Source organism: Chionomys nivalis, chromosome 3 (genome assembly GCF_950005125.1).
Source record: "Chionomys nivalis chromosome 3, mChiNiv1.1, whole genome shotgun sequence".
Classification (NCBI taxonomy): Eukaryota; Metazoa; Chordata; class Mammalia; order Rodentia; family Cricetidae; genus Chionomys; species Chionomys nivalis.
Genome location: NC_080088.1, coordinates 43248596 through 43320684, shown reverse-complemented (window position 1 = coordinate 43320684; position 72089 = coordinate 43248596). Strand labels below are relative to the sequence as shown.

Sequence of the window (72089 nt, the reverse complement as noted above, 5' to 3'; positions counted from 1 at the left end):
TGGAAACATAATTCCTTTGTGATGGCTAATAAGTGATTCTAAAAACAAGGCATCAATGGCAGGTTATTATTTAATTATCACCACCTAATTAATATTTCAAGTATTGTCTATGTGTCTGAGAAACATTTGCCAGGACATGAAGTAATGTCAAAGTTATAGTCAGTTGTAAGAAATCTTGCAAAATGTAGTTTTGTATTTTCAGAGTTATGGGAGTAGCTCCATTCCCTTTGCTTGCTGTTTCTCAAATTATGTGGTTATATTAAACAGCAGAGAGCCCACCCTGTATAACTTTGACTCACATTACTGCATTTCTTGAGCTTCATAATTTATACAGAAGTAAGGACAATGCACATCATTTTTCATTCTGCAAAGTACAAAGTGGAACATTCAAGGTCATGTTCATGGTCTGCCATAGTGTTGTGACTACGGTAACATACAAAGTAAGGTGAGTTTGAAGTTTTCTAAAGAGCCTGCAGGTTCTGAGACACCCAAGAGAAGAGCTCCTCAGAGCCTCTCATCAGGAAAATAACCACTCACCGAAAAAGGGAAGTTTTTCAAGCTATCTGAATGATTAGTCCACTACTCTGGCTTTCCCACAGCCTCTGAATCTGTCATATTAAGAGTCTGCATGGTTTCATATTGAGTGTGATCAGTACTTTAACAATCAATCTAAGAACATAAGGGGGCAGGATCGTGGTACCTCCAAATATCAATTGTGGAAGTAAAGACAATTCAATAAAAAAAACTTCATACTACTGCTGTCTAGAGAGACATATCTGATATTTTGTCAGTGAGTATGTACTTCTTTCAATAAACAACATGAAAATAGATGGCTCAGTTGGAAAAAAAAGTACTCATTCCTAAGGCAGAGAACCCAGGTTGGGTTCCCAGCAACCACAAGATGTCTTACAGCCATCTCTAAACCTGACCTCTGAAGGCACAGGGCACACACTTGACACACATATATACATGGAAGAAAAATAGTCATGCACATCAAATAGAATAATAATTATAAAATAGTTAACTATAGAAGAAACTATAGAAGGTAGAGTCAAATTATGAATGAAACTGAGATGCCCATGACTTTATCATAATGAAGCAGATATTGTTTCTAATCCATTAAACAGAAAAGGGCTAATTTTACCTTATTTCAGAATCCATAGATAATTTTGCTTGATATGGGAGGTGGTTTGTGCTATTTTGTCTCTGTCCTTATAAAGTATGCATTTCTTTTTAACATAACACAAAAAAATCCCTGAGGACCTGCCCTTACTAAAACCAGTCCAAGCATGTTTATATCCATTGATGTTGGTAAAATGCCAATGTCCAAGACACACAAATGTCACTGGTTTGAGGATGTAGACAAGTCTTAACAAATCAATTTGGTTGGACTTTACAAAGTATAAAGGACATGGAGAAGAAGTGAGATGAAGTCTAAACTTTGGAATATGTTACTATTCTTAGTGGAGAAAGGTCATTTGTTTTAAAGGGAGAATTTGGAGGCAGTGATTAGTCATGCAAGAGGCTGTCTGAGATAAGATGACTTTCGCGATTACCTTTGTGTGTTACCTGAGTAGATGTACTCTTATCTATCTATTCTACTCAACCCAATAACACACTGTTCCTGGCTGATTGTGGTAGATGTTCTATTTCTTTTTTTTTTTTTTTCTTTTTTCGAGACAAGGTTTCTCTGTGGTTTTGGAGCCTGTCCTGGAACTAGCTCTTGTAGACCAGGCTGGTCTTGAACTCACAGACATCCACCTGCCTCTGCCTCCCAAGTGCTGGGATTAAAGGCGTGCACCACCGCCCAGCTATGGTAGATGTTCTAAAACTGAACCACATAACTCTCTCTAGGCATTATTTGACTTCTTCATTGTAGATTTTAGGGATGCTTGTAACTGAGGCTCAGACATCTTTAGGGGTCATATATAATATATTCTGCAATATCAGATATTTATATTATGAGTAGCAAAATTACATTTATGAAGTAGCCATGAAATAATTTCATGGTTGGGAGTCACCAGAACATGAAGAATTGTATTAAAGAGTTGTAGCTTTAGGAAGGTTGAATCCACGGTTTTAAATAATCTACCCTTGATAATTATTAGTAGGTAATTTTAAACTTATAAAATAACATACAAATGAATTTTGCAAGTTGACTAATTAAAATTATTCCAAGTTTTGTTTGTTTGTTTTTTGCCTCTGCCTCTCAAATGCTGGGACTAAAGGAAACTGAGGTTGGGGTGTGAGATAAATAAATAAATATTTTTAAATGTTCTGATTAATTTGGTAGTTTTTTTAGTGAAGGGTTTTTCAATGCAGGCATTGAAATATTAACTATGGAAAGACAACTGAATAAAACTTGATTACCCTCTTCAAGCTTGTAAAAGTTTATCTAAGATAGAAGGGTATTAAAAAATGCACATGTCATTTACTAAGTACCAAAAAAGAATTATAACACTAGGTGATCTGAGAGAACAGAGATGGGAAAATAAATAATAATTAATGTAATAAATAAAACTGGCTAAGCTGAATATTGAAGGGAGGACACAGATCCTTTAAGAACTGACCTGTCTAGTAGTCATTTCTTTATATGTATTGCTTGCATAACCTTGGCCATTTGACTCATTCCAACTTTCCAATGATAGCGAAGAGAATTCAAAGTAAACGAGTAAACAAGTAAGTAAATGAGTCACTTGCCGCAATCAGATCTGTGTTGGTGATCTAGATACACACACACACACACCTAGTAACTGTTCTTGAGTTTGCTTTATGTCATCCATACTTTAACCTGAAATAATGAGAATAGCAATGGTAGTGTTGCTAATGAATCTTAGGCAGTAAATCTGCAGAGCTATGCAGAAGGGACTGATACTCGAGTTCCCACATCTATGTTAGTGAAACACATTATAGAATAGAGAGGTGATGAGCTCTTAAATAGGAAAACAATGCTGAACCATCACAATACATTAGACTCTTCCTTTTGAAGAATACCTGTGACTATACACCTATTATGTAGGGATATCAAGCTTCATTCTTAAACATCTCTCCATTAATAAGCATATTGATTTAAAAAAGAGAAGATTTATGTTAAATACATTTACATTTATTTCCCATGGCATTTTTGTTTGGGGACTGACTGAAAGGCTTTTACTCTGGCACAAATGGCCATCCTTGCTGTGATGAGTAAGTGGTCCTGGAACTGGGAAGACCATGCATCAGATTCACATCAGATCCATCTGTGCTTCGTTGTCAGAGACAAGGTCTCTTCAACTTCCCATGTTTCCGAGTTCCCTCACAGAAAAAGCAGAATGGTCTAGATGCACTAAAGTTCAAATTTCCTATACTAATCTCTAGATACAAAATGCTCACTCTCTAGATACAAAATGCTCACTCTTTTGTTGTTTTCTGAAGTGTTAATTCATTAAAATACCTTGTTAAAATAGCAAATCAAAGATAGTGAAACATAACTTATTCATGCATTCATTAGAATTGCACTGACTGTTCTTACATGGAAAAATACATACTAATGAACTGTGTTAGCTGCCTACTCTGAGATCTGGTAGTATTTAATGAAACAAGAATATTTTCAGAGAGAACAGTAAATAAAAAAGCCATGATAAATGCATCACTATCTACTGAAGTCCAGATAAAACTACATGATATTTGGTCTCAGGCCATCTCTAAATTCTCAGCGTTGCTGGTTTCCCTTGATAGTTGTACATTGCGTGAAGAATGTCCATTTGCACATGTTGGTGCATCTATATGACAACCTCCTTAGGTAAAGCTCTTTGAAGTGTGACTGCAACCTTGCCTGCAGTGCCTTGCAATGCTTGTGAACTGAAAAGCAAACAAGAATAGGACTTTATCCTGTCAAACTTATATCCAAGTTGGTGACTTTTTAAATAGAGGTTTTAAACTAGAGAGTTTAGAAGGATAAATCATGAAACTAATATTAACAACAGCTAAGATATCTGATTTAAAATGCTAGAATACTTTTTTAATAAACACTAGAAAAGAGAAATACACATTTTCTATTTTAAAATCTATGGCATTGAAGTGCAAGATGTACCATAAAAAGGATAATGACTTTTTAATACATTTAATTTTATTTTTGAGATTATAATTGCATCATTTCTCCTTTTCTTTTCTTTCCTCCAAACATTCACATATAACCCTTCTTGCTCTCTTTTAAATTTACAGTCTTTTCATCTTTAGTTATGTGAATGTGTATAATACATACATACATACATATGTATATATATATATATATATATATATATATATATATGTATATATATATATTTCATTCCTAAATAAAATTTTATCAGTTTGTCTAATGGACTTGTATAGTTGTTTTCAAGACTGAGCTTTTGGTGTTGGAGAACCAATTGGTGCGCTCTTCCCTGGATAAGACTATTTCTAACACTCTTGGTATTCCTGAGTTACCTGTATTTCTTTGTGTAAAGAAACAATAGATCTATATGGAAAAGTCAATCCTTTCTTCTTAGTATGTAAGTGCCCATGGGGTAGGGGTCCAGGGAAAGTAAGGATCCAGGGTTCTGCCACCTCAAGTCAAACACCTTCTCATTCATGCCAAGGTGGCACTTTAACTTATTGATTTGCTTTTTCAGACCCCTACGGCTTTCCCAACCACTGAGGTCTAATGCTATGAGTCCTACATTCTCATTTCCTGAAATGGTTACATATTAAGAAAAAATCAGAAACATTAAAGTGCAGATGTCAGTTGCCTTATTTTGTTTTGGGAAATCAATAAAAGTGAAAATGTGAGTTTGTCAAAGTCCTAATTTATCATGCAAATAATACACATACATGCACATGAGCATATATTCATATAAATATATCTCTCTGTATTTATATAAAACTATAATCACCTATTTAACTATACATACTATGCAATGAGGAACAATTTTGGTAGTGTGTGTTTTATAGGTGTGTGTGTACTTTCTTTGTACATGTGTATATAGTAGGAAGGTGATCACTAGCAAGGCAATCAGTTTAAATATATACACATATCTGTCATATACACACAGCACACACACAAACACACACACACATATGTATATGATCACATCTGTCCTAGTTTTCCTCTGCCCCAAAGCAGCTGAATGGAAAGAGGGGTTTATTTCAGCTTACAGGTTACAGTCCACCCTTGAGGCTATAACTCAGGCAGGAAGTTGATGCAAAAACAATATAGAGGACTACTGACTGATTGTTGGCTCACAGGTAGTCTTCTTTATACAACTTGCCTAGGAAATGGTGTTGCCCAGTGCACTTGGTTCTCCTGTACCAATTAACCATCAAGAAAAATCACCCACAAACATGCCCACAGGTCATGATCTACAAAACCTCTCAGTTAAAGCAGTCCCTTCTTAGAGGATTCTAGACTTTGACAACTTTGACTGATGATGACTAGGACATATTATAAAAGCAATGAGTGCAACTATAACAGAATTTTTAACATAACTTCTGTATTTTATCCCTGTCTTATTCATTGCTAATACCTACTGCTGAATCTCTTTGAAATGGATTTTGTATTTCTACTAATTTTATTTCTAGTCTACTATCTAAGTCCAGTTGTATGTGAGGTGTGTGTTCACTTAATAACTACAATGATAACTACTGTTATTTTAACTGGATTCTTCTTAACTTTAAATCAACTTGATAAATTCTTATTGGATCAACTTCCAAACTTCTTTCATTCCTTCTCTTCATTGTTCTCCAATGCCATCAGAATATGGTCTAAGCTTTCATAACTTTTGTAACTTTCCTGAACCCAACTTGCTAATGAATTCCTTAAGTAGTATAAGAAGACAAGATCTCCTGAGTAAATTGAGAGCAAGGAGAGGGCTGAAGTGGAGGGGACACACAGGGAGGGGAGCAGAGAAAAATGTAGAGCTCAATAAAAATCAATTTTTTTAAAAAAGAGCTTTTGTCATCCAAAACCTACCGATAACTCACAAGTAACAACAACAACAACAAAAAAGCGGAGGGGGGAGTCTATTTAGAACACACACAAGAAAAGAAAAGGGAATTGAAATAAAAGTGATGAAATAGCCAGTGTCTTTCAAATATTTGACCAAGAATTAATCAGGACCCCAAGGTTTAATCACCACAACTACTCTCCTGTTTATCCACTCCAGATTTGGTTTTATTGAGAAGGCTAAGCAAACACAAGTGACAGTCGCACGATACAGGTTATGCTGTATCATTTCATCTTATATAAAATCTGGCAAAGCTGGTGACATGAATTCTGTTTTATGCATCATGTAGCCAAGTTTCTATGAGAACTGTTAAAAGTAGAGCTTCATACTCTCCTGTGTTTTCCTGTAACACTGGCATTCATTCATTCTTTAGTCTTTTATTAACTGATTCATTCACTTCAACATTTACAAAGCCCTCGTGTCCTATACATGTTTGGGGATGCTGTGGCAAACTATAATAGAGATGTAATTGCCTACTAATATTTTAGGTTCTTGTTTGATGGGATTGTCTAGGTTGGCTTACTTAAGAAAGACTTAAAAAATCCCCCATTGAGAGGGTGTTGTCCTGTTCTCACTACAGATATCACATTGATGTGGGATTCCCCTCTATATGCTATGAATATGTTTTCTTTTTCTTTTTTACCATTGGTTAATAAAGAAGCTGTTTTGGCAGAATAGAGCTAAACAGAAAAACTAAACTGAATGCAAGGAGAAATAAGGTGGAGTCAGGGAGACACCATGTAGCTCCTGAAGGAGACAGATGCCAGAAACTTAAAAGTAGGTCACAGCTTTTGAAGACAAATAGATTAATAGAAATGGATTAATGTAAAATGTAAGAGTTAGCTAGAAGTATGCCTGAGCCATTGGCCAAACACTGTCATGATTAATATGGTGTCTGTGTGATTATTTGGGTTTGGAGGCCAGGAAAAATAAGGGCAATCTCCAATTACATCACATCAAACTGCATTTTCTCATGGATATTATTTTCACAGTAGATGCTTATAAATTGACACACACACATTGTTAAATTATGCTTTAAAATATTAACCTTTGTTGTGCTGTCATATTCTCATTTATTTGTGACTTTGGGCTTTCAAAAGAAAGGAATGCACATGCATGCATGCGCGTGTGTTTTTATGTTTGTGTGCTTCAATTTATTTTGCTTTTCTCTTGGGAGGAGAGAAAATTTGAAATGAAAATGTCTGTGTGCCAAGTAATCAATCATCTGGCAAGATCATCAGCATGTCCTAGATGATCTTGACCATTCTGGGGCAAAAGTAAGCCTGGACCCCTTAGCTGTAATTGTTGTACAATCTGTTTTTCCTAGGAGAGAATCAAATAACTGAGTGTTGTGAAAGAAAGAAAAGGAGAAATGTGGTTCACAATAACTGATGTTTTTACGAGGCTTTTATGAAAGCATATTTAATTCTCCCATCTTTTCTGAGTCCTTTTATCAAGAGTTCTGATACCAGATGAAGAGCATTTGGAGGCTTGACATAAGTGGTGACTACATTCAGGTGGAGAGCTTTGAAAAGAAGGAGCTATGTGCAGGCTATGGAAAAGCTCCAGCTGCTGAGCTAGCTACAAAGGGGAATAGGGAACAAAAGGACAGAGTCCATATGCTCAAGTCAAAACCAGGTTTTGGGACAGATTTTGCTGCCAACAGCAGCACAGATATGAAGAGTTCCAACCCCTCCTGCCTACTGTGGGAAGGCAGACACGGGTAACACAAGCACATCCAGTGCTGACGTTGGTCCTGTCTTCACTGAGTCTAGTGGTTGGCCACAGCTGAAGCATTTGAGTAACATATCACTTCTTTCCAAAGCACATAGGTATCATCAAGCTTCCAGTGGATACTGCTCTCTACTCTCTAAGCCAACCTTCCTCCCTTCCACACAGTAATGGCCTTAGGGAGCAATTCGTTTGCAAACATATGCCAGGAGCTGAGGTTTCCATCAGATTTTGCACTTTATATTTATATTGTCCCAATGAGCAAACATTGTTCAAGTTTAATATACCAGATCAGCTACTAAAGAAGCAATAGAGGGATAAGAAAAGAACCTGACCCTTTGCTTCTTTGTGCTCAGCTACTTAACTCCCAGATTGACTGCCAGTTGTCTCCCAGATCTCTTTAAATCTCGGGGTATTCTCTAGGTCCTTACCCTTACTTTCCATACAGTTGTTCATGGCCACTCTGTAAAGCAAATACTCCTTATGTTTTTCAGACTGGCTAACAGATGATGTGCCTGCCATATTCACAGGAGCCAAATTTGGAAGAGCATAACAAAAATTCTATGCATTACCTAATTATCAGCCTTTCTGTAGTTGCCTGCTCATGAAAATTCATCTTAACATAAAGGAATACAACTGTCTTTATTATACAAATTACTTTGAATTTATTCTCTGTGTCTGTCCTAATTTATGAAATGTTATGGCAGCTTTCACAAAATGATATTGGACCATATTATTTGTAAACATCTTACAACTGATCTCGAAACTTGCTAGAGATTAACATGAAGAGGCAATAGCTTATAATATCTTATTTGTTTAGAAGGCTGTTCTTCTTCAAGTTCGTGTTTCTAAATGCCTAGAAGCCCATGCTCTAGTTTTAATTACCCTCACACTAAACGTTTCCTAGCCTTTTCCCAGATTAATTTTATGAAATACTAATAAATGAAAGTAGGAAAGTTTATCTAATCCAGTTAAGATCTAAATATCTATGGCTTTATCTCAATAACAATACCAAGTAATAAAACTTATGACTGCAGTGAGAGTAAAAGTCATTCATAAAAATATAGTTGGTCTGAATAAACTAAGCTTCCCACTTGCCTCAATTCTTGGCTTTTAAATCTGTAAGAAAGTATGAGTTTGAGATTTGATAACTTTAAAACAAATCCATGTTTAAATTACAGATGTTTGAGCAGGAAGTAGAGCATAATCGTCCACAACTTTCAAATTCTAACAGGGTTCCACCAGTCTGTAAGCAGTGAGTTACTGAGACAGTTGCATACAATAGCTGATGAAGAGATGACAACTTGCTGCACTCTATCGGTTAACCAGTACTAACTATATTCCTGCAAACCATCCATGCTTCTTCACACCCTTTGGCATTTTCTTGTATGTATCATGTACAGCGCTTATCTGCTATTATCAGTTTGCAGTGTTAACTACTGTGCAAATGATGATGGGAAGTGAAAATTAAAAGTAGCACACAGCCTTACCAAATTAGAACCTTAATGAGAGAAGATCTCTTCCTCATTAAATTTTTTTCCTGTCTCTTCTAAACCAATTTTTATGCCTCCTACTGTTACGCCCATTTGATTCTTCAAGCCACGCTTTAAGGAAGAATTTCCACCTTTGATTAAGGAGGGTCAATTATTTCATTAATTAAATAATTAATTATGTCAAAACCTCCATAATATCCCTGTACTTTCGCCTGAAATTAGATGGCGTCGTCATGGTTTTTCCCTGAAGGTAGATAGTAGTTGAAGACAGATGTGTCTCTCTGTAATGTCAGGTAAACCCTGTCCAAAATTCGAGATTTATTATGCTGAACCATCTAAGAACTTGTGGAAATGAAATTATTTTTAATGGAAAGAAATACGCAAAGTTCTTTTCTTCATGATCAGAATTCCAGTTATGAATTTGTTGAACTTTGAAAATCACCTCACAGTTGGACATGATTCACTCTCCATGAGCAAGAACAAATAGGTGGGTTTAACAGTTATCAGGAGCCACCATCAAACTGATAGCTTTTGCTTTGGCGAGTATTGAATTGACAATTAGCGTACGTGAGATAACATCCGGTCACTTTCAAGAGTCTTTACTGGTCCTGAAATTGAGTTCAATAGATTTTTTTTTTTAATAGTAGTGATAATAATGGTGGAGTCAGTCCCAAGAGCAAAGAAGTTCAATTCAAATTTTGTTTCTTCTCCATCAATTGGGAATTATTATGCTTACCATACAGCGATGTAGTCAAGATTAAAATGTGCCTAAAATATGGGCTTTGTTAAACATTGAGAAAACATACAATAGAAAATATTTATTAGACTGTTCTGTCTACTTAAAGGACTGTTTGGAGAAATTAGACTTATACCTATATCTATCCTTTATTTCAGTTTTTATTCTTTCCTTCAACTGACATTTTTACTCATTTCTTCAGTTATATGATTTGAGTGCTTTATTGATTTTATTGAGCTATACATTTTTTCTCTGCTCCACTTCCTTTCTCTCTGCTCCCTTTAAACCCTCTCCCATGGTTCTCATGCTCTCAATTTACTCAGGAGATCTTGTGTTTTTCTGTTTCCCATGTAGATTAGATCCATGTATGTCTCTTTTAGCATCCTTGTTGTTGTCTAGGTTCTCTGAGATTGTGGTTTGTAGACTGGTATTCTTTGCTTTATGTTTAAATACCACTTATGAGTGAGTACATGTGATAATGTCTTTCTTGGTCTGGGTTACCTCACTTAATATGATGTTTTCTAGATTCATCCATTTGCCTGCTAATTTCAAGATGTCATTATTTTTTCTGCTGTGTAGTACTCCATTGTATAAATCTACCATATTTTCCTTATCCATTCTTTGGTAGTGGGGCATTTAGCTTGTTTCCAGAACCTCATAGAAGAGAAAGTGGGAAGTACACTTGAACACATTGGCACAGGTTACTTACTTCCTAAATATAACTCCAGTAGCACAGACACTGGGGGAAATAATTAATAAATGGGACCCCTAAACCTGAAAAGCTGTAAAGCAAAGGACACAGTCAACAAGACAAAACAGCAGCCTACAGAATGGAAAAAGATCTTCATCAACCCCATATCAGACAGAGGTCTGATCTCCAAAATATACAATAACTCATGAAATGGGTCATTAACAGAATAAATAATCCAATAAGAAAATGGAGTACAGACCTAAACAGAGAACTCTCAACAGAGGAATCTAAAATGGTTGAAAGACACTTAGGGAAATGCTCAACATCTTTAGTCATCAGAAAAATGCAAATCAAAACAACTCTGAGATTCCATCGCATACCCGTGAGAATGGCCAAGATCAAAAACACTGATGACAACTTATGCTGGAGTGGTTGTGGGGTAAAGGGAACAATTCTGCATTGCTGGTGGGAGTGAAAGCTGGTACAGCCCCTTTGGATATCAGTATGATGATTTCTCTGAAAATTAGGAAACAACCTTCCTCAAGACCCAACAATATCACTTTTGGGTATATATCCAAAGGATGCTCAACCATGCCACAAGGACTTGTGCTCAATAATTTTAATGATTTGAGTATTTTAAGAGAATGATGTATTCTTGAGGATCACAAATGAAATTTAAAAAATATCTCATTCACTGGTGTCAGTTAAGACACAAAGAGAATATCAAGAGACAGGGCAGGTATAGGAGAGTCAGAGTTCAAGACTCAGGACCCTTTCATGAGTAAGAAAAGATGGAGAAGGTTGGAAAAATTTCCATGAATAAAAATCCAGGGTGTTGCTAATGAAAGGAGCTGGGAAAAGGAAATATAGGGACACACGTAGGCATGTTTGCCTGATTGAGTTTATCACTGCCATCTCAGGTGCCTTCCTTAGCAAAGGAGCTTGGCAATATTTCCCAGGAAATTGCTTGCTCCAGGGTGCTTAACAAATGACTGGCCACTTAATGGCCCGAGGCAGACCCAGGGAAGGTCAACACACTGACAAAATGGGCATTAACTATGATAGCAACTGTTTTCATGGGGGATTACTGCTATTATGAACCTTATTCAATGTTATAATGCTAGCAATAATTTTTCTTTTTTCTCTCAAGTCATGTTCAAGCATGTACCCAACACAGTGGGCTAAAAATTCTATATTTTAGAATTTTAATGTCACCTTCCTAAGTTTCTCTTGTAACAAAATAACGATAATCGGCTTGGATAAGTTGTGCTGTATAAACTGGACAAAGACAATGAAGATAGCTAACACTTTATTGGGCCTGTTATTATGAAAATACATGACTCTTCCCTAAGTCCTATCACAGTTCATTGTGATTGGCCTTGATTCCTGTTGTTAGTGCATTTACTCTAGTTTGGACAATAACAGACAGACCGTGTTCTTATAAAGACTGTCTCCAGTTGCACAATGATTGATTGGAACAGAAGAAACACAAACACCTAGACTCTTCTGGGAGAATCTGATGTAAAGAACCAATTAGGAAGGCATAAAGCACCAAGAGACCATAGAAAGAGGCAGAGATACAGAGTGTCATCTTTAGGTGCCCAGGGTCCAAAGTGTGATAAAAGCTGGCAGTGAGGGCAGTGAATGTCTAAGGTTTAGGTCAAAGTAGGGGGCCTATGTAATGATCAGGTAAAGGCGGCTTTCAGCAAAAGCCTATCTGATTTCTAACAAAGATGTTAGGCACATTTCTTGCATGGATAAGGCTAAGGTCTTGTGGAAATCTCAGCATGCTAATTTGCTTACATAGTGTATGATGGGAAAGTAGACAAGCAAAACAGAGCAGGGCTTTTCAGCAGCCATGGCTATAACTCAAGACAGCTATAGTCTCCTGAAGCTGGATCATTAGCAGAGAGCATGAATAACTATCAGAGTGGCATATAAAAAATGAAGTGCCGACCTGATGAAAAGGACACATTTCTCTGGTAATATTCGCTTGTGAAGAACAGGGTAAGAAGGGCCTCTCAGGAAAGTGCTGTAGCAGCTGGGGAGAGAGGATCAGAACAGAGAGACATCTGATGGAAGAACAGTGTCAGGAAACAGGGCCTCTAGAAGGAGCCTGATCCTGACCTGGAAATGGCCTACCTCCTTTTTAAAAAAATTATTTAAAAGTTGTTTCCTTTTTTTTTTTCATTTTACATCCCAACCACTTTTCCCCTCCCTCCCCTCCTACCACTTCCACAGCCCCCACTGTCCTTCCCGCCCAACCCCATCCATGCTCCTAAAGGTTAAGGCCTCCCAGGGGGAGTCAACAAAGTCTGGCTTATTGAGTTAATGCAAAAACCAACTCCCTCCACCCCTTATTGCAGCTGAGCAAGGTATCCCTTAACAGGGAATGGGCCCCAAACAGCCAGTTCATGCATTGGGGATAAATTCTGGTACCACTGCCAGTGGCCCTGCAGAATGGAAATGGCCTATCCTATAGAGAAAAGGGAAGGAATGCATGTCACATGCTAATTCTGGCTGGTTTACATCTTACAAATAAGCCCACCTGAGCCCCAGCACACTAGACTTTCCAATGAGGCCAGGGCTGGAGGCAGCAGCTGATTTGTTGACTCCACTCATAGACTGATTTTTTTTTTCTTTCTGCTACTTTAGCAGGACTAAATTTATTTGGCCTTCTGCTCATTTCTTTTCTTTACGGACTTCCATTGTTTCCTTTAGAGTTCCTTTCATATCTCTGTTGGCCTCAAGTTCCATTGAGTTTCCCCTTCCTGTGTGTGTGTCTTTGGCTAATCTCTTTTCCTCTTTCTTAGCAATCCACTCCACATATTTAGAAACAACACAAAAGGAACTTTCAGATGCTTTTTTTCTGTTGAACTATTCATGTAACCACTTGTCCATGCCAGCTGGCAGCAGCTCTGCTGACTGAAGCAAGGCCTCATCACTGGACACCAACCTTGGAAAGGGGCCCTGAGCCCTTTCTTTAATTTGTTCTTTCTCTCTTGCTCTTTGTGCTTTGGTTCAACCTTATTTCTTTAGCTTCAGTTCACAAGAAGCAACTTGTCTGCATGTACGATCATGCATAATACTGAATTAAGTCTCCTTCAGAGTATGCTGTTTTGAAGTTGAAGACAAGATGGCCATTTACTTAAGCTTACTGGTGTGTGTGTGTGTGTGTGTGTGTGTGTGTGTGTGTGTGTGTGTGTGTGTGTGTGTGTTTAATTTAAACTGTCTGATGTGGTCAGCAAATCTTTTCTCGACTGTTACACAAAACTTGCATAGTCATTAGTTCTGCATTGTAAAGAAAAGCTAATATCTATCCACTTTGGGATAAGTTGATGATGTTTAAAGTTCGATTCATACTGACTCATCTCTATGCTAAATACTTTGTCTTCTTCAACATTCAGTTATGAGAAGGTCTACACAAGTTGGACTACATACTTCTGGGTTAACAGCATCTGTCATTACCCTGACTCTCCTGTGAGGCTTAGAAATAGCCTAAGAATTCCATCAGGTAGTCTACAGATAGAGTTCATGATGCTCATTTAAATGACTAGTTTTTAAAAAGTACTCCTTCTCATTCTTCAGTCATTAACCACCCTTTCACAGTGGTTTATGTGGGAAATTAATAAGGTAGAGAGACAATGATAACATTTTGTTTTAGAATTCTAGGCTTCTATAGAAATTATGCTATTGTAAGACCAATCATAGTTATAACTCCCATCCATACTCTACATACAAACCAAATCTATTAGAAAACTAATATATAGTGTATATTTGCCATTTCATTAAAAAAAAACAATACAACCCAGCTTTAGATGGTGTTATCAGGACCATTATTTTATAGTGGACTGAACCTGGGCTTGACCATCATGGCCATTCATACATTCATGTTATAAAGACTTTAAAACTGAAAGGACATATTAGACCAAGACTCTCAGGGTATTGGGACTACCAATATTGCAGTATGTAAGCCAGCTAGAGTGATACTAGACTATTAGCTAACTGCGTTCCGAGGTTTAGAGATGTACTGCATAGCACAATCTTCCTAACAATGTGATGCTGGGCTTTGGTGCAGCCAATGGCCAGTGAGTCTTTTTTTTTTCTTCATTTGACATGCTTATGACCTTTAACTTCTGTTGTCTGATCCTGTGCAATAAAAGGCTATTTGATTGGATTTGGGAGGCTTGGGGACTATGACACCAGCAAGCACTTCCTATTCTTCCAGGAAATGTTTTCCTTCAATGATTTGTAGCATCTTTGAGCTGTTATGTGTTTGGGGTCACAGTTCATTGTATGAGTTCATAGGAAAGACAAGACTTTTCTGTAGAAAGAAGAATGTGACTTTATCAAACTTGAAAAGGTGCTGTAAATCTGTCCACTCCCCATATGGGAGGATTACCTCATGTTAACTCGGTCCAATTCTGAGAGAGTATTATGCCAGGGGTGTAACCTTGGTTTTCAATATATCAGAGTCTGGAAATTAAAGATGAGAAATCAGTCCAGACCCATGCTTTAAGTCAATGTCAAGTTCATCGGAACACAGCCTTTGAAGAAATTCAGCACTTATATTTACATCTTATTTTGAGGTAGACTGCCCAACATAGGTAAATTAGTGGTAGGGAAATTGCTTAGCACATTACTGATTTTTGAAGTATGATGCCGGGGCGAGCATTTGCACATTATCTAAATGTCCAGGGTTGAAAAGCACACACATACTGCATAATTGTCAGCCCTTTGCCTATTTTTCCTCCTGTTGTCTTATGCTGAGCTCTACCCTGTTCTTGTTATGGTGTCATTGTTCTCCGAACAGATCTTTGCATCACAACTTCTTGTGTTCCTGACCCAAAGGTCTTCTCCTTGTCCCTTGTTCCTTAAGTACTCTGCTTCTTATCAGCCCTGCTTCCATGCCTAGCTATTAGATGGCAAATAGAATTCATCTTTCACGTCAATAGAAATTGATTAGTAGTAGCTGCCTGGAACACTGTTTTGAGAAAGATTATGAGGCTTTGTCTGGACTCACGGTGATGGATGAAAAATGCCTGCCGTAGGTACACAGTGGTGACACGGAAGAACGTGTTCTTTCCTCCTATAATTCCTCATGCAATGCTCTAAGACAAATTGGCAACAAACACATATCCTGACAGTGTTATTTTTGTACAGGAACCATTTTATCCCCACAGGTTGTCTAATAAATAACTGAAAGTTAATACAGTTAACTGGCATTTACTGAATAAGAACAATGTGCCGGCCACTGTGTTTGGTGGTTTCTGTGCATTATCCCAAGTCTTTCTAAGAACTCAGCAGAGAAGGTATTGCTCTATACATTTCATGGATGTAAAGATGTGACTTCATAGCTCAGCAGCCTAGCCAGAGCCATATGAATTATTGAGTGTCGAAGGCAAAATTCACATGCTAACTCGTTCCATACCCAACCCAAGCATTACCTAAAATAACATCATAGGCTCTCAGAAATCTCCAGACAGAGTCTCTGATTCATAAGTGTCCCTGGGTGGGAGACACATGAAGGAACTGGACCTCCCTATAATGTGACCTCAGATCCAATACAGATGAGGGACTTGTATGGACCATTACATTAACCTTAAGTGGAGATTCCTCAATATTGTTATAACTTATGATACAGGATATTATGAACACAAAGAAGCATCATACCTCTCCAGTTTAATCTTAGGATCAGAACTTGAGGATACTTTCCCCATGACCATTGCTACTAGAAGGTAACTCCATGAGCTCAAAAGGCCACTTGTTCAATTTTTCTCCCCTTATGACAATTAAGGGTATGCATAATTTTACCAAGTTCCCACTCAATTTTTTTTGTTGTATAAATGTCCACTCCTGGACTGGAGAGATAATTTAGTGGGCAAAGATGCTGACTATCAATCCCCAGGACACAAAGTGCAAAAAAAGATCATTGATTTTTAAAGATATCCTCTGATTTCCACACACATCCTATAGAAAGTATAAAATCCCTTCCACCTCACCTCAATTATTAATTTTTTATTGCCATTCATTTCAAAAGTATGGGGATACGAAGAGAAAAGGAAAAGCACAAAGAAAGGAAGTTTATTATTCTGAACTCATAGAAAAATGTAGAACAGAATAGATAATTTATACCCAAGATTATGAAAAAAACAAGCAAACAAAAAAGAGAAATAGTTTCCCAGTGCCGTTCACCAACTATTTAAGGATCCACTGTTACTGATTAGTCCCTATCCCATGACACAGACAAGAGTTTTTAATATCTGCATCACAGTACAAAAATGCACAGCTGGGTAGCATTAAGTCATACCAGAGAAAGGATGGTGCAGGAGCTCATGTTTTACTTAACATGCAGGAGATGGAAACAGAGAAGATAAGCAAGTCAAGTACATATAGCAGTGCTGTCCTCCATATTGTGGGCAGAGCATCACTGCAGAATGCTGCCCCATCTCATCTCAGCAGCTGAACTAATTATTTATGTTAAATAACCACAGAGCGATTATTGTCAACATGATGATTAAGGTTTATGGTGCAATATAGAAGGCCAAACTTGTTACACAAATGGTAAACCACAATGGTTCAGTTTTTTTAATAACATTTTGAGATTTAATCAACACAGAGTAATTGCATTAAATCTGAACTGAGTTCACATCAGACCCAAGATAATAAAAAGCACGGCATCTCATTCCTTTTCCTAATATTTAGAACAGATCCGATGATCTTCTGAATCAATGCAGTTCAGTTCAAGTTCATTGCAGAAGCAGTTTTCTCTGAGAGACCATGGGCAGCATCCCCCAGCAACACTGATGCAAAGCTGTATCTGGGGCAATTACCAGAAGTGTGTTTTACCAAACGTTTTAATCATAGTACATTAAATTTGCTTCTACAAAAGACAATTATTCATTTTGTACTCTACATTACTATATCTCAAATTTTATCAATGAACAATATCGGTGACATCAGGGAATTCCTCCACCTCCTGCATCCAGATATGCGACTTGTTAAAACTATAATTTCATGTAAAACTGACATTCTAATTTTAAAAGTCTGAGACTTTTGATGACCTCGACTCCCCTTTCCCACTCATACAATCCTTCCTCTCTCTTTTCAACAGGATTCCCTAAGCTTGACCCAGTACTTGGCTATGGATCTCAGCATCTATTTTTATCAGTCACTGGATGAAGGTTCTCTGATGGTAATTGGGGTAGTTACTAATCTCACTACAGGAGGTGGCCAGTACATGTTACTTATCCACTACTGTTAGGAAATCTTAGCTGGGGTCATCCTTGTAGATTCATAAGAGTTTCCCTTGTACCAGGTTTCTACCTCACTCCAAAATGCCCCCACCATGGAGACTTCTCTTTCATTACTCTCTCCTTCCACCCACCACCCAACCCAGTTCCTCATGTTCTTATCCCCACCAGTGCCTTGTCTAGCCAGGCAATCTCTTCTATATCTCCTTATCAGGAAAATCCATGCATCCACATTCCCCCTTCTTGTTACCTAGTCTCTCCTGGGCTGTGGATTGTAGCATGGCTATCTTTTACTTTACAGCTAATACCCATTATAATGAATACATGCCATGTTTGTCTTTCTAGTTACCTCACTCAGGGTATTTTTTTTCTAGTTCCATCCATTTGCCTTCAAATTTCCAGATATCACTGTTTTTAAAAGCTAAGTGATACTCATTGTGTAAATGTACCACATCCTTCAATTGAGGGGCATCTAGGTTGTTTCCAGGTTCTGGCTCTTATGAATAATGCTGCTATCAACATAGCTGAGCAAGGGTCCATGTGGTATGATTCAGCATCTTTTGGTTATATGCCCAAGAGTAATATAGCTGGGCCTGAGGTAAGTTGATCCCCAATTTTCTGAGAAACCTCCTTTTTCCAAAGTGGCTGTATACATTTGCACTCCCATCAACAGTGGAGGAGTGTTCCCTTTGCTACAAGGAAATCTACAGAAAGAAAAAAAAAACTGACATGGATTCAGAGTAGCTCACAAACTCTGGACTGACACCTAGGGTACCTGCATGGGACTGCGTAGGCTTTCTACACATATGTGACAATTGTATAGTTTGTTCTTCTTGTGAAACCCTAGTGGTGGAAGCAGAGTCTATCACTAAAGCTTTGGCTGGCTCCTAAGAACCAATTCCTCATACTCGGTTGCCTCTCTCAGCTTTAATACAAGGGGAGAAGCTTAGTCTTACTTTTATATGCCAATACTCTGCTGACACCCATGGTAGACCTGCCTCTTTCTGAACAGAAACAGATGAGGAGTGAATTAGAGTTGGGGATATGGAGGAGAGGGAATAGGAGGAAAGAAAGGAGGAGGAACTGTGGTCAGAATGTAAAATAAATGAAAAAAATTGAATTTTAAAAAAGTAAAAAGTATGAAAGTTATATCCCTTTCTAGGACACATGATTTTGAGCATACATGATCTTCCAAGATATGTATCACATTTCTTACCAAGAACAACACTGAAATTTATAGTGTTTCTCCTTAAGTTACACTAAACTTACAACTTAACGCTTAGGCCATTTCATTGAATAAAAATCTTAAAAACTATTTCTACGATGCTCCAAAGCAAACTCCCTTTCTCACCTACCCTAAATTGCCAATAGTGCTGCTTGAAAGGTCATTCATTCTAGTCATAGCAGCTTATATTTCCTTATGGATGGCACATACAATTTGTCTAAGAAAAGCTATTTTAACTTATATTTTAATTTTTAAAATTTTAAAGTATCAATAAAGCTGGAAAAGGGAGTATAACACCTGTTTTTTATGGATATAAAGTAAATACTAAAATATTGAAGCTTCTGAGAAATTTTGTGCTAGTGCAATAGATTCTTAAATTATTTTACTATTTTTGAGTTACCATATTGTTATTAGTTACTCACATTAGTAGTGCTTTCTAGAATATACTTAGTAGAAAACACATACTCCCTGATCTCTCATGCATGTATTATAATTCATCCTTTTTTGGTCTTTTGAAATTGAAAAATAGATTGGTACTTCATAAAAATTGATTTTAATACTATCTCTTGAATTTCGGTATGCTAAATGAGACCAGCTCAATATATGCATTTTGTGTTTTATCCATAAAATTTCATGTCGGCATTTTATAACCTATGCATTGATACCACCCCATCATCCATTTACCGTATCTAACTTTGGAGCAAACTGAACTCACACAAGAAGCTGACAGTCATGGATCTCTTCCATATCAATAGTGAGGTTTCACAAGTCATTGTTTTTTTTTCTGATGATTTGAAATAGTTTTTCTTCATAACAATTATTTTCAATAGACCATGTGGGTGTCCAATAGCTACATTTTTAGTTCATATACAGCATTTTGAGGGTTACTAAAATATTAATCAATTTAGAAAATTCACTCTTTATAACAGACTACTTGGAGATTTGCATGTTTTACTATGCAGTTATTAAACCTCATAGTGATCCTTTTCTTTTGTCTTTCAAGGATAGACCGATTAATCTCAGACCTTTTCCTCCTCTCTCACATGTAATCCTCCTTGGAAATGTAACATATAAATATCATTTATTATAATTTATAGAAATGTGTTTATTCTTAAATATATTTTTTATTATTCATTGAAACTATCTTACATTGAGAGGATTGGAGCACAGCCCGCGGTGCCCTAGGTCGCCAGTTCGAGTCCCAGGTAAATCTGTATATACTGTGTGTGTGAATGTGTCTGTGTGTGACTGTGTCTGAATGTCTCTGTGCTCTGTCTGTGTGCTGTGAATGAGTGTGACGTCTGCATGCACAATTAATTGGAAAAAAAACAGAAAAAACTATCTTATATGTATAAAATATATTTTGGTCACATACAACCATGTTTCTCCTATCTGACTCCTTTCAAATTATCCCTGTCTCTACATTCTGCCAATCTCATGTCTTTTTTGTTTGTTTTTTATTTTGTTCTGTTTCTTGCTTATTCGAGACAAGATTTTTCGATGTGTCTCCGGCTGTCCTGGAATCACTCTGTAGAGCAGGCTGGCCTTGAACTCACAGAGATCTGCCTGCCTCTGACTCCCCAGTGCTGGGATTAAAGGCTTGTTTCAGCTTTTAGTCTTTTTTAAAAAACATCTCATTACAACCCATTGAGTCCAATTAGTTCTTCCCACATAGTGGGTATGGAGCCATTCAATTCAGCACGGACTTCCTTCCAGAACCACACCCATAGGAAATGGACTCTTTTTCCTACAATCACCATCAATGACCAAACATTCTTCAGGGCTGTGCACACAGTAGCTCCTCTTCCATTCGTGTGGACTTTTGACTGGTTTTATCTTGTGCAGGCAACCACTACTTCTATGTCGTCATGAATAAGGTGGTTATGTAGTGTCCCAAAGACACTGCTTTACATCAATCCTTCCCAATCTCTGTTTCCTCTTTTGAAATGGTCCCTGAGCCTTAGGATAGAGGCATAATGTACATATCCCACTTGTAGGTGAGAACTCTATAGGCATTATTCTCTCCACTTTGGTAGGTCGTGAATATCATTTTACAGAAATTCTTAAACACATTGTGCCATTGCAATTCCAGCATTGGATAGTAAAAATTGGAGGGAAAGGAGAATTAGAGAGTTCTTTACACTGCAATGGAATAGAAACCAGAAAAAGTTCCAAATTAAACAGATAAGAACATGAAATGAGAACAGGAGGGAAATAGCATATAAGATGGCAGAAGGTAATATACATTTTAAAACAAATACTGTTAACATTCATAAAGATATCATGGGGGACTGGTCCCACGAGAGTCAACAGTGTGTCACCCAAGGGCTCGAGGGTTTTCTTGACTGGTTGGAGACCCCAGGATGGGAGGTGAGTGAAATACATATGCACCATGCAGAGAGAATTTTGGTATAGAGTTTATTTAGTGGGTTATGGAGGGGAAGTGGAGAAGATGAGGAGGAGAGAGAGAGAGAGAGAGAGAGAGAGAGAGAGAGAGAGAGAGAGGGAGGGAGGGAGATCTTGCCTTGGCAGAAGGGGGAAGTTGGGAGTGGAGGGAGGTTGGAAGTGGCCAGGGCTTGTCTCTTAAAGAGACAGGATACCTAGGTGACAGACAAGTCCAGCAGATTATAACAAATACTCTATTTAAAAAAAAACACATATGAATAGGGTGTGGTTGAAGTAAATAATGGATGGGGAGCCTGGGCTAACTAATTACCAATTCTTATATTTAACAAAGAACAGAATAGCAAAATGTCATTCAGTAGTTCTGGGATTTACAAGAAAGAAGGACAATGCATATAAGAAATCTAACTTCACAACTGTAGCAACACTTCCATCAATTTTATACATATTCTCTCTAATAAAATTTAATCAGAATGACTGGAGATGAATAAACAGTTACAGAATAAAATAAATTTCCTAGAAATTATTCACCAAGTAATCTAGACTTTTTAATTGAAGCAATTTTATTAGGTATACCTCTACAGAGGAAAAGAAGGGACATAACAATCCAGTGACTGGAGACAAGGCATGTCTCTAAATAGATGCTTCTAGAGGTCAATGGCTCTATCACAGCTGTGTGTTATGCTTTTTGAGCACCCAACATATAATATTAATGTGTTCAACAGGCAATACTGGATAAAATGATGATGAAGACCTTGGTTCTCTTTGTAATGTGTTCCATAACCAAGCCAATCTGCCACATGGTTTTGTTAAAATGATTTATGACACACTTAGTCTTCCTTGGAAGATGAAAGACACCATAATACAGATGATAATGCCAAGGGATGTGTGAGCTGCATATAGACTGAAGAGTGGAAACGTCCTGTGCGTTGGGAAGAAGAAGGGGCAAATCCAGTTATAGGCAACAATATAAAGTCTGTGCGTCAGAGAATGGCAGAAGGCAGTATATTGTTCAAATGTGGATGATAATAAAAGAAACAATGGAACCTGTGTGCCTCCTTGTTCAGAACAATTTACCAGATTTTTTACATGCACGATCTTATTTAATGCTCACATCATCCTGTGCTTAAGTATCATTTTGTTACTATTCTGATCAAAGACTCTAGCATTTTGGCATTCTAGAAGAAGCTAGAGTTTCTAGAAAGAGCCCTTGCCTGTATCACCTCACTTTCCACTTTGCCCAAGCTGTGAATCCTCACACATACTAGACCTTAGGCGCTTAACATTTTACTTTCTGAAGAATAAACCACCTACATGGTTTAATCTCTAGCCTATTGCAAGACTTCTACATAACTGTCACCATTTTACAGCAATATCTAATTTATTACCCAGAATAAATAAAATTTATCCCATACTTGATTATATCCATGTCATTTCCTTATTTATGCTTTTTTCTTACACGTTTATCACTCTTAAAATGCTGTACAGTTTGATACACTTACTTGTCACTGTTTAGATTCATTTTCTAAAAAAGTGGTTCTCAATCTTCCCAATGTTGTGATCCTTTCATACAGTTCCTCATGTTGTGGTGACCCCCCAACCATAAAATTATTCTGCTGCTACTTCATAACTGTAATTTTCTAGCTTTATGAATCATAATGTAAATATCTGATATGCAGGATATCAGTGTAACCCCAAAAGAATCTCGAACCACAGGTTGAGAAGCACTGTTCTAAAATGTAAGCTCCTTTAGGGCTTACCCATGATCCCCGTGTTTGAAGACTGTGTAATCTTTACAGCTAAATCAGTGCACAATCAAATGAAATATAGATTTTTGCTTCAAAACCTCTTAAGTTTCCTACTTCATTCTTCTCATATTTAACAGATACATCATTTCCCACATATCTGATCCTAATCAAATGTTTTATGTGTACATATACATATTTGTATATCAGACAGTAAGACTTCACACCTGGGATTTTAAGTATCCCAGAATGCAGAAAAGTAAGTGATAAAATGTTTATAATTGATATCGATGAACCAGCTGCAGGCAAACCTCTTGACGATGTGATATATGTTCCGTTCTCTCTATACAAAAATGAAGAGGGTAAAAACCGTGAAGACATCCCCCCATTAGTCACCATGTATAAACCTTCACATTTGCCTTCCTCTCGCTTCGATCTCCTCTCTTGTTCCATTTGCCTTTTTGTTATGAATCTAGTATTTATAGCTGAGGCAGGGCTGAGTGAGGCGCAGTGATTATGGCTGATTTTATCACAGCTGTATTACTTAGCTGCAAGGTGAAGCGTTGTGGTAAAATGGATCATGAATTCCTGAAATTGACTATCCGTCACCTTTATAATCCTGATGGAGAGGCAGGTCAGATCAGGCCTGACAACTTCTCATGCAAACCAGAATACCAAGTAATGTTCCTGGCTGGATTGTCTGGAAAAGTAACTACTCAACAATGGTATAGAGCCTGGTGAAACTGCAAGTGAGAAGCCAGAGCATTAGGTGGATCTCTACCCCAATACACAGACTGATTGAAAATTCTGTTAGTTGTAAAAATGGAGAAAATTCTGTTATTCAAGCCACATAAATTTAGGGTTACTTCACCCAGTGTTGACAAATCTTGCATTTACAGTTCTTTCCCTAAACAATTACAAATGTTTTCTGCTGAATATGCCTTTGATATTTCTAGCTCAACATCCCTTGACACGTGAGTGGGAGTCCAGTAAATACTTATAACATAAACGCAGGAGTGAATAAATCAATTGAATGATTTTTAAAAAATGATTTGGTCTCTGTTTTTTCTTTATAGTAATAAGGGAATTACTGCTTCATAAGAAATCTCATTTTATTATTGGATAGCATTTTAATTTTCAGTATATTTTCCTTATTATAAGCTAATATTTTCACTATAAATTCTATTAGAAATTGTCATGTTTACGTCAATAGTTTTATTAGATTATCACTTTCCCTCTGTACACAAGCATATTGAATTTCTAATTCTGGAATTATTCAGCATGTTTTAATTTCTTTCTTCTTTGCTTTATATAATACCCAATTCAAAATTTAGGAGAATTTGTCAAGATGAGGTAAAATCTTTGCCTGTAGACTAGAGTCAGTTTTACTATGAACTAGAAATCTTCGGATATAAATGTAGCTCTCACACATCAACAAAGAAACTTCTCTTCATAACAGATGGAGACCATTACAGAAAATCAAAACCAATCACGATATAGGTAATGCCCAACCCCAAATGACTCATCTATAACATGATTCCTGGACCCAAGGCTCAGAGAACCTTATGAAAGATGGGCAAGCATGGTTGTGAGATCCAGTGGATGTCTGCAGTGAAACTGCATCTCCTAAAAATATTAGGGAAACTACACCCACGAAGTCTCAAAAGCACGGCTCTCTAAAGAAGACTTAAGCAAAGACAATGCCAAGAGGTATGGTAACTTTAAAATTTCATTTCATGGGTTCCACTTTTAAATGAAGAACTACAGACAATCAAGGAATACTGAGCAGGAGAAAATGGTTTTCCCCAAAAAAAGAGTCCTCCAGTTGGCTATCTAAAACCAACTGATCATTACTGAATTCATATACATACAAGTAAAATTATACAGACTGAATAGGTTGTATTTATATATTTAGGTATGTTATATTGTATATGTGTATAAAAACTATTAAAGACAACTATAAAAAAGACCAGAGACCATAAATGTTATACATAACAATATGGGAGTTATAGAGGGGGCAATGGAGGAAGAGAATGAGAAAATGGAATTATATTTTACTTTCAAAAATTAAGGTGACTTACTCCACCAAATATAAGAAAGTTCCTAAGTTTTTCTTTGGTTATATGATACCTTATTCTTCTTTAGAAATGTTTGGGACAGAAAACATGTTCTCCCTTGACATTATCTGGGTACTTAATCCATCATCCAGTTTCACACATACATCTTAACGTGGACTAAACAATGAACAGTTCCCTCAAGAACTGCAATCATTGCATCGATAGTCTTTCCTTTCTCTGTCCTCTTCTTAAAGTTCCCATAGAGATTCATGATCACAAACCAAACCCTATGCTTCTCTGTTTCTTCACATTCAAGAAAACATTGCAGGCCTCAATATAATGGAAACAATGGCAACTTAAGATTTGACTTTAACTCTTCTCTAGTAAAACTGTTATAGTATGGAAGAGGACCCCAACTATTTAGAAAACATCAATTAATTAAATAAGAATGTAAAAAGAAAGTCCCATTAGTCAAAACATTTCTCTGATTCCTATTTCTACTCAAGAGGAAGTGCTTTAGTTGTGCACTAATTGTGTGTGTGTGTGTGTGCATGTGCCCATGTGTGTGCAGTTTCCTATATGTATGTATCTGCATGTGTGCGTGCATGTTTGTTCACTTGTTCCTTGCTAATGAAATCTCAGCATTGTTAACAAAGCAGAAAATAAAAAAGGTAAATATCTCTCCCCTAAACGATTTGTTTCTTTTTACATGTACTCTTGTTAAAGACAATCTGAGGGACTTTCCACAGAGCAAGGAAGAAGCCTACAAACACAATTAGCTGAATCAAAAAGAGATAATAATTATCGTCACTATGCAGTCAGATGGATATTAAAACAGGCATGCCTGTGAGCTAGGAAGGAAATGGAGCATTGCAGTCAGGGATGGTCACAGGGAAAATGATATATGAGGACACTCACAGGGGCTGATTGCCAGGAAAGTCATTATATTAATTCAATTAAAGATCATAAGGGCAGCTGTCCCTTCTGACCTTCACTGCCAACTGTCCTAAGGTCAAAGCAAAGGCTGCAAAACATGCAATTAGAAAAAATAACTGCTTTGAATATATTTCTTGAAATCTTTTTTTACTGTATTAATACTGTACATAAAACATTGAAATGAAAATACATAGAAAAAACAAATTTGATGAAATAGGGTAAGTATGGTTAAAATAATTATATTCTTCAGTCTGCCAAGGTGGAAGAAACACCAACTTCTCAAATTCATTTTGCATTATCTATTTAAGTAACACAGTAATTCTTTCAGTATTATATACTTGCTTCTAGATTTGTCTATAATACATAATTAGTGGTCTTTGGAGAGTTTTTCAGACACTTAAACTGCAGATAGTTTATACACTGAGTCATAAATACCAAGAATGTCATTATTTGTGTGACATATATTCCTGCAATTCCATAATAGTATACCTTCTATGCAGAAGCCTAAACTCATTTTTTGAAAGATAATATATACAACAGAGTAATATACATGGGTAAAAGTCTCTCACAATTGCATGATGTTGATTGCAAACAAGAACTCCATTAATTTGCTCACCCAAAGTGATTTCTAGTCCTTTAAGTATTTCTTCACTGACTGAGAAGGTAGCAGCTGTGCATCAGATTATACAGCAAGAAGGACCTCTCAGGATTTTTTTAAATTTCTATTCATGGTGCTCAATTAACATTTTTGTTGACTTTACTTCATCTTTGCTTGGTGTTGCACTTATACATACTTGCATGTACTCCATTCGCCCATTTAAACTGAGTGTGTTATTTGTGATGGACACAGAACAGTTTTGACATCTCCTCCCTTTCCAACTTTTGAAATTGTTTCCTCTTATAACAATGAAGTGCTGATATTTTTTGATAATAAATATTTGACACTCTCTAAAATGCAGTGCTAATATCACTAGCTTTTAGATTTAAGAAAAAAAAATGTTGAATGGTCTGTTTCTCTCAAGAAGATTTTCTTTGTTAATTATCCTTCTTATATAGTTTGTTCTGATTTTCCAAACCACTCCAACATGCTTATACATGTTTGTCACTAACACTTATTATCAGGAAAAATGAGCACAGATGAGAGTTGTTCTTAACCTACTCAATAACAAAGTTTCCTGCAATAATTGAAAGCCTTAATGTCAATGTTGATGTTGTGGTTTACTGTAGTTATTAGAGTTCTGCTAAGCTGGCAAGGTCATTTCATTGAACATAAAACCATACAATTTTAGAAAGGAATACTGTTAAACAAGAACTTAATATATAATCATTGCTCCTCAAAAATCACTTCAATAACCAAGTATGGAGCTGCATAATTTCAGAGGCAAAATGGTGTTAAATATTTTCTTTTTTACCCAGGTGAAACCGTGGTCCAAACAAAGAAAATCAATGGTTCACTTCTCTGCAACAGAATGCATTTTATGTTTTGCTAACCTTACCAAGAAATACTTCAATACCTCATTTTTTGAAAATGGCTTGAAGAGTTTGAAACAAGGTAACATTTTCTCCTATCCCAATCATAGTGCTGTAAAACCTTTTAATGTTTTCATGAGAATTTCACATACAAAATAAATTATTTAGTTTGGTTTCTTTCATAGAATATCTTGTACCACGACAATCTCTTAGATTTATTCTTGTTGAGTGAAATGAGCTATTGTGATCAAAATTTTGATGTAAGGAAAGACTAAGCGACCTTCAATGGAAAATCCTAAACATTAGAAGCTTGTTAATACCTCAACAGCAGTGCTAAGAAAGAAAAGTTTCTAGGTAGCTCTGTTCTCAGGATCACTTCCTTTACCTACCTTCCTGGCTGGGCATCTTGTTCTTAGTATCTTATTTTTATCTACCTGATAGACACTAGGTTGAGGGCAGCACCACAGTTTCTACCGAGAAGAAAGCAGACAAAATAAGAAAAGAACCAAAGTAAGCAAAGTCTGAACATGGGATATGGTCATTTCCATTGCCGTTTTAGTACAAAGCATGAATGAGCCATGTTCCCAGTACCTGTCCAGTTACCTGTAGATAAAGGAAAATGCAGTTTATGGGTTAGTAATCATCTCTGATAGTCTTGCCAACTTAGTTAAAATATTGATTGAGTCAAGCTGGTTCGACTTACCTAAAGCACTGGGTGGTTAGGAATCCTTATTATATTGACTAGGCATGAGAAAAAATTAAAGTATAGAACAAATTAACTGATATTTTTCTGCTGTTGTCTAATAGCTCATATTGACCTTGGAAATGAAAAGATTAAAAGTACAAAAGGGTCATGGAAATACATCCTGGCTGGATTACCTCATGGTCAACACTGATCATTGGCTTCTCAAACCGCTTGCGAAGGTTAGAAGGTAAGTGCTTTATGAATCTCACACTCTAACATTACAAAACTTAATAACAGAGCAACCATCAGAATGCTATAAAAATAATTAATAATTCACTTGGTCCCCATCGAAGTCAAAATAGCTGCCTAACTTCACATAAAGAGCTCAAGCTTCAGAGGTGAAACAAGGCATTAACAGGTGTCACAGTACCACAAAGGTGATTTCCCATTAGCTACATGGTAAATGTTCTGGAAACAGCAGCAGGAATGCTGTAACTCACGATGGCACCTATGCACCAAGTCGTTATGTTAAATGAAGTTATTATTTTGGTTAAATAAATTCCAAGCCATTATTCTAAATGTATTAATTAAGGTTGATGGTGTAATGTAATGACTGTTGGCTTCATCCATATAGCATAAATGGAATCTGGAACAATGAAACCCCCATGAATGCCTTGCAATGAAACTCTGAATACTAAAGAGCATTGCACCTGAGATTCAAATGTGTTTTCTTTGTGGCCACGGCAATGTCCAGATGCAAAATTAGTAAACTTTGGCTAAAATAATCCAGCATAGTGATTAAAAGAGTACAGACTTTGAAATTTTTTCTGTTTCTTTTATCATTGTTATTATGAGCAGCGCTACATATTTCTGTATGACCTTGAGCAACATTGCACAGCTTCTCTAAATCTTAGCATCAACATTTGCAAAATGTATTAATTGTTGCTTCCTTATTCGATTGTTGCCAGAATTAAATTAGAATTCCTTTGAGAATCACTTTGCAAGGTATCTGGAACAGTAAAGGACTCAATAATTGTTAACACTTATCGTCATTACTATTGTCAAAATGTGTCTATTACCTGATCATTCATATTGTTAATTGGACCTTAGACCTTATGTCTGAAACAAAAGAAGCACTATATTACAATATAAAATTCACAAGGTCAATCATTATTCTTATTCCAAAGGGAAACACTAAGATTTTAACCACTAGATACTGGAATGGATGCCCAAACTCTCTTGAGAAGGGACTTTTTAATAGAAAATATAACTGGATAGCACATTGGTGAGAATATGTACTTGAGAAAACAAAATGCAAACTCTACACACTAATAGAGGGTAATTCCAAGAATTTAGCCAGTAAGTCCTCACTTCTATATGAGAGCCAATGATTTTAATTTCTAACTGCAACTGAATCAGAAATCTGGAGAATAAATTTCATATCAAGAGGTATAACTGACAGGAAGAAGAGCATTTGGATCATGTTTAACATGTTTAAAGAAATTGTCATTGTGAAATGACTTTAAGAAATGACCTCACTGAAAACTTAAATGAATAAATAAAAGTCAACGGGACTGTTAAAATATATATATATTTCGCCCCTGGGTTTGCTATAAAAGGATCTCAGGGGTTATTACCATCTTATCAAATATTCCATTAAGACTAACAGCCCTAAAAAAGAACTGTCATTTGCCAAAATTTCTTCTGAGCTCTAGGAATTCTTTCTGTCAGTGTCATGCCTCGACCAGGATTCAATACAAAGAAGAATGAAGTCAGAACCTGGTTAATATATAATTAGCAATAAAAGAAGTTGGGCATTTGAATAATACATCACATGGTGAGATAAGAAGAATACCAAGAAAATGGACAGAATACAAGCTCTAAAGACAAATCAGGGAAATGGATACTAAAAAGGGATGAGACTGAGCATCTTATAGCAACAAAGAGTAATTTATATCTATCTTTCATAACAGTGGTCCTCTTATAGAACTTTTAGCATCTTTGATGGAAACCTGAAACAAGCACTTACATCTTTATTTTAGAAATTAAAATATTTAGGGATAACGAATCACTGGAAAGTGACTTGCAAGAGTTTCTCAGTGATTATGAGAAAAGGGACTTGGCTGAGTCTCATCTGGATGGTGTGCTATAGTCATTAAGACATTGTTTCTGTGTAAGGTCCATAATCCTCAAGGGCTTGAACACCTAGCTCTTCCACATGCTATAACCTTGAGATCGATGTTCACTGACTCTCCTTGAATACTGGAATTTCATTTTATTCTTTTCTTATCAAGAAATCAAATGAGCATTGCTCCAAGGCTTTTTTGGTAGGAGCTCAGAGAGAGCATCATCTTATTATTATTATCTGGGACTGGTTAGTATTAACTGTACTGTCAACTTGACACAAGTTAGAGTCACCTGGGAAAACCATCTCAATTAAATAACTGCCTTTATGAAGTTTACCTATGGGACAATTGTCTTGATTTAGGAAGATTGAACCATTTTTGGCAGCAATGTTCCCTGGGCCAGGTGTTCTAAGCTCTACATGGCAGGCAAAAGGTAGATGGGTCAAACAGAGCATATGGGTGCATTCATTTCTCTCTGCTTTTGCATGTGAATGATGTTTTACTAGCTGTTTGAGTTCCTATTTTGACTTCTCAATGATGGACTGAAATCTGGAATTATAAACTTAATAAGCCCTTTCCACATTCAAGTTGTTTTGATCAAAGTATTTGATCATAGCCACAGAAATAAAACTAGAACATGTGGGATTTTCCGTTCTTCCCCAGATTACTGAATCAAAATCAACATTTTATCAAGATATTCAGGTGATTGCAAAGTTTCAAACCACTCAGGCCAGCCTGTCTTTCTTTTGACGTCCTGAATAAAGTGTCGCGACTCATGTATCCTTAATTTTAGCTTAACTATCTACCAGGCTAAAAAGTAGGAATATGTATTTTTGTATTTAGATTTTCCTGAAATACGGCTGTCATATCAGAGCTCCACATCCATTTATTCATCGATGCTTGGAACTGTCTCCTCTTATGCAATTCCCTTCCATCCTCCACTGTAATTTCTACCTTCAGGATTTTCCCTGAAGCACAGCTGTGTAAAAACAAGGCTATGAGGGAGCACCCACAACACCGGTCTGGACCTATTGACCTTATACGAAGAGAATCAATCTTGCAAGAATTTTCTTTTGGACAAGCAAAGCAAGTTACAGTGGAGCTTCATCATTCTGGTTTGAATGCCCCCCCATAGGATAATGTGTTTGAACATATGATGCTGCTGTTCGAGAAGACTGCACAACTTTAAGGAGGTATATTCTCTTTGGAGAAAATAAGGGACAGGAGGCAGGCCATGAATGTTTTAATTAATTAATTAGATAATTAATTCTTGTGTGTATGTGTGTTTTACCTGCCTATTTGCATGTACACCACATGAATGCCTGATGTCTATAGAGAATACAGAGGGCATTGGATCTATTGAAACTGAAATTAAAAGCAGTTCTGAACTGCCACTTGTGTGTTGGGAATTGAATCTGGATACGATACTGTACAAGAGCATAGTGTTCCCTTAACCTCTGAGTAATTTCTCCAGGTACTTCCTCGAGGATTTTAGAGAACTCTCACTTCTACATCACTCCCTAATTCCAAAGTGTGAGTGCTATGTCTTCAGTCAAAGCCCTTCTCACACCATCATGATGCCTTCCCTGACTGTGGACACATCCTCCTCCATTATGGACTTCATCTCCCAGGGATCCTGAGAAAAAATAGCAACAACTACAAAAGAATCCTTTCATCATGGTATTTTATCTCAACAATGAGAAAGTAACTCAGATGATCTTAGTTATAGGTGAAACACCATCATATATTTCTCTGTGTGTCTGTCTATCTGTTTGCATCCTTCAGTCTATATACAGACAAAGAGAGAGAGAGAGAGAGAGAGAGGGGGGGGGGGAATAGCCTAACTTTAACAGTTTTTGGTATCCCTTTGTCCTAAGGTTACTATTGTGATGATGAAACACAATGACCAAAAGCCAGTTGGGGAGGAAAGGATTTATTTGACTTATTCTTTAATACCATAGTCCATTACTGTAGGAAGTCAGGACAGGAACTCAAATGGAGCAGTAACCTGAAGGCAAAATCAGATGCAGAGGCCATGGAAGAGCACAGACACAATTAGATCAAAGCAAAACCAAACTGCTACAGTATAAATCATTCAGTGTCCAATATCTGGAATTCACTCAAGATCTTCTGGGCTCCTCCATAGGACCCAAGTTGTTTCTCTGGCTCTGTCCTATAGTCTCAGACCATCTCCACTATACCAGCTGCTGATTTTCTTGGTTGTCTTCCCATGGTACTAGTATCTCCAAAATACTGGTGTGCCTGCTGTAATAGACTGCACTTTTACCAATAGCCTCTCCTTGGCTCTCTTCAAGGACTCCATCCCTGCCACACAGTGCCAAGACTTAGTTGTTTTGTGTGACTCCTTCCTACCTTCAAAACCAGTACCACCTAGGTGACACACTTTCAAGTTCAGCTGCCAGCACAAGGTATGAACTTGGCATCCTCTGAAACACAGTTTTCATGTGCTGACTCTGAGGAAACACAGCTCAGAAGATTTTACCGCAGTAATCTTATTCTTTCCTCACTGACTACCAATCTCTCAATTCCACCTAACCAGCATTAATAGGTCGAGTAAGACGAAGGGTTTACTTCAGTGTTTCTAGTGTCTTGTTAATTGCAGGTGACTCCTCAGCTCCAGCTGACCAGAACCACAAATTGTCAAACAGTCTTGATAGAGTCATTAAAGGATTCTCAACTTCCATCTGACACTTCCCAATCCAGGCCTCCATCATTTGCACTGCTCTCAACAGTCTTATCTTCCAAGAGTCAATGGAAAAATCCACAGAGATCTTTACACTCAAAGACTTTTCTAGCCCCAAAATGACATGGCCAGATCTGTCACAACAGTATCCCACTATTCTGGTACAAACTTCTGTTCTATTTTGGGTCCTTATTGTTATGAGGATGCACCATGAGCAAAAATAAGTTGGGGAGGAAAGGGTTTAGTTGGCTTATATTTGCACATCATAGCAACTCACTGAAGGAAGTCAGGACAGGAACACAAGCAGGACAGGAATGTAGAGGCCATGGAGAAGTGTTGCTTACTGGCTTGCTCCTATGATTTTCTCAACCTGATTTCTTATAGAACCCAGGTCTACCGCCTCAGGAGTGGCCCCATTCAGAATGAGATTGGTCCTCCCCATCAATCACTAATTAAGAAAATGTCTTATAGGATTGCCTACAGCCTGATCTTATGGAACCAATTCCTTAATTGAAGTTCACACCTATCATATGACTTCAGATTATGTCAAATTGACATAAAACTATCCAGCACAACCTCCATGAAGAGAAGTATAATATATCTCTGAAAACCCTGGAAAGTCAAGTGGTCTTGACAGCATGTCAAATCTTCTAAAATTTGAATATATAAGACAGCGTATTACAATAAAAATTCTAGTGTTATAATTTGGGCTAGTCTTGTTCTTCAATGATTGCTGCCACACTCTAATACCAAATATTTAAAAAAAAAAAACAATCTACTTCACATGAGAAAAGCTACTGGAAACTATGAGTAGTTCAATGGAGATACGAATACAATCCCAATTTGAATGAGAGCAATACCACTCAGTTCCTAAGGCTTCCTAGATGCCTGTCTGCCTCATGCTGATCTCTCATCCTTAAGACAACAGGTGATGCTGTAGAGCACAAATGTCAGTTGTAAACTGTCAGCTACAAACTCAGGAATGATAGAGGTGCACCTGATGACAGTTCTAGATATGAAATTTTAGGACCCCACCTATTAACTTCTAAAGTGGCTGCCTAGTTTACATCCCTATCAGCTTTGGAGAATGGCACCTATCACCACCCATCCTTGTCACCATTTGTTTTATTTTCTTTTTCTTTTGTTTTACAGTTACCTCATTGAGGAGGTAAGATCAAATCTCAGTGCAGCTAAGATAGGTATTTTTCTAGGCTAAGAATACTGAACTTTTTTTTTACTTATGCTTATTGGCCATCTATAATTACTTCTTTGAGAAATATCTGTTTAATTCATTTTTTGTTTATAGATAAGAAGATTTAGTATTGAATCATTGAGTTCTTTTCTAGTTATTTTAGACATTGATTGCTTCCAGGTATATATATATATATAATTATTCCTCATTCTGTATACTGTCTTCTTGCTTTCTTTGTTGTATTGAAACACTTTTATTTTATGTATTCCCATTTGTTAATCTGCCTATTATGTTTTGATCTGCTTGGATTCGTGTGATCGGCACTGGATTCCTGATCTAATTGTACAGCAAAAGATGTAGTTGTTCTGCTTTCCTAAGATGATGATGATGATGATTACAGTGATAAAAGTGAACCCATGCACTTTCTTATGTAAAGAGGTTTTCTCACAATACTTCTTGAGGCCAAGGAGTCTAACTTTCTAGAGATTTGACAATTGCTTATTAATAGTAACTGCATTTTCACCAAGTGGTCTCAAAAATTGCCTTGAAATACAAAATATGTAGTTCAAAATATTCATAAGCTTAAATCTGTGACTAGAATCCACAAGAATCATGAAAGTGATGGTGTCATATTTGAATAAATATAATGACACAAATAAGGTGTTTTGAATACAAAAACTGCTATGAATTTAATTCTCTTCTACTATGAAAAAACATTCAGAGCATATGTTATGTGGCTCACTGAGTTCATACTTGGTTCTGGTAGCATATAACTACCATAAAAGATAAACAACCTAGTTGGGACTGATTAGAGTAAAACAAAACAAAAAAAAATCATCTTGGAAAATGGCCAGTTCTGTGCCACACAAGAAGCATTTAAAACAGTTAGAACATGGAAATAATGGTGTGTGCCTTGCACATGTTCCTCCAGAGGCTTTATGCAAGAACAGGAGTCTAGAGAAAACTCACGCCAACACAACCTCATGTGATTCCTGAAATTTCTTGAATTCTGCATTACATTTCGGGGAAATTTTGTGTGTGTTCTCAGGCAGCACAAATGAGTAACTCCAAAACACAAAATTTTATAGTCAATGAGGACTTTAGTTAATTTTTAAACAACTGTTGCCTTTAAATTTTCAGCTCCTGAAAGTGAAAGAATAAGATTGCTATAAATGATGACCCATTGGGGCTGGAGAGATGACTCAGTGGTTAAGAGCACTGACTGCTCTTCCAGAGGTCGTGAGTTCAATTCCCAGCAACCACAGGGTGGCTCACAACTATCTGTAATGAGATCTGGCTCCCTCTTCTGGCATGTGGGCATACATGGAGGAGCTGTAGCTATCAAGCCTGCCCTGGAACTAGCTTTTGTAGACCAGGCTGGTCTCGAACTCACAGGGATCCGCCTGCCTTTGATAAGTATTTTGTTGATTGGGTCATCTTTTTTTTAAAGATTTATTTATTTATTATGTATACAACCCTGGCTAGAAAAAAACAACAACAACAAATACAAATAATACAGTGTTTATAAGTCAGGCAAGTTTTGAGATGAAAGTGAGTTGTCTGTATGCACAGCCTAGGTAATATTTGATCCTGGTCTAGTCAGTGTGCAGATTCTGGGAAACTCTGGAGCTGTGTGGTAACAAAACAACCTTCCAGTCAGGGGTTTCACTCATGATTTTGAATATGTCTTTTACCAATGAAACAAGATTTTGCTGAGGAAGGAAATTCTAGAAATATCAAACTTATTAAATATCTTAATTGATATCACAATAGTCTTGAAACTTTATTTAATAGACTTTTGCCTTCTGGAGTGTTTACTCACTACCATACTTATAGTGGATAATTTGGGAGGCATAGAGGTAAGATGAGAATAACATTTCTCAAGTGATGCATTTTAAAATGCTTATTTTCTTTATGCTAGAAAAATTCAATAACAGAAATGATTCAAGCTAGATCATATCTGTTTTATCCAGAATTCCTACAGCCCTCCACAGAGTAAACAATATGTCCCTGAGCAACAGTCTTGGAAGTCAAAATTCAGAATGTATTGATTCATTTTACAATAGTAAGGCACTTTCTGTCATCTTTTTTTATTTATGAAATTCTATTATTGGAGTCTACAGCAATTTATAAACTGGTCTCAAAGAGCTTATGAAGACTGGCCTTGGCCAAGGAGAGGACAAAAGAAGGGAAAGAGTGTTCATCATAGTTGTTAAAATACTCTTTGCCTTTTAATTCATTTGCTCTTCCCCATTTGAGAAAGTCAATTGATTGAAATATATGAAAAATATCCCAAATATTAATAATAAACCAATTTTATCAAGAAAGTGCTTGAAATGTGAATACAAGTTTAAAGATATGTTTTGTGAATACAAGTTTAAAGATATGTGTATTTTTTAAGGGGAGGAGATAGTCAGTGGTTTGTTTGTATGTATGTGTGTGTGTATGTGTGTGTACCTGTGTAAATATTTGCCTATCAAAGTACTAAAAGATTTTATTGCCTCTACTATTCTGTGTTTTTCTTACTAATGTACATCTTGCATCTTCTGTTTCGTCAATAATGAATATTTACTGTGTAGTTGTTTTAAACATTTCATGGTTCGGGGACTGGTCCTCTTACAGGGCCAATTTTTACTTGGTGAAATTAGGAACATGGAAACCTTGTGATTTATGAGGACAATGGTCCGTTCATTTCCCCTTCTTGTCTCTAAGAAATGTACTAAGAGTTATATTGTGAGCAAGTCTGGGTAAACACCACGATTTCAAGTTATATAAAAGAGGATACTCTGAATGGTGGAATTTTTGCTCCTAAGTAGCATAGCGTATGCAGCATTGTTTCCATAGGTAGTCATAGCTGGATTGCAATTCTTCCTGCACCCCATAGTGAGAACTAAATGACTTCAGGATAGATCATGCAATCCTTCTGCATTAAATGGGTCATAAGGGGCTAAACATGATCAAAGTATATTGTATACATATATTTAAATGCTATAATGAAACAAAATGTTTTACAATTAATGTATGTTAATTAACTTTTTCCATTTCTTTGTTGCTGAATTTAGATGAGAGAATCCAGGAACTTTGTCAGTATAGTGAGTCAAACTAGACGGATAAATATTTCTCTCCTTTGTTTTCACCTGTCTTCCTCATAAGAGTTCTTTCGTTTACAGTGTTATCTCTAAACTTGCTTCTGATTAAACAAAGTAGGGTTAATATCCACTTGTATTGAATTGGCAATCACTAACAATCATTTCCAATTTTAGCATATGACTTTTATACAACTATATGTTTCTTCAATAATTTTGTCTTAACCTCAATCTTTGTATTTCCAAAGTAACCAGTAATAACTACTACACATGAATTCATTTGTGTGCAGATAAATGTAATTTCATTCATCTATTTTGTTGGATTTCTCGCAGTATTTTCCATTTCATCTTTCCTTTTGGTTTTATCATAAATTTCTTGAAGGGAGACATGAATCCCCTTGTAATACTTAGGGTATAATTCCCATTGTGAGCAGAGGTTACGTAAAAAAGAAGTCCATTTTTTTCCTGAAAGCCCTACTATTTTTTCCCCAGGTTTATCACTGTGTGATTGAATTTATGTCTTCCAGGTCCGTTCTGGTTTTCTGCTTCAATCCCTGTTATTGACATTTACTGCCTTATTGACAATTTGAACTCTGTTTGTTCTTCATGGACTGTAAGCCTCCACTACTTCATCTAATCATCTTTAAGTATTGTTGCCTTTTTTTCTTCCACTGTTTATTATGAGCCTCGGCTCTATTGACAGCAAACTCTTATCTTCAGCCTCTTCTAAAATCTTCTCTTAACACGAATGAGATGCGGCATCAGGCTTGTTCCGTTACAGGAATCTGCCCGTGGAGAAGCAGCAGTGGAGGACCCCGAAAACAGGTGGTGCTGGTGGAAGGAAAGCAGACTACAGAAACACTGATGAGAGCCTGCTCATAATGGTGATGTGGGAGGACATGAACAGCGTGACTGGGAGGAGAGAAATACAATAGAGCTGAGTTGGGAACCAAATACCTGCAACCTATAAAGCTAGACATAGGGCTCATTTTACATCTAAAATGAAACACAGAATACAGCTAGTTAATTCTAAATGCAAGCAATTCCCTTGAACATGTATTTGCTATCTCAGTGGACTTTAATTGCAACACTTGAACTGCAACAATCTTCTGTGACTGTCCAGAGAGCAGACAGCGTGCTATTATACTGAGAAACTTCATATACCCCCACCTCCTTCTCAGTTTCCCTTGCCCCTCCTGATTTTTTTGTTTTTGTTTTGAGAAAGTGTTTCACATAGCCCCCAAAAGTTGGCTTCTAGCACGTTTTAGCCAGGGTTTGGTCTTGGAGACTCCCAATCCTCCTACCTTCTCCATTCTGAATGCAAGATTGGAGGTGCACAGTATCACAGCTAGTGAGGCCAGCTTCTTAAACAATTAGGACCCTCTTACTCTTCTGAAGACTTTTATCTGAGAGTGACTACTTCAGCAGGGCCTTAACTTTTTTCTTCACGTGTACAAAATCAGGAGCACCTGAGGTTCTATTCATTGCTCTTTCATTAATAAGCGTTGGTTTGACTTCCTGACACAACCTGCCTTGAGAAATTAACCACAATCACTTGGCTATGAATAAAAGCTATTTTTTTTTGTTTGTTTTTGAAAACTGGTGTCCCCAGATCCAATCATTTGTTTATAGTCTTGACTACTTTAAGCTAAAATGCATTATGGAAGCAGTTCTAGTTCTGGCCCACTCCCCAAGCATGCAGTACTTGTCAGATGAGTGAGTACTCTGAGGAGTATGTTTCTATCTAGCCAGAGCTTGTACTTGACTGTGAAAGAGAGTGAGATTCTTCTTATTCAACCGTCTCTACCTTCTTCCTTCCCTTTAACAGGTATGAGAACTATTTAGAGTTTAGAATCCTTTCCCTAAAGATTCCAGCCCTTCTCATTTATCCTTCAAAGTTTCCTTCCAATATGTCTATTGCAATCCAAACAGATTAATATGTTTCTCAAAGCACCAAGCTGTATCTCTTACAACTGCCTTGAGTGTGTTTTAATATGCTGAATGGTCATCACTATTAATAACATTGGGTTTGCTTTGTTCATTTTTGAAGAAATATTTCCTCTGAATTCAGTGAATATTTCTTCCTTTCCTATCTTTTTTTAGTTTGGGGGAACTTCTAATATGATGAAAGAATCTTAGATTAAATTCAAGTAGAATTTTATTTGCCTGTTTTTTTTAACCTTTTGTTTGTTTGTTTGCTTTTGTTTTTTTTCTACCAATTCTGTCTGAACTTCCTATTAGTCTATTTCCTCCCTAGGACCTCTGAGGTAGTTCAAATGAGGAGGATGGCTTCACGGGCTCCTCTGTTTGAATACTTGATTCCCAGCTGAAACTGGGAGGGATTTGAACATGTGGACTTGTTAGAGGAGATGGGTCATTTGGGGTGTGCTTTGAGTTTTCAAAAGTCCATGTCATTTCCAGTTAGCTCTCTGCCTTGTGCATGTGACTCAAATGTAAGCTCCCAGCTACTGCTCCACTGGCATGTGTGCTGCCTGCTATCATGGTCCTTACCATGATGGCCATGAACTCTAATCCTCTGAAACCACACATCGCTAAATTAAATGCTTTCTTCTGCAAGTTTCTGTGGTTATGGTGTTGGGTTATGTCAATAGAAAAGTAACTAAGACAAACTCTAATTATGAACATTGCCTACCCAAGTATTTCTCAAGGGAGGCACTGTATGAGGAGTGCAGAGAACAACCTACATGAATCTCATAGGTCTGATTTACACACACACACACACACATCTTAAGTCACAATCTCTAGATTTCATTTCTTTCCAAATTACTAGACCTATGTATTTCAAGTTTGCCTCTTGAATAGCTGGGAAGCTCCTTAAGATCCTTTCATAGTTAACTCAATTTTCCTAATTTCTGAACTCATTTCTCCTCTTAAATTTGTTAATTTTTATGATTCTTCTTCCCACTCAAATTTCTCCTGGAATTTTATTTAATCTGTGATTGTTCTCCTCCATCCTACCACCCACTACAACTCCCCTCCTTTACCTAACCAATTAGATGGAACGTGTCGTCTTGCAATTACAAAGGGTTTCAGGCTCTTCTCCATTTCTATCACTGGTTTCCATGCTCTGTCATCTAGATATTATTGCAGCTTTTCATTGCCTTCCTTCATGCTAATTTCTCCCACATGCAAACTTATTTACTTGTAAATAATACTAATAAAATACTATTTAAATCATGATATATTCTTTTTTTGTTTGTTTGTTTGGTTTTTTTGTTTGTTTGTTTGTTTTTGAGACAGGGTTTCTCTGTAGCTTTGGAGCCTGTCCTGGTACTAGCTTTTGTAGACCAGGCTGGCCTCGAACTCACGAAGATCCACCTGTCTCTTCCTCCCGAGTGCTGGGGTTAAAGGTGTGAGCCACCACGGCCCAGCTTCATGATATATTCTTGAGTATAACAAACTGTTACTTAAACTTATAAATTTCAGTAGAGTGATTTTTGTATACTGTGGATTGCTTAAAAGGTAATTTTATAACTAATAATTATAATACTAATATTTGACTGTAAATTAATTTAAAAATTGGACAAGATTTATGGTTATTCTTTTCCAAAAATTATGAGCTACACATCAATTGACTTCTTAGAAATAATTGATATTTATATACAACTTTTGATGAGATCATTTCCTATATATTTAAATATCTACTTTCACATTTATTGGTAAAGAAAAAATTGAGAACTTTGTCTTCAGGATCAAAACCTCCCATGTAAGTACTATACTGGCCTGACTGTGCTTAACTTTCAAGATTAGTCGAGATTGTTCATGTTCAATGTGGTATGGCGTCAGACACACTAAACAACTTTCTTAAGGAGCGAGTCAACCAACAGTCCTACATACTTATAACATTTATTACACTCATGAATCACAAATTTATGACCAGAATGGTATGATATCTCTAAGTGATGCATTAGTGGCATGCATACTTTGGAGGTAACCAACAAACAGCTCTCTGACTGGTCTTAATTGCAGGAGGGAGATTTTGACTGCTACTGAAACCCTTGCTAACTTTCCAGTGATTTATGAAGGCTTAGTTACCAGAAGAGAGTCTGCAGCTACTTATTTACTAAACCAGCATAACCTCTGACAACATTTTGTAAATATTTGTTTTTATAGGCACAGATAGTGTAGTCTTTATTCCTCATCAAGGTGACTTCTCTTTACCATAAAAGATGGAGACCACTATACTATAGAAAACTAAATCCAATCAAAATGCAGAGTTGTAGAGCCTACTCTCATTGGATACTTCTACAAATATTCCTATACTCGGGAACATTGAACAGGGAATAAAAAGATTTTAAGTGTCAGAGTGTCAGAAAGTGTCACCTGATATTTCCTAATAATGTCAGAAGAAAGCGACTCCCATGAAATCTCAGCCACATGGCCTCCTGAATGTGAGATGAACAAGGATGACATGAACTCCCATGTCAAACTAAATGGAGAAAAGCCCTTAGCCTTGCACAAAGCACTGCAGGCAACTGAGGGAAGCTGAGAAGAGATGTGGCCTTCTCCAGAGAAGAGAACACAAATCAATTCTCCAGTCTGAAACAGTCCTGAAAACATATAGACCAACAACATTATACAGATCCAACAGGTTACCTTTAGGAATATATATCTATACACATACACACACACGTGCACATACACCTTTGTGCACACACACATACACTCATGCAGGTATGCAAGTGTGCATGCACATGAACACACAATAACAATTAGTTAAAAGGGAGGCCATGCATTTGAAAGAGAGCAGAGGGACATAGTGGAGAGTTTGTATGAAGGAAAGAGAGGGAGAAATGTTGTGATTAAATTATAATCTCAAAAATAAATTAAACACTGTTTTGAGTAAAAGATCAAGGCCAGCTAATGATCATAGCTTTTTACAATTTGACCTGTATCTTCTAAATGGAAATAAAGTTGCATCTTGTGTTTTATTTTCTACTTATTCTTATCTATTCTTTATGGTAACAAGAAAACAGTACTAGTCATGAAAATCTAAAGAATTACTACTCACATACTGCGTATCATTTATGTCTGCTATTTCACTTGAGTTTATTCTCCTGTTGCTTCCTGTACCTAGTTTCCTGGTGCTTTATCATATAATGTGAAGGTATAAAATTCATACAGAAATGTCATCATTCTCATAAAGCTTGGCTCTCTGGTTCTTCCCTTGAGCAAGAAGAAATCCCTTGGCACACTAAAATTTAATAATAATTTACCTACTCTACAGGTTGGTAGTTAATGGTTTCTACTTCATCTTCTACTTCTAAAAACACTAATATCATCATATACTAGAATATAATACCCTTGAAGGTAAAAATATCTATAGCTCCCATAATGACATGGTATCAAATAAAAGAACTTTTAAACTTCCTTCATTTGATACATTTATTCAGTAGTTTTATAACACCTTCAACAAGCTTAGCTATTTCTCTATCCTTCTCCTTTCTGAGACATTTATTTACATACTGAATCCGAGGTATCCCATCATTTCATTCAGGAAGTAACAGGGTTGCAACTTTTCTATTTAAGGTGGAAAAAAATCACTAATCTTAGTTTTACACTAATTTAAACTTTTCCTCAAACTTTGCATAGTTGGGAGTTGCGAGCCTATTTTGGATTTAAGATACAGCTCTACAAAATCCACATAATGCTAGATAGTTATAATTTCTCTCTTAAAGCCTCTATATTCACCTTCTCATAGACTCTGTCTGCAGGATGGACAACAAACAGCTACTTTCTTTCTTTTTTTTTCTCCTGAATGTGTTCAGAAGTGCCACTGGCACAAGCCTAAAAAGGCCTCGCTTAACACTGGCAGGGCTTCTAGGATGCTCTGGTCCATAAGCGAAGCCTGGCAGATCACTGACTGATCAGCAGGGATTAGGATGGACCACAAACAGCTACTTTCTTGCTTCGACCTTTGAATCCACAGGTAGTGTTGGAAGTGAATCAGTTCAGCTTGGGTAGATGAACTTGATGCATGTGGAGGAGATACTTTTGAAGAGGATAATGGTTTCAACATTAAATCATATACACATAAATATGTTATTGCAGAGATAAGCAGGGACCAATAAAGGTCATCTAACTTTTTTCTTCACCCTGGAGACAGAGACAGTCTAACTTCTGAAACAATGACTATCTCCCTCTGCCCTCAGAAAAAAAGGACCTTTGATATATGATACAGTTTCATATATGGCTCTACAAATCTTATTTTCCTATGGTGATGAGCAAAAAGAAAACTTCTCAATATAACAGTATGTCAGAAAAAGCATGCTGGCAACAATGTTGCCTTGCTTATAGTCATAAGTTGAACTATTTGGTGACATCATACCCTCTGACTTTTAGCAACTAGAACATAAACATTCTTATCATGATAGAAACTTGGTTTCTAAGATGACCTTTAGAAAATATGAAAGAAAGTCAAGGGTATGAAGCTTCTCTCATTTGCAGAAGTCATGGGGTAATGAAAAAGGGACACTTTCTAGTAAGGGTTTGTGTGCACCAAGGGTTTCTGCCACTCCTTGGTGACTGCAATGGTAGGAAAGTGAAGCTGTTTACTCATACAGAGAAAATACCTGTTAATAAAATAACACACTGTGTACTGCTTTCAAATACGGTAGCTGAAGGCTTCTAAGTATCTCAGTTTTATCATGATGCAATTGGTTTAATAGAAGACATTTGATATTTAGGACACCATAGGAACTACACTCCTAAAACTGCTGATCTGCAATGGTTGCAAAAGAATTCGTCACAAACATTATGGTCGTCATGCATTGCTGAGCTCTCATAAATCAGTTTTGACTGCAGACTCTGTGGGCAAACATCATATACAAGACTGAAGATCGTGTCAGTCTCACAGTGGAGTTTGTTTTCCAACAGAAGAAATCAGCAGAAGTCAAGGACAAAGAACAGTCCTTATGCCAAACAGTCCTGACTCCTAACAGAATCCTGTCATTGACTGGTGTGCTCTTATTCTTTATCCTCCTCCCTTCTTCCTCCTCCTCCTCCTCCTCCTCCTCCTCCTCCTCCTCCTCCTCCTCCTCCTTCCCCCCATCTCACACACACAGACACTGTTATGCCCTTTGTCAACCAGATCAATATTTCAGATGTAAATGAGTTGAACTCAGGGGAAGAGGGATTCATATTAAGGTGTGAAAACGTTTCAGGAAGAAAAAGACAGATCCGTTTAACTGTACAAACACACCCAATAAATCATGGTGAGCTTGGTGGGGATGACTTCTTTTCCTTCTGGCAGCTTTGTAATTACTCGCTCAACACAGCAACAACTTTCTTTGGAAACAGTCACTCTACATGCAAGACAATTATAGCACTGGGGATCATTGCTCACCACAGCTAAGGCTCTGTATGTCACAATCCATTAGTTAGGAGATGTATCTGAGCAGCAGCAAGTTTATTAAAGCCTAGTGTTACTTTCCCCCATCACTTTTCTCAAGGTCTCCCAAGGACAGTCATCGGCTATTTCTAATAGTTCATCAATCCAATCTGTAAATAAATCCAAGTTCAGACTTCCTGAATTATTAACCTGATCCATGAGAACCGAAAGCTCTCCATTCGGTTTTCCCTCAAGAAATTCTAATCTTTGGCTGAAGTTCACAACACAAGGTCCCAAGACATTCTAAAATCAGTGAAAACCATTCTGTCACTTTCCCTCCTGTGGATCTGACTTGTCTGCTGCATTTGCGTCTGGACATGTTAGAACATATTGAAATGAAAAGGACAGAAGCAGTCTGCTTTGTGTGTGACTGAGATCTAACTTCATGAAACTACCTGTCTTGTTTATGGCTCCCCATTTGTATTTAACTATGTAATGACTTGCATTATCCTCTAATTGGTTCCCATGTAAAAGCATCATTTTCTCATTTAGTTTGTAAGGAAAGGGGCCAAACCTTGAATAGTCTCATTTTGTCAGCAGCAATATGTTGGAATCGGCTTATACAAATTCATGAAGACCAATTTTGAATTTTGTAGGGAATTCTTAGTCAATATAAAAGTAAAAACATAAAGGCTTATAATTAACTAAATGATAATAAAAGCAAATATAATAAAGAACCAAGGTTTATTATCACCCATTTTAGTATATTTTCGCATTATCTGTGGTTGTGAAATTATTTACAATTTTTTTTCTGTTGTCAAAGCTTTCTGATGGTCCAGCACTCTGGTCTTTGTACAGTTTTGTATTCAATAAATTCACATTCAATGACTTACTGTTAATAGACTAAAATTTATCATAATGTGAATATTTCTATAACAGAAATATACCAATACTAGATATCAGGGTTCACTACTCTATTCTACAAACCTGGGTAAATATTTACCAGACTACCACTGATTACTATTTAAAATCTTGGTAAAGGAGTATATTCAACAACATGGAAGAGGAAAGCACACTATAATAGGAACAAGTCATTGACTCATTATTTCACCTTAGATTTTGCTCGTATTTACTACATTCTATACTGCATAATATATGGTTATCCATAGTCAAGGGTGAGGACAAAGTGTTCTGAGAAACTCTGTGTTGTTCCTGATGAGGAGTATTTGGCAAGGACATAGCCTGATAATCAACAATGGGAGACTCAATGCCCCTGAATTTTTGTTTCTGAGTGCTTTGGACTTCATTGTGAAAAAAAAGGGTGGTGGAAATCCTAGTTGCAGTTATGTAAAGTCTAATAAACAATTATAGAAAATGGGTGGAGATATATTTGACTTTAGAAATAGAAAGCTAAGGCCAGGCTGTGAGGCACGTGCCTTTTCGGGAGGCAGAGGCAGGCAGATCTCTGTGAGTTTGAGGCCAACCTGGTCTACAAGAGCTAATTCCAGGACAGGCCCCAAAGCTACACAGAAAAATCCTGTCAGAAAGAAAGAAAGAAAGAAAGAAAGAAAGAAAGAAAGAAAGAAAGAAAGAAAGAAAAAGCTAGGAATTCAAAAAACTTTAAGAAAAATCCATTCTTATTTTTAGCGACTGATAGAATATGGTGAGTCAATTCTGTCTCTATCAAGCACAAAACTAAATATAAGCCATCAAAGTATTTTGATACCAGGTAAAAAATGATGTTTGAACTAAAGTTTAGGTATGTTGCTAGTATCATTGAGTACAAGGGAAACCTTAACATTAAATGTAGAAGAATAGGAATTGATGTAGGAGATTCATCTATCTATCAGTTGCTTTCATTGGTTAATTAATAAAGAAAACTGCTTGGCCTGATAGGTCAGAACATAGGTAGGTGGTGAAGACAGAAAAGAATTGTGGGAGAAAGAAAGCAGAGTCAGGCAGATGCCATGATTCTCCTGCCCGAGACAGACTGAGGCTCGATAGACTCATCCTGGTAAGCCACAGTCAAGTGGCGATACAGATTATTAGAAATGGGTTAAACAAATATGTAAGAGTTAGCCAATAAGAGGCTAGAAATAATGGGCCAGGCAGTATTTAAATGAATACATTTCTGTGTTATTATTTCCGGGGCTAAGCCAGCTGTGCCGGAGCCGGGCGGGATGAAAAGCAGGCCTGCTAGCCTCATCACTACAAGGAATACTTGGTAAGGAAAAATAAAATGAGCATACTTAGTCTGGAGGACAGGTAAGAATTATAAATATTGGATGAACTGTCGTGTAAATAATTCATAAGACCTACCTTTCCCTTAAAGAACAACATTAAAATTTCTTTAAGTTGAAAAAAATGAAAACAAAAATTCAATAAATAAAGCTCTTAACATATGCAGTGCCCCTTGTAATGTCATGGTAAGCCCTACATGATGGGACATGTCAAGGGGTGAATAACCTGGCATGAAAGAGTGGGACACTGTTCTGAGTCTTTTCAATTTTTTTTTTATGTTATAGGAAAAAAGACAAGATGGAACCTCTACTTTTTCATCTCTCCAATCTCTTATCTGCATCATATACAATCTAAGGTTTCTGAAAACAAGCTCTCTGGGGCAGCCTCTTTTCAAAGACTACTCCTGAATACTTGGCATGAACAGTGAGCAGAGAAGTAAACTAAGTTGACAGAGCATCCATCTTGCAAGCTGAAAAAGTGCCCTTTGACCTTGCAGTAGGAGACAAAGGTTTCAGCAGCTCCTAAGGCAATTGTGGAAAATGCAGCTGGAAGGGAGGTTCAATTAAAAGGGAAAAGGGAGAGTAAGATGAGGGGTTCACGTCATTTACTCAGAAGGGTTTTCCAAGTCAAAAGGATGTTTGCAGTACAAGCATGCCGAGGAGGAAGAATGCAGTGTATTAAAACCAGAAAGTCACAGAAGACAGGCATGTGACCCATGACACAGCATGATATCTTGAGATCTTGCATGCAGGATAATAACAGGGAGAAAGATAATAACAGGGAGAAACTGGCTTTTTGTTCACTTGTTTTACTTTTAGCATCTTGCTGTCTTAGTTAGCAACTACTCTGGTCTAGCATAGAGCTTAAGCCTCGATTGTTTTAAGCCATAATTATAGGAATAACTGAATTGATACTGAAATCGGAATTTTTCTGCTGAAGGGAAGTGTTCTGCACAAGGTGAACTAGGCAGCAGATGGTGGATCTATGTGATTAGTCTGTATGCACTGAATACGAATGTACATTAACTTTGCAGAAGTTACTTCTCCTTGTTTAAGTTGTATGCACACTGAACATGAAATCTATACTTCTGTCTAAGATTTGTTGTGAGATAAACTAAATAACACACTGTGTCTTGAACATATAAGATGGTGTCAGGCTATAATAGGCACTCAATGAATAGTAATGACAACTGTTACTATTGTTATCATCAACTTTAAACAAGAGGTTTGTTGCATCACATTAATCAGATTAAATGGAATGGTTTATTTCAGTGCTATAGAAAAACAATCAAAGAGTAACTAAGCCCTCTTCATTACACACAGATTGATTTGTATGTAAACAACAATGGCCATGGTATTGACCTTAATTCATTTGAAACATTGGTAATAGCAGGTTAAAGTGTAAAAAGTGTAGTTACCCAAATTTATTGAAAATTCCTATGAAAAAATTCAATCTGAAGTGATTGCTTCTGTTGAATGCACATCATTTTGATGGGAAGTGTAATTGTGCTTCCAGGTGCCTGTATGTTGGCTATTTGAAGAATGGCAAAGTTTAAAATAATGTCACATTTTATCTTTTCCAGTCCTCTGCAAGTCAAACAACTGACTAGCGAGGGTGGGATTTAATGATTTATTGTCCCGAATGACTTAGAATCCTCACACAAGTTGAAAGAATAAGAACATGTGCATGTGCAGGGTGCACTCACACTGCTCGACAGCTTTGGATTCTGGACCAGTCTTGAAATCTAGAAGTTTGCTATCATTTTAAGGGGTTATAAAATACTATACAGTATCATTGTCCCTAGTCACTAAACAAGCAAGTAGGCCATTTAAATTTCAGTAATGTTAAAATTTCACTCCTCATTTGGTTCAAATGTTTGGAAGTCCTCAGAGGTTAGTGGCAACAGCATTGAACAGTCAGAATTTGGAATATCATGCTATCCCAGAGAGTTCAAGTGATGAGTCCTGGGAGGAGTAGGTGGGAATGGGAGCAGGTGGGAATGGGAGGGAGCAGGTGGGAATGGGAGGGAGCAGGTGGGAATGGGAGGGAGCAGGTGGGAATGGGAGGGAGCAGGTGGGAATGGGAGGGAGCAGGTGGGAATGGGAGGGAGCAGATGGGAATGGGCGAAAGTGGCAACTGGAGAAGGAAACAATCTTCAGAATAGCAAAGATGATGTAGTTGGGAAAATGCAGCAGTTGGCCTTCGACAGTGAGATACAGAATAATGGATAAGAAGCTAAGTATCTTGGTTATGATGTGGACAATAGCATAGTATGGTATAGGAAGGGTGATAAGTTTCCATGCAAGTAGGCGGTTTGCTGTCCATGTGAGTCGTCCGTTAAGGTCCTTCTGCGAGTGAGGCAACCCACCTGGGATTGTGATTGGAGACAAATTTACTTCAGCAGGAGGCTGGTTCCAAAATGCCAAGACTAAAGAAAACAAAGCAGAAAAAGAAAAAAACACTCACAATCTCCTACAGCTTGGGCTAACAGGCTTAATGATAAACTCTTTTTAGATATGACAGACATATATCTTACAACACTAAGCTCCCAGTATTCCCCATTACAGATAGATAAATTGGCTTATTTTAATATTTTCATCAGGATATGATATAATTCTCCATAATTAATTTTTCACTCCCAAGCATTTTTTAAGTAAATCACTTTTTTGTATTATTTCCCTTTACTGTCAAATCCAAACCTTTTTCTTTCTCTTTCCTGGTCATGACATTGAACAAGGCACTGGATGATGTAAGAAGGTGGCTGCTCCAAAATCACTGAAAATCAAAGCTATATCCCGGTCTTGTGGTAGGGATTTAAGACTGCACAGAACTAAGCTATGAGTTGATGTATGTGGCTCCTTAGAGAACATATGAGGTCATCACATCAGATTACAGTCAGCATGGGGCTCCTGGACGGACTGCTCTCTGGGTAGGCCTAAAACAGTGCTTTCAAGTAGGAAATTTTTAATACAATGGAAATCCAACCGTGTGTCTTAGGTGTGGGTAAATAAAATGTTGGGGAGGGCAGGCAGCAGAGGTTAAAGGACGGAGGCCTTAAGACAGGTGCATACTGTCATACTCAAGTATGCAGAGAAAGAGGCAGACTAATAGAGATGGGCTACCAAAAACTGCTTTATTTCCTGTTCATCTTATTTTCTGCATCCTCAGTAAATCTTTATCCAGCAGAAACTCCCCAGTTGTTTGGAAATTGTATTTCCTCTAAGAACTCAGAGATTATGAAAAATTAACCTCCTCAAAATGAACAGAATGTTTTTTTTTTTTCAATGACATCTCTATAACACTAAGTATCAAGCAGGAAGATAATAACAAACACCAATGTAGAATCCCATCCCTGATCTGTCTGAGTGTGCATTCTCCATCATCCCACTCGTTCAAGATATCCATTTCAGTCTTGTTCTAAGAAGCTGCTCGCAGGAAAGACATGCTCACCAGAAGCCAAAACTGGGAACAAATTCAGATATGGCACTTGCTCTGCCTCTCTAGCGTTGTCAGATCACTCTGAAAGGCTAAGAACTCCACACAACATTCCGTGGTCTTTGATAAGCAGGGATTATTAATTGCCCAAAGTGCTTGCTTTTCTTTTTATTCATTGTTAGTTTCCACTATTTATAGATTTTTGTTTGTGTCTTTCTATTTTTCTTTTTTCCTTCTAAGTATAGGAACGGAAAGTTCTGAAGCATTAAGTAAAAGTTGACTCAGTTAGACCCACATTAACTTCTACCTTTTGTCTGGGAACATCACAGTATCTCAAAGAAGGGGTTATTTAACACGGTGTGAATCTCAAGAAGCATCCACTATGGTCTATTGTGGTTCTTTATTCTCATTCCAGCTCACTGTGAGGTGCAGGCTGTAGCAGGGCATTCACTGTGTGAAGAGACCTTAGGACACATCTCCACGCAGCCCTCAGACTCTCGTATTTCTCCCTCGTCCAAATTTTGTCACAAGTCCCCCATTCAAAAGGCAATGTAATTTTTGGATACCACTGAAAATAACACATTGCTCTTGTATAAAAACAGACTCAAATAAAGCCTACCTAAATGTCTGTCTTCAGTGCTGTGGTATTTGCATTTTACAGAAAACATTTTAAAATCATTTTAGTAAGTGGAATCCATTTTCCTCCATGAACTGCTAATACTGAATTCTTAATAGCTTCCCCAGGGTTTTGTGTCTTGCTATGAAACCTTGAGTGATTTCCTCATTGTTGAGGCACAGTAAATAATCACAGTTTATGCTCATAAGCATAAAACTCTCATCTATTACCCTTCCTAGGTTTTATATTCTTAAAGATAGAAAACTTATTTTCCACGCAATCTGAGTATGAGACAATGCTAAATTGGTTTATAAGCCTGGTGAATATTGATATAAACATTCTTAAAAAGCTTTAATGTGTAATATCAGCACTTTAAATCCTTATAGAGACAATTATGTTCCAAATTTCTCAGTTTTAAAATAAGCCGTTGACTTATGCTTTTCTTTGTTGGAACACATCTTTGCTTCCTTTTGCTTCTTCTTCTTTTTTATTCATGAAAGTACCATGACAGTATGTTCTTCTTCTAAGTAGCACCTTTATGTTCATTTTCAAAATCTTAAATGTCCTTGGTGTTATGCAATATTTTTTAAACGATCAGATATAAAGATGTTTCATAAGGGTAGTCTAAGTGACTCCTCAAAGACAATATAGACATATATGTAGCACTTGATTGGCTCCCAGGAGTTAAGGGTAGACTCCTATTGGTTGAATACACCACACACTTGGGACTCACCACAAGATAAGACTTCATGGTACCAAAAATATTATACAAGCTGCCAAATGAGGGAAGAAAAAAACAGTCCTACCCAGTTGCAAAACCTATAAATCAAGATAGTAACTAGTATGGCAAAATATCCATAAAGCGTAATTGGTAGAACTGAGCTGTCTAATTGCACTTAAGGCCCATTCAGTGGGAGGCAAATCATGCCCAGTACTAAAAACATAGCCAGCCTCCCAAAGCCAGTGGGATCATGGTCATTAGCAAAGAATCTTTGGCGCTTGGCGAGACCAGCACTATTCCTCACTGCATTTTCTGTCTTGTCCTTATGCTCACAGAGAAATGCAGCTACCACCCCTCACTAAAGAAGCCTCTCCTTAAAGCAAATGGAAACCACCACAGAAGACCACAACTGGACACAATGGAGAGAATGATGGGTAATGAGGAGCCCAATCTCAATGGATGCCTCTGTCACAGCTCATGCATCAATGGCCCAGGGAACATCTATGGAATCAGGGGTGGAAATGTTGCAAGATCCATCATACTAGAAAATCTACAGTGAAACAGTCTCTCCCATAAATTGATGCATAGAGAAAACCAGAAAAATGGCAATTTCAATGGACATACTAATATAGAAGGGGGAAATTTCACAGGGTTTCATCTCTGGCAAAGAACTACAAGCAACTAATGGCTTTCTGGGAGAATTATCTTTTTCCCAAGGTTAAGCCCCCTTTGGGGGTTGCCCAAGACAGAGTGCTGAGCCTTGAAAGCATATAGTCACTGGTATGGTTTGAAAAAAAAAATGACCTCCAAAGGGCATGACACTATTAAATATGGCCTTGTTGGAGGAAGTGGCAACATGGGAAAAGGCTTTACGGTCTCTTACTCAAACTTTCATGAGTGTTACTGCCACTTGACTTTCTATTGCCTGCCTATGAAGATGTAAGAACTCTCAGCTCTAGCACCTTATCTGCCTGCACACCGCCATGCTCCTTGCCCTGACAGTGGACTGAACCTATGAACTGTAAGCAAGTCAGCACAATTAAATGGATGTCCTTTATAGGAGCTGCCACAGTCATGGTGTCTCTTCACAGCAATAAAAACCTTAACTAAGATAGTGATCAGCAGTAAAAATGTATCAGAAGGTTATATGTATGTATTTGTTCATACACACATGCATATTATTTATATATGTATACATCAATAATTATCAAAGAAAAGCTATCAACTTGAGGGGGTAAATGGGAAGAGTTAAAAGGTAGGTTCTTAGGAGAGACTGGAGGGATGGAAAGGAGGAGACAAAGTGTTGTAATTCCATTTCAATTAAAAACATATTGAAAAAATAAAAGTACAACGATTTTTGATAATATTAGATATTGTGCTAGGTGATGGCTTAGCAAGTAAGACATGGCTGTGCGTGCATGAATGAAGCTGGAATTTGGATCCCCAACCCCCAAGTAAATCAATGTGGGGATGTCAGTTAGCCTATAATTCTATAATATGAGAAGCAGAGATAGTGAATGTAGGAGCAGGCTGGCTGGCCAGACTAGACAGAATGTCAAGCTCTGGGCTTAGCAAGAGACCTTGTGTTAATAGCAAAGAAGAAAAATGGCCAAGGAAGATCCCTGAGATCAACATCAGGCCTTCACACACATGCACATATGGACTCATATGTCCAAATCTGCTTTTTCCGTATGTGGGTACATTAATATACAATGCATCCTACATACACATACATGCATTCACATGTGTAACATATATATATAACATGTGTGTATATATAGCAAACATGGATGTTTTATATATCTATGTACATATATGTGTGTGTATGTATGTATCTTGAAGGTGATTGAAGTGCCTCAATGAGTAATGGCACTTGTTCCAAGCCTGATGAAGGAGCAACAGAGTTAGATATGTGTTTAAATATAGAATTGTTAAGGGAAGTGATCCTTTGACAAACAAGTGCATTATTGATTGACTAATTCAATTCATATTTGTTGATAACTACTTATTTTGCTTCAATGGGAAACCTCAAAGTACGCCATTATGATCCCCATTATTTTAGAAGTTAATATTAGTATACAAGCCAAGCATGAAATAAGCAGTTTCAAGAATAACTCAAAGCATGGGGACTGAAAAGAGGGCTCCACAGTTATCAGCACTGACTGATCTTCCAGAGGAACTTGGTTCAATTCTCGGCACCCACATAACTACTTACAGACATCTGTAATTTCAGTTCTATAAAATATGATGCTCTTTTCTGGCTTCTGAAAGCACTACACGAACATTGGACACATGCATACATACCAGCACTATATATACACGTAAAATAATAAATTAAAAAATTAAAGGATAACTCAAATCTTTTACTTTTGGAACTTTATATACAAGGGTACTTTGGCTAAATATTTCATGGATTAAAACATGAAATAGTGCTGGGCGGTGGTGACACACGCCTTTAATCCCAGCACTTGGGAGGCAGAGGCAGGTGGATCTCTGTGAGTTCGAGACCAGCCTGGTCTACAGAGCTAGTTCCAGGACAGGCTCCAAAGCCAGAGAGAAACCCTGTCTCAAAAAAAAAAATAAAAAACATGAAATAGTTTCTTGATGTAACAAACATGTTTTAAGAGGCTGCTAGTTCATTTCCCGACCTCCCGGCTCAGACCCGAAATAAGCACACAGAAACTGTATTAATTAAATTACTGCTTGACATATTATCTCTCGCTTCTTATTGGCTAACTCTTACATCTTAATTTAACCCATTTCTGTTAATCTGTGCAATGCTATGTGGTTGTGACACTGTTTGGCATCTGTATCCAGTGGGGCTACATGGCTTCTCCTTGACTCTGCCTTTTCCCCCCAGCATTGAGTTTAGTTTTCCCTGCCTAGCTCTGTTCTGCCCTTCTATAGGCTCAAAGCATTTCTTTATTCATTAACTAATAAAAGCAACAATATACAAAAGGACTTCTCGCATCAGACATATAATTTATAATTCTAAAATATATACATGTATAATTCTATAGATCATTACACACACACACACAGTAGTTCGGAATACAATCACTTTCCAAGAATATGATAAGGATATCATGCTTCAAGTGAAGTTCACAGTTATACATGAAAACGTTGATTTCAAAGATTTCTCAGGAAAGAAGTCCACCTATAAATTGTAGGTTAAACAATATTCTACATCTTGTTTCCTTTTTGTCTCCACCTGGAAGCTCTAAACACATTTAAAAGCTTTGTCTGAAACTTTGTTGCATTTTGATCTAGTCTGTTCAGCCTTCTGTAACAAATTATCACAGACCAGGTGACTTAGCAACACAGAAATCAATTTCCCACAGTTCCAGGCCTGAGGAGTCCAAAAGGCACTAGGTAGATTCAGTGCTGAGTGATTGAGGACCCTGTTTCTGATTGACAGTGGTACTTCCTCACTGAGCTTGCACATTATGAACTGGACTAGCTAGCAGCCTGGGATCTCTTTTTATCATCTTGGTGACTGCCCTTGTGATGAATTCACTTGCTAAAGGCCTAACCTCTTCAGACTATCAGGAGCATTGCTGGGATTTCAGTATTAGAAGAAGATGGGAACACAGATAGTTCCTCCATACTATTTTTGTACCATTTTTGTCCAGTTGCTTAAATGTTTTAAATATATAGTTAAATGTTCATCATATAATCATTTTAGAAGTATAAAATCAATCTCTATACAGCATTTCATCATTTACATTGATATTCTATTTTGTATACTATTAACATTTTATAACCTGTTTCTTTTATTTTTTAGTTGTACAGACAAAAGGAGTGACTGTCTACTAGAACGTTTATTGCTAAAAACATTTACCTTTAAATTATTTTATCAATTTAGACAGTGAACAAAATGTAGATAATAATAATAATACTTCGTTCCAAGCTGACATGAGAACTTAAGGCCTTAAAACATTTAAGACATGAAAGACAGCATAGAGCATGGTCCCAGGAACACATTAATAAGGAATTCATATTTAGTATTATTAACTTCTGGGCTGATACAAGAGGGCAACTCACTAAAATTACAGACAGTAGAGAGACATTTGTACTTTTGCAATCTTGTTTACTCATTTGTGGTCTAATACATTCTAATTTTTCTGTACTTTACAAAGTTTTCTTTCTACATCTTATCTATCCTGCTGTCTTCTTTTTCAGTGATATAGTTGTATATAATTTATTTTTAATTCTACTTAGTGATTATCTTTATAACCTCCAAGACTAATCTTTTAAAACATAAAATATTGCAAACATATGGAAAACTACAGATAAAACTATAACCGACAACAGACAAAAATGTTGTCATTAAATTTAGCAGATGTTAACATCATGCTCTACTTACTTCAGAGCACCTCCTTGGGGAAATAAATCACAGATAGAGCTACAGACAGCTCCACACCCAGAGCCTCGGTCCTGAAATTTATGGCAGGTACTCCTACAGTTAATAATGAGAATGCTTTCAATTTCTCTATTTCTTTTCCTTGATGTTTCTATATATTCGTATATAGTATATAATTTATTGGATATCTTATGTAAATTGGATATGAAATATCAGATGCAGCACTCCACATTTGTTGAAGGTTCTGACCTAAACCAATGAATTAATCCATTGATAGGCTTTTAAGCAGTCAGATGAGAGGTGGTAGAAACTGGAATTCCTGCAGAGAGTGCATCTATGGGTATATCTTGGAAATTTGTGTCTTGTTGCCAGTCTCTTCCCTTATTTAGGTCTGCATTCTGAAAGCCAGGAGCAAAGCAGCTTCCCTCACCACATATGCCACCACCTTTAGACTGAAATCATAACAAGAATAGGCTTTCCTCCTTTAAGTGGTTTAACTCAAGTATTTTGTCATATTATTGGAACATTATCACAATTAAGATAACTATATCAGAGACTTCTCATAATAAAAGTGTTTCTTTTCATGATTTTACCAAGATTAAAAATACTTAACTCTGCTTTTAAAAGTTTTTTATATTCCTTACCTTTCTGTTTTACATGAAATTTCTTCTCAATCTTGTTTCACCTAATGATTGGTTGTTTTATACATTATAATAACTTTAAAAATGTTTGTAGATATTATATTGTCTATGGCTTCTTGAGTTTTTCTACCATATTATTAGTACAAATACTCAAACTTCTGTCTCACAGTATCCAGTTCATATTTTTATTTTGACAGCTGTCCTTTCAATCTACCATCAAGCCTGCCCAACCACTTTGGAGGACCTAGTCTACAGAATTTTTACTGTATCTTATTATTTTCCTATTACTGAATTTATTTTCCATGAATATATTATGCTTTCATATACTACTGAGAGAACCAAATTTTTCTTTTGCTTATTCTGTTAACTGTTTATTTTATTTTTTTTTAATCTCCTTTGTTTAGCTTTTTTTTCCATAAAGAATGTCTGTTTTTCACTTGCTTCAAGCCAATAGTCTTGCCCAAATTCATATTTATTTCTTGGTTTTATTTGTAAAGTGTTTCACCATTTACTCTTATATTTGGGTTGAGGAATGTGTATACATGTGTATATACTAAAAGACACATGCAGTGGCCAAAGGACAGTTTGCAAGTGTCACTATACTCCTGCTGTGTGGCAGCAAGAGTCTATGCCTGCTGAGCCATTTCACTGATTCCTGGGTGGTATTTATATCTAATCAATTTTAGACAGAGAGCAAATAGATTCAAATTTACTGTTCAAAAATATACACTGTCTGTAGATTACTTTTCTAAAGCTGTGTTCACTTGACTGATCAACTGGTTGCAGTTTGTGAAGACACAGTAAACTGTTTGCAACTTTTAGTTTAACATCTATTGCTTGTTAAACTTGATTCTATGTGGCTCTACCACACTAAAAATGGATTGTGCTTTATCTCAAGTGCATGAACGTCTATTGCAAATATCAGAATAAGCACATTACAAACACTTGTTTCTGCCCTCTGCTGATAAGACTTGTGTCCTTGCCCCTTTACCAGAACCCTATAACTAGATCTTCATTGTTATAAATAACAGAATTGCACACTTGTCTTCTAGTATATCTCAGCTATAGATGTACTGCAATGCATAGAAAAAGAACAGCTGCTCTAAGGCCTGGAAGAAACAAGCAGTACTTAGCTACTTGATGCCGTATCTGTTCAGTCATATAGGAGTCACTCAGTTGGCTGACTGATATAAGTTATTTTGGTTTGGGCCCATGGAATAGACAATAATAATAAAAAAAATTAAACTTTATTTTTCTATTAGTAGTCAGGTAAATTCTATCTTCTGTTCCATCCCTTGTAGTCTTCATGAGCAGCTTTGTCGGTCTTACAGGTTTAGAAGACTGTCGTTGAAGGCTGTGAAGGATGTTCTTGATTTTGAATGGTAGCATGGTGGGAAAGTATATCCTTGATTTTGGATGGCGGCATGGTGGTGAAGGATATTCTTGATTTTGGATGGCAGCATGGTGGTGCATCCAATTGGATTGAGGGAGAAGATAAAGTAGTAGGGACTGCTTCCTTGTCAGATGGAATCTTGGACTCTCAATGTTTCTTTTACAGTTCTGATGTGCTAAGTCCCATGATGCAGGTTCACTCTCATTGCTCTACTGTGTTTTGTTTTTCTTCAGGATTTACTATCATTGTGGAAAGTTATTTCAAGGTGTGTTACTTTTGTTTATACTGCATTTGTTTAGCTGTATAAAACTTTGATTCTTTGCCTGTCTAAAATACTTAATGGCCTAATAAAGAGCAGAATGGCTAATAGTAAGGGAAGAGAAAGGATAGGCATGTCTGGCAGGCAGAGAGTATAAATAGAAAGGGAAATATAGGAGAAGAAAACAAGGAGAGGAGGATGCTATGGGCCAGCAACACAGCCAACAATGGAGTAAGATAGATAGAAGTAAAAAGAAGAAAAAGCTCTAAGGTGAGAAGTAGTCAGGATAATTTAAGTTAAAAAAAAAACTGGCAAGAAACAAGCTAAGCTAAGGCTGGGCACTCATAAGTAAGAAAAAAATTCTGTGCAGTAGGATGAGCAGTGGGCTGTGTCCTGCCGCCCGGTTAGCTTAGCTCCAAAATAATTACATAGAAAATGTATTCATTTAAACACTGCCTTGCCCATTATTTCTAGCCTCTTATTGGCTAACTCTCCCATATTAGTTTAACCCATTTCTAATAGTCTGTATATCACCACGAGTTTGTGGCTTACTGGGAAACATTCTGACCTATGTCTGTCTCGGGCCAGACCTTCATGGTGTCTGCCTGACTCTGCTTTTCTTCCCAGCATCCAGTTCTGTCTTTCCCACCTACCTCAGTTTCTGCCCTATCAAAAGGCCAAGGCAGACTCTTTAGTCAACTAATGAAAGCAACTCATCCTACACCAAATCTGTGTTTAATTTTTTTGGAAGCTGGGTGGCAAGCCCCCAAAAGAGCAAAAGAACCTGAAAAACTAAAAGTAAATAACCACCAACAATATTTTGCCACCCAACATGGGGCTAGAGTAATAGAAAATTCAAAAACATACTATAGTCCATTGAGCTACCCAGGCACTTGCATTCTGGTCAGGAGGAAAAGAGATGAAACTAAGCAGAAAGGGCAAAGGATGTTCATGACCTATCCATTAAAGGACTACTGAAGAAGGCTTCCTGACTTTCCTATTTATACTTTACTGAATAAAAGATAATTTCAAAGCCATTATCACTTTAAGGGAAGCCTAGATCTGGAAACAGCCTTGTTTGGGTTGGTCTTGTACCTTTAGTCATAAGGCTTTTCATAATACTGGAGTAAAGTGATGAAAGACAGAGAGGAGAGCTTTAGCAGATTTTTCATGTTTGTTATTGTTATTGTTCTGTTTTCAGAAGATATTGGAATACCAAAAAAGAAAGGGGAGTCAAACCAGAGCTTGATAACCAAGCCTCATTTAGCTCAGCACAGGTATTCGTTGTCTGTCTTGAGATAGCATCAAATGAATTTACCTTTTAGTGGCATGTTAAAAAATGTTTATATAACTCAACACTTACAAGTTTTAATTAATAAGGATTCTAATGTCAAACCTGTTTGTTTCTACTGAGATCCTGCCTTGTCTATTAATAAATAACTTGTGAAGTTTTGAAGGAAATATTGATTTTTCTCTTGCTCCAATAGTGTTTTGGTCACATTTAAAAGAATTCTTCAAACCAGTGCTACTCATGCGACCTGTACTTGTGGGTGTTTTCAACAGTTTACTCAGAAACAGATGTATATATAATTAAAATAAGAGGTTACCAGTGAGACAGATTGTGAGATGAGAGATGAACTAGCCTCTGTACTTCTAATATTTGTCCATACTATGCCCAAATTTTTTTCTGTTGCTTTGTGTAGAGCAATTTAAATCACCTAATGGCCTTCTTGAAAATCAAACTGTCTTCTTGAAAATGAGCCGTTTTAATTACTATAAGTTATCTTTTGTTCATGTAACTTTTTACCTTTAATTAGTGCTTCTATTGGCTCTCTAGAAGGTAGCATCAATTTCATCAAAACACAGTTCCTACTGCAAGCACTTCGAAAATGATATTTTAGTTCAGTGCAGTGTGCACATCAGCTGTTCCATCCACTTAGGAATTTGAGGTAGGAGGATCATCTGTGCTCACAAGTTTGAACCTATTCTAGGTAACACGGTGAGACCATGTCATACTATGAAGAGGGAACAATGTGATATTTTGGTACTTCTAATATTGATTTATACCGTTTAGTTGTTAACTATAACACACCTACTATTTTCACCATCTTTACTAAACAACAAATGAAGGTCATTACAATTATAGGCTTAGATTTCTGTAAATTAAAGTCTAAACCCTCAATTCTGTCTTTGCTTTTACTGAAGTTACAAATGGTAAACACATAAAATGTCTTCAATTCAGTACCTCTTATCCTTTAACTCATTGAAAACACAAGTTTCACCACTCATACATTTTTTATATTCATTTTCTCTGTCTTCTGGTCTTGCTCATTTGCCCAATGCTTTTCCATATGTTTAATTTAATTCCTTAAAATGAGGCAGGAGAGTAAGTTTTATAATAGGAATGCTGCCATGAGCTAAATATTTCTGTCCCTGCTCATCTGAGATTGACATATTGGGCTCCACAGTAGAGTTGTGTTGCATTTTGGGATAGTTTTTCTTGGTAAGGAAATCAACCTTTGTGAGAGTAAAGAAATAGAGTCCCCAACCAATATAGTATGTGTTAGTGTAAGATAAGACACCATTAGCTGAATCTCCCTGACTTGTGCTCTGTCCTCCCCTCCTTACTATACCTGAGAAAGTCAGGTGTGTCAATCAGGTTTGGTTGCTACAAAAAAATGCTCAGTATAACCAATTTAAAAGAGACAAGGTAGCTTTGGTTCATGGCTTCAAAAGTTCCAGTTCATTGTTGTTACGTAGTCTAGTTATTTGGGCCTCAGACAAGGCATTTCACCATGGAAGGAGTGTGCAGCAGAACAATACCACTGACCTCATGGTTAGGGGAAACAACAGAAAGAACAAGAAGAGAGTAGGGCCCTACAATTCCATGCTGGGGGCATGATCAATAAGAAAAATACATCACAGTATACCCCAAGTCATAGCAGTTTCACCACCCTTCCTCAACAACATCTCTATCTAGATAGAACATTTAACACAAAGAAATTTGGAAAACAATTCAACATCTAGTCTACAGAATAACACCAAGACTTGTCAACGAGGCAGAATTCTAGAGGTCAGAAAGGTTTTTTTTTTTTTTTTTTTTTTTTTTTTTTTTTTTTACCAGACACTGAATGAGTAAGCAACTTCACTAAGACTTTAGACACTATATGTGTGAGAAAACACGTTTCTATTGTTTATGCAACCCAGTCTCTGGTACTTTGGTATGGCATTGTGAGTAGAATAGCATAGGATCATAGAGGTCCTGATGTTAAGGTATTTAAACAATACCATGATTCAAGGAAGAGAAAAAAGGGAGGCTTACAACCTCACCTTGATGGGCGGCAGCATCACATGTCCATGAATACTAGAGACACTTAAGATGCACTCTACCTGTTTTAGAAGACCAGCACGTGGTGGCCCTTACCTAGGTCTTATCACAGTCTAATGACCACCAGAGTACACTGGGCAGAGATCTGAGAGTGTGGTCGCCTTAGTGAAGCTTTATTCTTTGTCCCATTCCCCTGATTTTAGCTTAGAATGGAAATAGTGCAAGAAAGATCAGAAGACCTCATTCCAGGTGGTAGTTGAACAGCATTGAAAAACAGTACAAACCAGCAGGTGGACTCATTTGAAGGTCATTCTTATGGAATCAATACTTAGTGCATGTTTAAAGTATATGACAAACCTCTGAACCTAAGTGTGTGCACTAAGGAAAAAAGTAAAAGGAAATGATACAATAGTAAACCCGGAATGGTCACTGAGATACCCTTCTCTAGCTACTCTCTTCTGTACTATTTTGTGCTATTTTAAATCAGAACATAATAAAAAGCAAATATGCTCTGCTGTTAGGATTTAAATGGTAAACAGCTCCTCTGTGTCCTTCTTTTTTCAGTGCTGTATGAGTTTAGTTTCTCACCTGCATCTTTGCGGTTCGGAGTCTTGTAACGCTTATGTGTCTTGGTAATGCATGCACTTGTGCAATTACCTGAGAGGCAGTCCAAGTTCGACTGAGATTTTACATATATTCATTTAATAGCCACATTATTTTATAGAGTTCTCTTTGCAGCCTCTGCCACCTTACCAGGAAAATCCTTTAGAACGGAAGCTCTGCTTTTTCTAAGAACATTCCTTGTTTTGAATTAAGAATAATTTTGCATGCTTAACACAGTGAGGTTTGGATGAGTTCCTATGCATCAATATCTTTGTCTCCACAGGCAGGTGAGGGAAGTGTTGAGTATTTAGTACTGGCTGTTAGAGACAGTATTGCTATTCTATGTGATGTAGGAAGTAGATTGATTGCTTCTTAGTGAGCATTTGGGAGGGCTCACCTGCCTAGTTATCATTATTGTTGGCATCGTCTTTGCAGTAATCTGGTTATGTTTTCAAAAAGGAAATCCATGAATACCAAATTAGTACATACAATTCACATGGAAGTCCAGAACTCTACTTCTGCTTCTGCCCCAAGTAGCGTGAGTTCTTGAACCCACAAAGAAAACCTCCTTCCCTTTATGTTTCTTCTAATGATAAACAGGTGAACCTCTTCAAATCCGGTCAGGGTTGACAGTTTGGTGGTTACTCTAATTGCCCTTACCTCCTCAAAATACCAAACAGAAAACAAAATGGGCAAGCGCTGATAATGAAAGCTATGCTGTCAAAAACAAAACCGCAAGCAATAGACTAAAGTCACAATGGTGCAGGGAAGCTATATCTCAAGAGGGATAATTAAAATACACATGTACACCAAAGAGAAAGAAATAGATGATTCTTGTGCTGCTCAACCCCAAATCCTCTTGTACTTTCAACAAGTAATAAGACAGGAGAATGCAGGCTAGAGTGCCTCTAAAATTGGCAATTAATAAGGATGCTGTTTTGATTGCATATGGTTTCCTTCCTGCTTGATGTTGAAACAGATCATTTTGTTTGCCTCCGCCCACATTCCGGCTGCTTCAGGAAAGAAGAGATATTGGTAGTTTTGACTTTCCCAACTCCAGACATTCACAAAGGGACCTTTCTATATAAATTAAATGATTTGTCTCTTTGTGTTCCTGTCTTTGTGGGTATAGAAACAGTGAATAATCGCTCCATGAGCCTAAGTGATCTTTCTTTGCAGATATATGCCTTGCACATCTACTGAGTTTCTGTTTAATCCTTTATTTTTGGTGTGTGTGTGTGTGTGTGTGTGTGTGTGAGCGAGAGAGAGAGAGAGAGAGAGAGAGATACAGACAGACAGAGAAACACAGAGAGAGACAAACACGTAGAGATAGACAGAGATAGACAGAGACAGGGTGACAGAGAGACAGACATATTCTCATTCTTGCTACTGTTTTCCAGAGTATGTGACTTAGTGAGGGTCATTCCTACATGGGGGTGCCATTTCCACAAAATGCAAGCATAGAACTGTATCAAGAATCAAAGCCGAATAAAATCAGAAAGTGTCAGTATCTTATTTTCTCATCTTGCTTGTTCTATTCACAGGGTGGGACTCTCGTTTCTAGTAATAAGAACACAACCAACCATGCATCTCCATTCTCATCTCAGAAAAAAGGAAAGTGGAAGTGAGGGATGAAGCCTTGACAGTCCCACCTCAAGATGTAGAATATTTTTCAGGCTTTTGCTGGGTGATGTTGCTCATTGCCCAGATAACCCTAAAGAAATCTGAAGGCAGCATCAATCTAAATTTAAGCTCTTTTATAAATACATTTATTCATTCAATAAATATTTATTGGACACTTACAATGTGCAAAGCATTTTGAAAATGCATAACGTAATCTTTTCTCCCAAGTGGCACATGATTGCGTAGGAGCAAATTATATATATATATATATATATATATATATATATATATATATATATGTATGTATATGCAAATAGCTATATTAATCTATTCAGGTACCTTTCAGTTGCAAATGACAGAATCTAACCACAAGGTCACTTAAACAAGAAAGGTACACATTGCTTCCTATAACTGAAAATCTATGAGCAGATTATGGGTAGATATTAAGATATAACTGAGGAATTCCTTAGCATAATTTTTAGCCCTCTCTTCTTTTTCCTCTCCTACTTCTTTGAGCTTTGGTCCTATGGTCAAGAAAATAAGACCAGAATTATCCATAGCATTGGTCATTTAAGCTTTTTAACCTTACTTCTTAAAAGGTGTCAGGACATAGACTAAATATTTACTAAACTAAACAAGGGTTTTCAGAGGATTGTAATGACCATGAAAACAAGTTACACTGGTATTTTTTAAAAATCAAAAAGTTTAACAAGTTTTTACAAACAATAATAAAACAAACAAAAGGTCTTTATACCTTTGTAATTCTCAGTAACAACAGAAAAGGAAAAAGTAGATTCTAGAGATAAAAATATTGGATGATATGGAAATGCAAGCATCAAAACCCAAGTGCCTGACACCAAGTACATGTCCGGTAGAGAACTAAGTGACATTAGGCAAGCGAGTGAATTGAGAGTGGGAATTGGCCAAGAGAGCAGAGACTATGAGAAAAGAGTCAGATCAGATTCCATAGGACTAAGAAGGTAGATGTTAAAATGATTTTGAGTCCTGGGTAAGGAAGAGCCTGAGGTTGATCTTTAAGCATGGCCATGTTTCTAGGCAACCAGACTGTACATGCAATGAGTTCACTTCAAAGAGGTGTTTAAGTCACTAAGAGGTCAAGATTCATCGATAACCTAAAACCTGTACTTGAGCTATATGGAACAGAAGTCACATCAGCAAAAGAAAGTCTAAGGATAACGGAGGTGGGATGAGATCAGATAAGGTTTGGAGATGAAGCAGGCAGGGAAGTTAGTTCTTTGGTCACTACCTTCTGTAAATTATACTAATATAACTACTCAGGCCAGTCCTGATCAAAGGCAGGTCCACAGGTTCTCAGCAAGGTAGAGGTATAGACAGGGTGGTGGAGCCTTGCTGTGTGGACTGGGTGGATTTAGGTGTTAGTAGATTTATAGTCGATTGCTTTGGATCCAGAGCCTGGAGTTCCTTTGAAGCTCCCAATGGCAGAGATGCCTCTCATCATTGCTATAGAACCAGCCATATGAGGAGACTCAGTGCTGGGTAGGCGCTTCCAATTATGATAACCTGGAAAAATTTGCTCCTACTTTAATCACCTAATAGCCTTCATTACAAACTCTTCTCCTATTCCCACCACACTCTAAACACTGCTATTTTCAATTTGTGTCACATATTTTATTAATATATGATTTCAATGAATTTTTTATTTATTGAATCTTAGAAGTTTTGCATCCAACAGTTACTATTGGAAAGCCAACTTCATGTAGATAAGGATCTTGGCCAATTTCTTCAGTTTCGTGTCACCAGTTTCCTGACCTTTGTTTTTGAAATGGAAGTCTCTGTCTCTCTTTGTCTGTCTGTCTGTCTGTCTGTCTGTCTGTCTGTCTGTCTCTCTCTCTCTCTTTCTCTCACATACACACACCACAAACATACAATATTCTGTCATTTTTTTTAATAAGAGGACCAAAATAAACCTGACTCAAACATGCAAAGCAGATAAAGCATTTACTCCTTTTGAGGGTTGTCTCTGTGATATTGAAAAGTTATGAAACTATTAATCATCAAGGAAGCACAAGAACTGTTCAGATCATTCCACCCCCTTATTACACTTGCAATTATTTGTTTTCATATACTTTTTTATTTCCCTAATAAAAATGTTTTCCTCTTTCCCTCCACCTCATTTTCATTTTTATCCTCCAGTCCATAACATACAAGAACATTCCTTCGTTACATATTCACATCATTTTAGGGCAGTGAGCCTAAGCTTCAATGACCAAACTCTTTCTCTAGCCCCGTTACATATTCATTACATAGGTAGTCACCCTGAAATGTATTTACCAGACCTGATTTCCATGGAGTACTTTAATTCATCCTCTCTAATACACATTTTTTTTTCTGATTTGCATGGCTAATGGGAATAATGAAATTTCTAGATTCAGTACAGCTCTTGCTGTAGCTTTAGAATCATTGCCAGATTACGAAAATAATGAAAGCAAAATACTCAGCTCTGCGGAGAGCAATGCTAATGAGGTCAAGGTAGTCAGTTCAATCTCTGGGCAGACCGGCTAGTATTTTACACAGAGGAAAATTGTCTCCTGGCTATATGCTGTCCTTATCCTCAACCAACCACTTTACCAACAGGACCCATTAGTTACAAGCAGACTTCATGAGAGGAAGAGAATCCTATTAGACAAATCCATCATGTAGGTAGGATTGGGGCCATTTTCATAGGAATCCCAGTTACCTGAGGGCTATGTTAAAGAAACCAAACTTAACTAGGAAGTAGAAGTAACTTTAGAGTGTGGTCACTGAATTTATTTCAATCATATACAACCATATCAGACAGAAATAGTCAAAGAAGAGGGTAAATATCAGACAATAAACAGAATTTGGGAATGACAATATCAGAGGGTGGACTAAATATTAATATTTGCTCATTTGAGAATATCCTATACAAATTGAGAGGGAACTTTACACTTAGACTGTGAAATAAACATTCCACATTGAGCTATTGACACTGTAATCTTTACATTCATTGTAGAACATAAACACTAAATACTCCACCCACTTCATTGCAGATAAGGAAAATGGCTGACTACTGGTGAACAGGTAGTTTGTCCAAGTCCCAATTAACAAGTGGTCCGGTTAGGATTCCAAGTTATTCTAATTAAGTAAAGAGATCTTCAGAACAGGGAAAAGAAAATATCTGTTTAATTTGGCAGGAAAACATAATAAAATATTCTTGGAGCAAAGAGAAAGATGTTTATTGCCTTCAGGAAAACTCCACTGTAAAAATAAAGTACAGTCTAGAGTGAACAGAATGCCCACAATATTCCAAGAGGATAAAGACACTGGAGCAGGAGTGGATCTCACCAGCAATACTCTACTCACAAGCGTGTCATCAAATGCTTTTGTGGAGGGATACTGCCACACAGAAAAGATGAGAGATTCCCTCTACTGGCAATGTTGCAAATATAGGTTCACTCCACACTTGATAGAAATAGGAAGATGACATTTGCCTGACATTGGTTGGTGGTGTTGAACCGAGGTGGTGAGCACAGGATTACGGCAAAAGGCAAACCTCTGAATCCACATTTGGCCTCCTATCTCAGAATTCTCCAAGACTCTTCAATGAAAGTTAGAGAATGGACATTACAGAAGATGATGCAATTAACACTCAAAGCCAACAAAGCAGCCTCTGTTTGAACAGGGAAATAGCTGGGTAGGTATTAGGTTTTTATGCCAGAATATGCTCTGAATTAGCAAAGACATACTATGGCTGAATCTAAGGGTTGGAATTTAGAATGACAAAGATCAAAATCCCTGATCTGCCACTCCCCATGGAGGCACTCCTGGCATGTGCAATAAGCTCTCTAGCCCCGGTTTCCTTGTTTAGAATGTGAGACTACTAACATTTTGTTGCTAATTATGGTGATAAACAAGATGGCTTATGGGAACATCAGTTTTCATAGATGCCAAATACTCTGTGGGCATGGCTGGTGTTAGAAAATCGGAGAAACATTGCTACAATTGAAGGGAAAGGCCATGGTTGGCCCCAGGTTGAGCAGAGTAAGCAGTTGACATGGATTTCTCCTGCTTTAGGATTTTGTTAAATTATTCCACTTCAAGTCTGAAGCAGATTCAGTTTATATTCTATCACAAAAGTACTATAGCCGACGTCTGCTGCTGCAGTGACAGAAGGAAAGGACTAAGGTAGACATTGCTGTTATGTGGGGGTTCCTGTGTTGTCTCTGAGCAGTGCAGCAAGGGCTGCAAAGATAAGGAGGGCTGAAGCTGCTTAGGAGCACAGGGCCGCTAACCAGGTTTTGCCATGTTTCAGTCTCAGGACTGTAGACACGTGGGGAACTCAAGAGCAAGTGTTTGTGTGTAGAGGCTATTTTGGAAACGTTGCTGATGAAGTCAATGACTTTGACTCCTAGAGACGTTTTCATCTTTATTTCTAAGACAGGGTGAAAGCATCTGGCATAATCTTCAGCAAAAGGTATAATCTTTTAGTTAGCTTAGAGGGAGAAATCAACAGCAACAAGTCAAAGCAAGTGCTGGTTAGACATGGGAAAAAATTGCCACTTAGAAGAGTGTGATTGAGAGAAACAGCTTGGTGCAGGGGTGTACGCTGACACTAACTCAAGGTGCCTGGGAAAAGGCGCTGGGCTGCTTAATTGGACATTACGCTTTCCCGGGTGTTTCCATCATTATGCGGCACATATGGATTAACAATTTCCAGATAAATGAAATGCATGTGGAATCTTAAAATAGCGATTGTTTGGTCTACTGCTTCCAATTTATAGATAACGACATTTAAGCTCAGTTAGGAGTCCTATGTATGAAGTCCCACTTAATTATAATCGTAATATAGCAAAACTCAGAGCATGGGTCTCACCAGCTTTGCCTCGGACTTTCCTCACACTAACCCATGTGGCTGGCTAACTCTTCACATTCTTGAATGATTTCTTGCTGGATGAGGGGAAATTGAGAACTTTAAGTGATTTAGATGTTATCGGTGTTATTGCGGATTCTGCCTGGACATGCCAAAGGGGTAAAGTTATAGAAATTGGATACAGAGACAAATCCCTCTGCAGCTAGTATGCTACCTTTGAAGTTCTTTTTCGTAAAACAAATTACCGATAGTCACTTGCTCATATGTTATTTTCATTGCATTTATAAACTGTCACTGAGCAAAGTGTATAAAAAATAAATTGGTTTTTTGGGGATGCTAAAGAATAAACAGTTTGGTGGTTTGAATGAGAATTGCCTCCATAAGCTCATATATTTTTAATACTTGGTTTCCTGTTGTTGGTGGGACTGGGCTGTTTGGGAAGGGTTAGAGAGTATGGCCTCCTTGAGGAAGGTGTGAGTCATTAGGGGTGGACTTTGAGATTTCAAAAGCCCACACAGTCCCGAATTAGCTCTCTCTGCCTCGTGACAGAATAATAAGATGTGAGCCCTTAGCTACTGCTTCAGCACCATGCCTGCTGGCCTGCTGCCATACTCCCCACCATGATGGTCAGGGACCTTAACCCTTTGAAACTGTAAGTTCCAAGAAACATTTTTTTTTCTGTACGTTGCCTTGGTAATGGTGTTATATCGCAGCAGGCAATGGGAAAGTAACTAAGATAAACAGTCTTAGACGAAAATATAGAAATAGTATACTTGCCTAAGAATATATATAAGAATATATATATGCACATACATGTGAGCAGATGAGCTGGTTTAGTGAGTAAAGGGGCTGTCACCCAGCCTGATGACCTGAGTTAAGTCTGCAGGACCTACATAGTGAAAGGAGAAAGCTGACTGCCAAAAGTTCTTTCTGTTCTTCCCTCCAGATCCATATTATGACATGAACATGCACAAATATGTAAGTAAGAAAACAAGTCAATGTAATTTTAAAAGAAAAAATGGATAATGATCTCATTGAAGAAGGGTCATCATTTATATAAGAAGCAAGTACCTACTACAGTCTCAAGTTTTGATTGTGCAATGCTCTCACACTACAGGGTTACAATTAACCAATTGAATAAAATATTGCAAGTCAAGAGTACACAATGTGCTACATGAAGATAAATCTTCAGAACTCCTTGTTTATTAAGGTTTCTTGGAGACATAACCTTATGGCATTAATCATGGTATTTCAAGCTGTAAAGTTGAAAGCTATACTAATGTTCACACATGTATTCATATTTAATCTTACTAATAAACTTACATTTTCTCTCATGCAGAGATTGAGTTAAGGGTTTAGGAGTTTATTCTGGGAATTTTAGAATAGATCTCTCAAATTTACTGTGACAATTGAATCCACTTGAAAGTGTTGTTGAAATGAAAACTGGTATTTAATAGGTCTAGAATAAGGAATGCTTCAAAAATATAACATCTCATGAGATGTTTTGATTGTTCCGGGACACATTTTTGGGGAAGCAGGGCTTTCGTGGCAAGGTCTTATATAGGCTTAGCTGCTCTCCAACTCACAATTCACCGAAGAATGGCCTCTAACTCCTGATCCTCCTAAGGAGCCTCAACCTCCAAACTGAGAGAATGATAGGGAAGTAAAGTCCCATCCAGATTAACACACACTTTGAATAAGAAGGATTTAGCAGAGCCGGGATGGGTGAGAAGGTAAAAGACCACAAAAGTAAGGAAACTTTGCACTCCTCCTCCTTCTTTCTGAACCCCTCTCCTTCGCTGGAGAATTATTTCTTCTTTTGGGGAAGTCTTCTCAAGTTACAGGATTAAGAGTGAGTATGAACAAGCCTCTCCTCCTCTTAGAGCATCTGGGCTTTATGCTCATAGCTTGTGAAGTTGTCTTGGTTTAATTCCTTAAGAATCTCCCCTACTCTACTTGAGTCTGTTTGAGGACAGAGTCATGCCTGACTCTCTTTATTCTCATTATTCTCTATTGGGTTCTTTTGGCCCTTCTTATGTAAATATCTGGGAACTGCCAAATAAGTAAATGAACTAAAAGCTGTAATCACTAGACAGAGATAAAGGGAAAGATAGAATGGGACGTCGTCCAGAAAGTGCGGAACATTTTGGATGGTATAATGGCCAGTTTTTATTGCCAACTACACAGGAGTTAGAATCACTATAAAACACACCTGTGGGATTGTGTTTTAAAAGACTTGAGAGTGGTTTTAAGAAGATTTAGCTAGAAAGAATAGGCATACTCTAAATGAGGGTAGCATCATTCCATGGGAGGAAGTCCTGGACTGAATAAAAAGGAGAATACAAGCCGAGGAACCACATTCATTGTCTTTTCTGTTTCCCGATAAGGGATGGAACATGACCAGACAGCCTATCGTCCACCATCATGACCCCTTGGCAATGATATTGTATTATACCTTCTAACTGTGAGCCACAATAATCCATTCCATCCTTTTATTGGATTTTTCCAGTATTTTATTTCAGTAACAGAAAAAGGAACTAATGCAAGCTGGATTAATCCCCTGGCTTTGCTTAGTCAGAACTAATTTGAAGTTGACAAGGACATAGACGGAAGCATCCATGGTACAATAGAACTGGGGAGAAAATGTAGAAGTGAGGAGATTCAGAGGTATAATGACTATCAGAGAAGCAGGACCTGCGGTTCAAAAGGGGCTTGTCCTGGAATTCCTGCAGAAGTTTTTAAAAAGCATAACCAAGTATACCAACAAGAAACCTACAATGTTATTAGAGAAGGGCTAGGTAAACTGAAGCAGAAGTAAGCTTCTTTCCCTGGTTGCTTGGAAGGAGTAATGCCCATTACGTGGAAAGCCAGGAGGACCCTCACTGTGTGGGCTTAGGAAATATTTAATTGCTTAAACATGTTTTAGTTCCAGAACAAGCTTATAGTAATTCCCAGAACAAAAATAACTACTTTGTGGGACCCATGCAATAATTGAGAGCATATTGATGGGCAATTTTGTGTGAGAAGAGAACAGGTAAGAAGGGAGGACAAGAAAAGGGCTCCAAAAATAAAACTTGCCTCAGGCCCTGAGCACGCAGGCTGAT

The 72089-nt window shown here is 37.2% G+C and overlaps 1 non-coding gene across 1 annotated transcript; it reads right to left on the bottom strand.

The window, feature by feature from the left end:
- Positions 1-43317: 43317 nt before the first annotated feature.
- On the bottom strand, positions 43318-43449 carry LOC130872309 (small nucleolar RNA SNORA52). The gene has a single exon (XR_009056917.1). It is a non-coding gene; the product is annotated as a small nucleolar RNA SNORA52 (small nucleolar RNA).
- Between the last annotated feature and the right edge of the window lie 28640 nt (positions 43450-72089).